This window comes from Nicotiana tabacum, chromosome 3, assembly GCF_000715075.1.
Source record: "Nicotiana tabacum cultivar K326 chromosome 3, ASM71507v2, whole genome shotgun sequence".
In the NCBI taxonomy this organism is placed as follows: Eukaryota; Viridiplantae; Streptophyta; class Magnoliopsida; order Solanales; family Solanaceae; genus Nicotiana; species Nicotiana tabacum.
Window position 1 is genome coordinate 142,777,600 of NC_134082.1, and position 72,089 is coordinate 142,849,688.

The following is a 72,089-nucleotide window of genomic DNA, read 5'->3' on the forward strand; positions in this document are numbered from 1 at the left end:
TGTCAGTGGACCATCGGTGACAATATCTTATAGTTCATAGTCCACTCCTATAATGTGATCTCTCATCCTGTTTTCCCACCAAGAGTAGTACTGGCCATTAAAGAGTGGTGGCCTAGCAGTGGATTGCCCTTCCCAGTTTCCAAGTGGTGCACTCATGTTGATCATCTCCTAAGGTGTAAGCCTTTTCAAGGATAACCTGCTCTGATACCAATTGATATTTTTATACTTCAATATCGCACAAGAGGAGGGTGATTTGTGTGTTGTCCAATGTTTTGCATGCATAGATTATAGAATGATTTAGTTCTTCTATGTGTTCCTTATACTACTGTTGCGGAAAAATAAATGCAAAAATTAAAGAACACAAGTATTTTTTACGTGGAAAACACCTAGCTCAAAAGGTGAAAAAAATGACCTACTACTCAGTAGGATTTTTCCCAATACTTCACTAAATCACTAAGCCAAAACAACATTTACAAAACTCTTTGTAAACCTAAGGATTACCTCTAATCCCTTTGTGGCAATCAGCCTCTAGTTGTTACGACAACTTCATGTTAACTCTAACTTGAATACAACACTCAAAGAACCTAATACAATTGCTTCTAGATAAAGCTGAAATGTACAATTTGAAACACCTACTACAATGAAATTAGAATAAAAGACAGACACTCGGAACTGGTTCTTCTATCTGGTTCATGTAGCTTCAGGTTCGCACACTTGAATCACACAAGAATTGTGTCTTGCTATTTTTCTCAACTCACATTTAACTTCAGTGTTTGTGCGTACCTGTAAAATGAGATCATCCTCAAATATATAGAGTTAGTAGAATAAGAAATTACTAAATGCTATACTCTTCCTTGGTGGAAGCGTTCTAGTTATCTTCAACTTCTAACTCCTCCCTTATCTAGAATAGAGTTCTCTCGAGTAAGGAGTCTTTCTCCTTATCAATTATGCAATCTTTTCGTTCAGAAGGTATCAGATATAATCACTTAAGCTTATCTCCTTCACGTGCATATCTTGTGCCCGAATTCTGCCTTTGTCTTTGTATACTGTGTATGAACCTGGTTCATGCTTGAGTTCCTTTATCAATCATCAAAACAAACTTCACTTGGAACAACAATATTTTTTGACAACAAAAAAAGAATATTTAAAGTCTCTGTCGGAGATAAACTCCACCTAAACAAAAGATTATAGTCTCTGTGGACTGCAGCGAGTAACAAATGCATGTCTAAATCATAAATTAAAGATCAAGAGTTTAGTGTTATATGATTTTGCTATTCGTTACCTTCTTTCTCCACAGGTATTAGCACCACTGCCAATTGGTTTCGCGGTGTTTATGGTTCATTTGGCCACCATTCCCATCACTGGAACTGGGATCAATCCTGCTAGGAGTTTTGGAGCTGCTGTCATTTACAACGATACCACAGCTTGGAATGACCATGTAAGTGTTTATACTATACTTACGATAGTTCTAATTTAAAAGGTCTTTTAAAGTTCAATAGAGCTAATTAGGCATCATTTGTTTGCATTTAATGGAGGTCTGAATCTTAATTATTCAGATCTCAGATATTAAGCGCGTTTATTTTAAAGTCTGAATCTTAATTATTCAGATCTTAATCATTAAGTGTGTTTGTTTTTTTACTTCACAACTACTTAATGGGTCTGAATAGGTCTGTATGATTAAGATCTATAACAGAAACTTAATTTCATTAAGATGTTATCATTCATATTCATTATTAACTACTGACACCGCCTACCATTATCAACTATCACAATGCCACCACCACCACCATCATCCTCAATCATAGCCGTCACCATTATCGACTATTACTACCCACCACTCCCACCACCGACATTCTCAACCACAATCAATACTCATCCACCTCAACTACCATAATTAACTACCTCATCACCATCAACAACCATAACCGGCAATATCCATTATTATAACCTACTACCACCCACCACCATCTTCCTCAATTACAACTATCACGATCACCCGTCATTATTATCTATCATCACTCACCACCACCATCCTCAATCATAATTGCCACCACTATCAATCACCACTAGTTACTATCCTGAACCACCACCATCAACCAAAACTACCACTGCCTCTAATCGGCATTCACCCGTTAGCCATCACCACCAACAGTAATATTAGATTAATTAGTATTTCATTTAAATTTTATGTTTTTATATTTTCAAATAAAGATAAATTTTTTATATTTAGATGTTAAAAATCAAACAGCCTTAATCATTCAGTGTTCAGATTTTAATACACAATTTAATATTCAGATGTGTATTCAAATTTAGATGGTTTTATCTTTATACACATCTTAATATTCAGATGTGTATTCAGATTCAGACGTCTTAATCTTAAAAAAAAAAAAAAAAAAAAACAAATGAGGCATCTTATAATATTTTCCTTATCTGTTTTCATAGTGGATCTTCTGGGTTGGACCCTCTCTGGGAGCATTGGCTGCTGCTCTCTATTACCAGCAAGTTCTGCGAGCTCAAGCTGCCAAAACTTTGAGCTCCTTTCACAGCAACCCCAGCATTTGAACAGCTAGTCTCTCATCATTAATAATATAATGTTGTATCTACCCATCATTAGGGTAGCACTTAATTCACAAGTGTTAATCATCTTAATTAAGAAGTAATAATCATCTTTGTTGGGCCTCGATTTACTTCTGCTTTCTGATCTCAATTTCTGTGGCTTATAAAAGTTCAAGCATTATTTGGTTGTATTAGTGCTAAAGAGCGAAGTTCTTGTTGTGATCAGCAATCAAGCACCAACATTAGAAATCCAATTTTATCTGTTTAGACAGCAAATAATAAAAATTCAGAAACAACAGAGCTTAGTAATTTATAATTTAAAGGTACAGCTCTTTTCGATTAATTGACGGTAGACAAGATAATAATGTTGTCAATACATAAACGAATTATAGGGTTACTGATTATTGAACTTCCAGTGGGCAGTACCTTGATTTGAACTAGCAAAAGATGGTCCAATTTGTTCGGGTGGACTCACTGAGATGGTCCAACATTGAGTTGGCCTTTTTTGTAAGATTTATTGTTTCATTGAAAAGGCTTGTTTTTACTCACAACGTAACGTACACATTTAAGAATATTCCTCTCCGCTAACAGCCGTCCAATGTGCTGGAAAAAAGATCTAACAAATTTATTGTCATGATTTATGAACAATTTATATTAAGTTATGATACAATTTGTATTACAGTTTCGTGACTCGTGACAAGACAAATTTTATTTCGTAATATTTGAGTTATTTTAAAGAATAATTTTCAGGTACCATAACATATTATTTCACTCGATCTTTTTCTCAAGAGGTACCATGAATGAAATGACACACTAACTTCTGATGGTCCATTGCCAGGATGTATAAACAAATTGTACAAAAGTCTTAGCATAATTTGTATAGAATTTCTAATGATTCACTAGGACTCGTGACAAGGTCCATTCATTAGAACTTCTAGTGATTAGTCCGGATTCAGGACAAATTTGTTCCCAAATTATGATATTTTTATACCAAACTCATGAAGATCCATTGTGACTCGTGCATACAAGACAAACTTTCTCATCCATCAGAACTTCAATAATTTTTATACCAAATTATTTAAATTAATTTGGGTTATGGGTCAAATCACATTTAAGGGAGAAATGGATCTAAAGTGGGTATGGTTCATTTAAGTTGACGTGGCATTTATTTTTGGATTTTTCTCATAAATTTTATTACATCTTATATTTATGGTAAATGTTTGAGTCAAAATAACTTTTAAGTGACAATGACAAAGTTTAGTTACTTTTAAGTGATAAAAAATAGTTGACTGACTTTAGTAAAATTGTAAGGTAGTTGAAGACCTTCCGTGAAATTAACCCGCAAATTATTAGAAGTTCTGATGAATGAGAAGTTTGTCTTGCATGCACGACTCGCGATGGATCTTCATGACTTTAGTATAAAAATGTAATAATCCTGTGACCATGTTTTAATGCGCAACCTTTTTTTTTTTTTTTTTTGCTAACTTATGTAAACGGAATCAAAAAATTAAATAATGATAGGAAAATATCCTATATGAGGATATCACTCCCTTTCAACATACAATGCTTTGGGGCCACGGTACAATAATTTCCTTTGTCAAGCTGGCTGAAAGAGGTCTTGTCTTCAAGCCTATTTTTTGCTATAGTAAGCCATCTTTTTATAGTAAAACTTTTGGTGTCTACAAGATTTGTAAGTTGGAGTTCATTCGAAGTAAAATTCGAACAATGAATCAGCCTTTGTTTTTGTTTTTTGAAAAAAAAGAAAAACTGATACAGGAAAAAAATAATATTGGACTTTGCAAAGAATTAAAGTATAACAACTTTCTCAATTGTGTGTGTATATATATATACATACACACACAATTTTCTCAATTGCTGCAAACTTGCAGACCCAAAGTCTATATTTTTCCCAAAAAAATTATAGTAATAATACACACTATCTTGAAGATTTTATGTCTTCTGAAATATTGCTTCTTCTTTTTTGTAACAAATAAGTAACTGTTATAAGATTGAACAATATGTGTTTTACTTTTAGGTGAAGAGTATGTTGGAAGTGCGCAACTTACGTTATTATAACCTTCTCCTGTAAATCAAAATCTTGTTTGAATATTGAATATATACAAGCTCTTGTATTAAAAGTGTACTCAACCAACATAAGACATTCTTCATGATTGAGGTGATAGCAATTTTACTTTTATTTTACTTTTTGCAAGTATGCAAAAACAAGCATGATAAAGACATTTTAATAAAGTTACGCTCAGGATAACACCTCAAATTTTACAAAGCTAGTTATCGGTATTAGTTTTAGGGGGTGAAACTTTTAAATGAGTCTTATGAAAAGAACCAGATAACTATTATTTGGAGTAGAAGGAGATCAGTACATATTCTATCAGACACATCCTATGCAAAGTAATTCAAATAGTTGTGCACCCTTACGTGTTCTTCTGAGAAATTAATTAAAAATTAACCGAACGATCGATAGAGAAATCGAGATAATTATAAGAACGATTTAAAAATTTTGATTTTAATTATACACAATAAAGTAACAATAGATAAAATACGAATTTCTTAAAATAGTCAGTTGTACCGAATTATTGACACCCCTAACAATCGCTAATGAATATATGAGGGATGCCAACTGAAAAGTCTTTATCGCAGCGACAGATAAATTTTGGAGAAAAGAATCGGACTGGTTCGCGGAGGGGGGGGGGAGGGGCGGTTGTGGAGTTGGTCCACAAAAGTCTTTTTCAATGGGGTGTACAACTATATATTATATTTTCCAAATGAAAATAATTTGGGAGGGGGAGCTGGAGTACTCATATTTTTTATAACTCTTCTAGAAATTTCACAGACACTTCTTGATTTTCAGATTTAGTAGTCATATGTACATTGTATATTGTACAATTACACCTGTAACGGCCTTGTGTACTTTTGTAGCTTTAAATTCTATTCTGTGTGCATGACTTTTTTTTGTTAGAAAGATAATTGCATTAAACATAAATAAAGTTGCTATAGAGAGGGTAATGATGTTGAGACTAGGTTATAGTTTATGTTTGTTTGATCAATACAGGAACTACAGCTATTAAAACTAGCACTGTTATCCAGTGTGTTATCACTAGAGGAAGCAGCCAATTGTTGTCGTTTGTCCCATTGTAGTTGATGCGTTCATGTTGTCTTCCTTAGGCGAGTGTCCCCTGCTCGATCCCTTTGCAAAAAGATATTGACAAAATCCGATGGGTGATCAAAAATGGTTGCAGTTGTAGTAGAGTCCATGCTGCACTCCGCTTTTGCTAAGCCATCAGCCACCTCGCTCCTCTCTCTGTAGGTGTGTATAATAGTAGGACTATGCAGCTTGTTCAGGAGGTGCCTGCAGTCATGAATTAAGTTAGTATAAAGGGGTTGTCTTGTTTTAATATCGTGATTACCTCTGTTGCATCAATATTAATTTCCAGTCGAACTAAATGATATGCGTTTGTCAGTTCTAGTCCGTAGAATAGAGCATGTAGTTCTGTTTGAACAATGTTGGCACTGCCCAAATTCCCTGCAAAACCTACGATCCAATTGCCATTGGAGTCACGTATTACTCCGCCTATTCCTGCTTTCTGAGTTAATGGTACTACCGCCTCATCCGTGTTTAATTTATAGTAGTTTTGTTTCGGAGGTATCCATTTAATGGGTTGCATTAAAATTTGTTTTTTATAGTGACCCTTGCAGCGAGATAGGTGAATTTGAGAGCATGATTAGTAATCTGTGTAAGAGTTAAGTGTTGTCGTGTATTATTGAATTTGTTATGGTTACGATTCAGCCAAATGTCTCATAAAGTGTATGAGAAGAATGTTTTCCTATTTATGAGGTGAGGCATATTGCTATAATTAGTGTTCATTATTTTAATTAGCCATTCTGAGGGTTGTGGGGATTGATTCAAGGGATTGATAATGTTAGTTAATCCTAATGTGAAGTAGAAGGGGACACAACTGGAACCTGAGGGGTCACAGGAGTCTGGGAGTCTGAAGGCTCTACATCAACTGGACCCTGAGTCTGAACCTCTGGGGGAGCAACAACATCACTAATGCGCGTGATATCAATGTCCTTCAGCTTCTCCCATGTCCTGTCAGTGTGTGGCATGGTAAGGACATTCACAGCTTTACAGAGGGTTGTGATCAAACAGGGAAATGGAAGCGAAGTGGCGTGCTGCTTTCATTCCAAATATGAGATACATGTTGACAATGGAGAAAGATATGGTTGATTGTCTCTGGTGCTGTATGGCAAAGTTGGCAGTGGTCGTCGATTGTGATGCCTATATGATGTAGATAAGATTTTGTTGGTAATTTATTGTGCATGATAAGCCATATGAAGGTTTTTATCTTAGGAGGTATTTGTATTTTTCATATCCAATTATAAGTAATTTGTGATTCCTGCATTTGTAATTCTTTTTGTAGCAAATGGGAGTACATCGACTGAACAGTAAATGCGTCATTATTCGTAATTCCCCAGGAGAGGGTATCCATTTTGCTTGTGTATATAGGTACATTAACCCTATTTAATTTTGTTTTAAAATCGTTTGTCACATTAAAAGGAATTTTTGCCCAATTCCAAGCATTATGTTGCCTGTAATTATTAATATTCATGTTATATGTTCGAAAGATATAGGCCCAGGGAGTAGTGATCTTATAGTGGTATTGGGAGCAATCCATGGTTCTGTCCAGAAGTTTATGTTGGAATGTTGCCCTATTTGCCATTTAATGCCAACTTGACATTTTTGCCATCCTAACATAATGTTCTTCCAAATGTGTGATGAGTTTTTGGTTGCGCATCTATCATTGTATTTATGAATAAGAGTGGAAGCCCATAAAGAATTTGGATAGTGAAAAAGGCGTCCTGCCAAGCTGGCCAATAGTGCCTCATTTTTTAATTGAAGTCTTTGTATAGCTAAACCTCCTATGTTCTTGGGCATTGTAATTGTTTTCCAATTAACTAAATTAATTTTTTTTTGTTGTTGTGTACTTCCCCAAAGGAAATTACCCATGTATTGTTCCATTTTTTTAAGAATTGATTGAGGAATTTCAATGTATTGCATTATATGGGTCGATAAGCTTGATAGGGTTGCTTGATTAGAGTTATTCTCCCCGGGAGAGAAAGAAAATTTGTTTTCCATCCTGCCAATCGAGCCTTGAAGTTATCTAAGAGATATTGGAAGTCTGATTGTTGAGGACATTTTTGGGACATTGGAATTCCTAAATATTTCCCAAAATGTTGCCCTTCACGCATGTTAAAGCTGGCAAGTATGTTGGATTTGGCTTGAGGGTCACAATTATTGGAGAAGAAAATTCTTGATTTATTGAAGTTCAGTGTTTGTCCAGAAATCTTATTAAAGCTGTTGATTGTATCAATGATGGTGTTGAAACTCATATCTTGTACTGTAGAGAGTAATATAATTTCATCTGCGAAGAAGAGATGTAATAGTTGTGGTCCATTTTTAGAGAGTTGAATAGGTTTCCATCGTAGGTAATCTACTGATTGGAATATATTCCTAGATAGGCGTTCTAAGCACATGATAAATATATAGGGTGATAAGGGGTTTCCTTGACGTATTCCCCTATTGGGGTGAAAGAAGTGAGTAGGTGATCCGTTTATCAGGATAGATATGGACGATGTTGTCACACGGGACATGATAAGACATATTAGATTTTTTAGCAAATTGAAATAGTGGAGTGTACTATGGATGAAAGATCATTCGAGCTTATCAAAAGCTTTTTCCAAATCTAATTTTAGCAACATGTGACCTATTCGTCCTTTTTTCTTCTTTTTTAAGTGTTGAAGTATTTCTTGTACAATATAGCGTTATCTGAGGCCCTTTTTCCCTGTTGAAAATTGGATTGTGTGGGTCCAATTAATTTTGGTAATAGAGGTTTGAGTCTGTTAACAATAATTTTTGTAATAATTTTGTAAGTTGTGTTACATAAACTTATGGGTCGATATTGAGTGATTGCTATAGCGTTTTTTACTTTTGGAATTAAGCACGGATAAGTTTTGTTAATTTTTTCTGGTATCTTGCTTTCCTTGAAAGCATTATGGCAATATTGAATAAGTGATTGACTCACGTGTTGCCAATATGTTTGAAAAAAATATGGATGAAGGTCATCCGGCCCAGGTGCTTTAAAAGGTTGAAAAGAGAAGATTGTTGTTTGATTTCATGTAGGTGCACTGGTTTAGCCAGATATTGTTGATCAGCGCAGTTTAATGAATTGATTATTGGGTAATTTTTCGTGATATGCTTAGTAAAGCAGTGTTGTGTTGTGAAAAGGTCAGTGTAGTAGTGGATTATGAATTTTTGTATTTCCGTTTGATCAAAAGTTCAAATTTCCTACACTATCTTGTAAAGTATTTAGGGTTTAGGGTTTTGGTATTTGCGTCACCGTCATTTAGCCAATGAATTCTAGATTTCAATTTCCAAAATCTTCTTCTTGCCTAAGCAAATTACTAAATTCTTGAGTTAGTTGTATTTCTAGGTTCTGGGGGAAATGGCTAGTAGGATAGTGAATTGAGTTTTATATGCCATTAATTCTATTTAATAGATTTCTTATTTTGGTGAAAATGTTCCCAAAAGTATGCTTGATCCAATAAGTAACATTCTCCCTAAAAACTGTCATGGCTTCTTCTAAAGATGAACTATGTTGACATGATTGTTGAATTATATTAATAATGGAAGGGTTTGTAGTCCAAATTTTTTCAAAATGGAATACTTTATTCTAGGGACCCTATTTTGTTGAAGTGTGACCAAAATAGGACAATGGTCAGAATATGTGCGTGGTAGGTGTTTGTAACGACCCGAACCGTCGTTTTCTGTATTTTTGTCCCATATTCCCCGTTAAATACTTATTCATATTTCAATATGTGTACTTGGTGAATTTGAGTCAATTCGGATCGAGTTTGGTATGAAATGGGACAATTAGTCTCTTTAAGGAAGAATTAGTTTGGAATAGTCAACCGGACGTTGACTTGTGAGTTAGAGGGCTCGTAATTAAATTCCGATGATTCGGTTAGTTTCGGGGGATGATTTAAGGCCTAGGAGCGCAATTGGAATTAATTTTGGAGGTCCAGTCAAGAAATTAGCTCATTTTGGTGAAGTTAGTATTTTGGCGATTTCCGGTTGATAGGTGAAATTTTGATCCGACAGTCGGAATGGAATTCTGAGAATTTATATAGCTTCGTTATGTCATTTTGGACTTGTGTGCAAAATTTGAAGTCAATCGGACGTGATTTGATAGGTTTCGGCATCGGAAATAGAAGTTGGAAATTCTAAAGTTCATAAAACTTGGATTGGAGGTTGATTCATGATTTTAGCATTGTTTGATGTAATTTGAGGCCTCGAGCAAGTCCGTAATGTATTTTGGGACTGGTTGGTATTGTTGGTCGGGGTCCCGGGGGCCTCGGGTGTGTTTCGGACGCCCAACGGGTCATTTTTGGAAGATTTTTGCCGTTTTGAGCATAAATGTAATGATCTAAAGGTTCATTTTTAGTTCTAGAGATCCAAATTTGATTTCGAGACTTCCATAATTTAAATCATGAATTATAGGACTGATCTGAAAATTTTGGTTTAATTTCATTAAGTCGCGATTGGGTTTTTGACGTGAAATGTGAGTTAATTGTTTAACGAGCGAAATGGGTATTGAACTGAGCAAACGAGCTCTGAATTGAGTTTTGATTGAAGGGTTGCGTTCGTATTATTATTTTTGACTCATAGGAATAAGAATCGTCTAATTCCGAGTTCGTATAATAGAGTTAGAGTCATTTTAGTGAAAAATGGCTGTGATGCAAATTTCTTAAAAGCTACTGTATTTTCTGCAGCAGTGAACAGTACCCGCGCGTGAACAGTAACCGCGCGGGTGAACAGTGAACAGTGACCTCACGCGCATGAACAATGCCCCTGCGTGAACAGCACCGAAAATTTCTGGACAGATTTAATGTCTAGCAGTCCGAGTTTGGTCATTTTTTTGACTTTCAAGCTCGGATTTTGGGCGATTTTTAGCAAGAAATCTTGGAAAATCTTGAGGTAAGTCACTTGTGATTATTTCTACTCCATAATATTAAATTATCATCGAATAATCCAACTAGATTACATATTTTTGAGGAGTAAATTGAAGATTTAGGCCTAAGGATTTGAAAATAAGATTTGAACATTCTAGGGGTCATTTGAACTCCGATTTTGGTAAATTTTATATGTACGGACTCGTGGCGAGATGAGCAATCCGGTGATGTGAATTTTGTTATTTTTCGAGAAGTGGGCCCGGGGCTCGGGTTTTGCAAATTTCGTGATTTTCGATATTTTTCGAGTCTTTTCGATTGGGTTATATTCCCTTAGCCTATTGTAATGTATTCGTTGTGGTTTTGACCAGATTCGACGCGCGAAGAGGTAAATTCGAGAGGCAAGGGCATAGAGGAGTAGACGTTGGACCGTCTTGAGGTGAGTAATGATTTTAAATGATGCACTGAGGGTTTGAAACCCCGGATTGCACAACATACTGCTATGTCGAGATGATATGAGACACGCGTTGTATGACGAGCGCGGGGTCATTTACTATTGGGGATTGTGACTTGGTCCATCCCAGTTGATATTTTTACCGCGTAATTGATAAAAATGTATTGTTTTTCACTATGATTGGGCTTATTGCCATATTTGGGCTTCGTGCCAATTATCTGAAATCTTTTGTGAATTTACATCACTATTTTCCTCACGAATTAAAATATTATTTGAACTCAGTCCAATTGAATTATATTATTTTGTGAACTCAACTACATTTATACTCAACTTGAGATTTAATGATATTTATAATGTTGTTGAGCTGAGCACTATTGTTTTACTGATGCCCAAGAGGCTTATGATTATTTTCTGGACTGATTGAGGCCGAGGGCCATACGTGAGGATATGTTGAGTGATGTGAGGAGGCTTTCAGGCCTCGAGTGTTATATGAGGAGGCTTTCAGGCCTCGTGTGTGATGTGTGAAGGCTTTCAGGCCTATTGATATTGCGCTTGGGCTGTAGGAGCCCCTCCGGAGTCTGTACACACCCCTAGTGAGCGCAGGGTACCCAGGTGAGTTGGGAGTGGGCCTGAGAGGCCGTTGCTTGTGTGTGGTGAGTTGGGAGTGAGCCCGAGGGGCTGATGTTGAGTGCTGGTGAGTTGGGAGTGAGCCCAAGGGGCTGATACTATACTGAGATTTACATATTGAGCCCGAGGGGCAAGCTTTTTATTTATCCTTACTGTGGAAATTATTTGTCTTTACTGTTTTAAAAGAAGAATTATCTGATACTCACTATTTTACTGTATAACTGATTTTACTGCTTGGGATAGCGCTATATTATGCCGTTATGAGATTTCATATTTTCGGTCGTTATTTATTTTTATTAGTCACTGGGTCAGAGTACTCACATTACTCCCTGCACCATGTGTGCAGATACAGGCAGAGCTGAGTTCGCTCCTGAGCGCTGATTCTTTCCAGACCAGGCGGTGACTAGGAGTAACGAGGTAGCTGTTGACGTCCGCAGCCCCGTTTTCTCCCTTATCTTTGTTATTTATGATAATTCCAAACTTTGTAAAATATTAGTAAACTCTGTAGTAGCTCATGACTTGTGACACCCCGATTTCGGGCTGTGTTGGGAGGGTTTTCCTTGTTCTATCACGTTTATTTCGCATTTAAGATTATATTGCCCATGATTTAGACTTATTCCTCCTAAGTAATTATAAAGAGATGTACTGTTTTGTTGATTGGCTGGCCTTGTCCTCACGAGAGGCGCCATCACGACCGGGTTGGGATTTTGGGTCGTGACAAGTTGGTATCAGAGCTTAGGTTACTAGGTCTCGCGAGTCATGAGCAGGTTTAGTAGAGTCTCGCGGATCGGTACAGAGACGTCTGTATTTATCCTCGAGAGGCTGCAGAACCTTTAGAAAAACTTCATATTCTTGAATTCTTATCGTGCGTCCTTGATTCAGCTGGAAAAAAAATAACTCTTACAATTCCATCCACGTGTTCGTATGCGCGAACGAGCGCTCAGTATTAGATGTGCCTTGATGGCTTGTAATTCCCCGGACGAAGGGCGAGACGTAATCGCTATGAGTTTGATGTTAGGCCAGTCTGGAGGACTTGAGGCTGGATCCTTGCCTATGGCTTGAGCACCGAAGTGCTGATTGTGCGAGCAAGAGTTTTGAAATTATATGTCCGGTATTGTCCCTATTAGTGGGAATGATGGTTGGATAGCCACGTGAGGAGTATGTTAGTACTGCGAGATATATCTATATGACTTGGAGGTGACGAGGAAGGGCGTCAGGATAATAGATGAACTATTAAGTGTTTGATTTTCATTGTGATCTGATGTGTAGCCCCGAGTTATGGGCACGTGAAGAATCTTTTCATGTCTCCTGTTTGGAGTGAAGTAATTTCATGTTACGGTGTGAGTTTAGACTCAGGAAGACTAAGTGATTGTGTAATGTGAATGACGGTGGAAGGTATACAAAAATATTAATTAGAAGTGAAACATGTGGTTATCTCCTGCGGAGTGTTCTAAGGTGGTGCGATTCTTATACTCTCTATTAGAAGATCTCATTTACAAGTAAATAATATGCGTTGAAATCTAAATTTGGTCGCCAAGAGAGTAGGCTTAACTGTTATGTGAGTGAATGCAAGAATTGCAGAAGAGTTAAAATTCTAGATGATTTGTGTTTCCACAAGCTTATGAAGGAGTGAGTTCAATCTCACTATGGTATTACGGCAATAATAGAGTATGTGCGTTATGATTTATTGAGTGCGTTTTGATCTATGTCTTTGAGCCAAGTTGGGGAGTTTGCTATTAAATAAGTTGATTGCACGATTTTGTGCTATATTGGTTCCAGTTTGAGGCGTGTTGGTGAGTCGGTTATTGCTTACGGGGATTAAGGTCGATCAGGCGGTGGACGGGCCTGTTTTTTTTTATGTTATTGTTTCAAATGATGTCATTACAGGAATTGTCCAGTCTGCCATAGATATGCCTCCGTATTATTCGATCCCGGTTCCACATATTCTTATGTGTCCTTATATTTTGCTCATTATTTGGGTATGCCCCGAGAGTTTCCTTCTTTATCTGTTCATGTATCTACCCCGGTGGGCGATACTGTTGTTGTGGACCGTGTGTACCGGTCATGTGTTGTGATTATTGAGGGTCTGGAGACCCGAGTTGATCTATTGCTGTTGAGCATGATAGATTTTGATATTATTCTGGGCATGGATTGGTTATCTCCATATCATGTTATTCTAGATTGTCATGCTAAGACAGTTACTTTGGCTATTCCGGGTGTTCCGAGGATCGAGTGGCATGGCATGACTGATTATGTCTCTAGCAGAGTAATTTCTTTCTTGAAAGCCCAGCGTATGGTTGGGAAGGGTTATCTATCATATCTGGATTTTGTGCGGGATGTTGGAGCTGAGACTCCTAGTATTGATTATATCCCAGTTGTGAGGGATTTTCCTGATGTATTTCCTGCAGACCTGTCGGGCATGCGCCGGACAGGGATATTGATTTTGGCATTGACTTAGTGCCGGGCACTCAGCCCATTTATATTCCGCCATATCGTATGGCACCAGCAGAGCTGAAAGAATTGAAGGAGCAACTTCAGGAACTCCTAGATAAGGGGTTCATTCGGCCTAGCGTGTCCCCGTGGGGTGCACCTGTTTTATTTGTGAAGAAGAAAGATGGCACAATGAGAATGTGCATTGATTATAGGCAGTTGAATAAGGTAACAGTGAAGAACAAGTATCCTTTGCCTCGCATTGATGACTTATTTGATCAACTTCAGGGAGCGAGGGTATTTTCTAAGATTGATCTCCGTTCGGGCTATCACCAGTTGAAAATCAGGGAGTCGGATATTCCCAAGACTGCCTTCAGGACTAGATATGGTCACTATGAATTTTTGGTTATGTCTTTCGGGCTGACCAATGCCCCAGCAGCGTTCATGCATTTGATGAACAGTGTATTTCAGCCTTATTTGGATGCATTTGTTATTGTATTCATTGATGATATCCTGGTGTACTCGCGTAGCCAAGAGGAGCATGCCCAGCATTTGCGTGTAGTGTTGCAGAGATTGAGAGAGGAGAAGCTTTATGCAAAATTCTCCAAATGTGAATTTTGGCTAAGTTCTGTGGCATTTTTGGGACACATAGTGTCCAGCGAGGGTATACAGGTTGATCCAAGGAAGATAGAAGCAGTGCAGAGTTGGTCTAGACCGTCCTCAGTCACAGAGATTCGGAGTTTTCTTGGGCTAGCAGGCTATTATCGCTGATTTGTTCAGGGGTTTTCTTCTATTGCATCGCCTTTGACCAAGTTGACTCAGAAAGGTGCCCCATTTGTATTGTCCGGCGAGTGTGAGGAGAGCTTTCAGAAGCTCAAGGCACTTTTGACCACAGCTCCAGTGTTGGTGTTACCGTCAGCTATAGGTTCATACACGGTATATTGTGATGCTTCCAGAGTTGGGATTGGTTGTGTGCTAATGCAGGAGGGTAGAGTTATTGCTTATGCTTCTCGTCAGTTGAAGCCCCATGAGAAGAACTACCATGTTCATGATTTGGAGTTGGCTGCTATAGTTCATGCCTTAAAAATTTGGAGGCACTATTTATATGGCGTATCTTGTGAGGTATTCACTGATCATCGCAGTCTTCAGCATTTATTTAAACAAAAAGATCTTAATTTTAGGCAGCGAAGATGGCTTGAGTTACTTAAAGACTATGATATTACCATTCTATATCATTGGGGAAAGGCCAATGTAGTGGCCGACGCGTTGAGCCAAAAGGCAGTCAGTATGGGGAGTTTGGCTTACATCCCAGTTGGGGAGAGGCCTCTTGCAGTTGATGTTCAGACCTTGGCCAATCAGTTGGTGCGGTTAGATATTTCTGAGCCTAGCCGGGTATTGGCTAGTGTGGTTTCTCGATCTTCCTTATATGATCGCATCAGAGAGCACCAGTATGATGATCCGCATTTGCTTGTCCTTAAGGACAGAGTTCAGCATGATAATGCCAAAGATGTGACTATAGGTGATGATGGCGTATTGAGGATGCAGGGCCGTATTTGTGTGCCCGATGTTGATGGGCTTAGAGATTTGATTCTTGAGGAGGCCCACAGTTCGCGGTATTCCATCCATCCGGGTGCTGCGAAGATGTATCAGGACTTGAGACAGCATTACTAGTGGAGGAGAATGAGGAAAGACATTGTGGGATATGTGGCTCGGTGTCTCAACTATCAGCAGGTGAAATATGAGCATCAGAGACCAGGCGGTTTGCTTCAGCAGATGATTATTCCTGAGTGGAAATGGGAGAGAGTTACTATGGATTTCGTGAGTGGCCTTCCTCAGACTTTGAAGAATTTTGATTCGATTTGGGTCGTTGTGGATAGGCTGACCAAGTCAGCGCATTTCATTCTGGTGTGTACCACATATTCTGCGGAGCGGCTGGCTAGGATCTTTATTCAGGAGATTGTGCGGTTGCATGGTGTTCCAGTTACTATTATTTCGGATAGAGGTACTCAGTTCTCTTCTCAGTTTTGGAGGACTTTTCAGCACGAGTTGGGCACTCAGGTGGAGTTGAGTTCAGCATTTCATCCTCAGACGGACGGACAGTCCGAGTGTACTATTCAGATATTGGAGGATATGTTATGTGCCTGCGTGATTGATTTTGGAGGTTCTTGGGTTGAATTTTTACCACTTGCAGAGTTTGCCTACAACAACAGCTATCAGTCCAGTATTCAGATGGCACCGTATGAGGCCTTATATGGGAGGCGGTGTAGAACTCCAGTGGGTTGGTTTGAGCCCGGTGAGGCTAGGTTGTTGGGGACAGATTTGGTCCAGGATGCCTTAGAAAAGGTGAAGGTGATTCAGGAAAGACTTCGCACAGCTCAGTCGCATCAAAAGAGTTATGCGGACCGGAAGGTCCGAGATGTGTCATTTATGGAGGGCGAGAAGGTTTTGCTGAAGGTTTCGCCGATGAAGGGTGTTACGAGGTTCGGAAAGAAAAGGAAGTTGAGTCCGCGGTTTATTGGACCATTTGAGGTACTTAAGAGGATTGGAGAGGTGGCTTACGAACTTGCTTTGCCGCCTAGATTGTCGGGTGTTCATCCGATATTCGATGTGTCCATGCTCCGGAAGTACATTGGGGACCCGTCTCATATTTTAGATTTCAGTACAGTACAGTTAGATGAAAATTTGACTTATAATGTGGAGCCAGTGGCTATTTTGAGTCGACAGGTTCAAAAATTGAGATAAAAAGAAATAGCATCAGTGAAAGTACAGTGGAGAGGTCGGCCCATGGAGGAGGCTACTTGGGAGACCGAGCAGGAGATGCGGAGCAGGTACCCGCACCTATTTGAAACTCCAGGTATGTTTCTTAACTCGCTCGAGGACAAGCGTTTGTTTTAGTTGGGGAGAATGTAACGACCCGAACTGTCGTTTCCTGTATTTTTGTCTTGTATTCCCCGTTAAATGCTTATTCATGTTTCAATATGTGTACTTGGTGAATTTGAGTCAATTCGGATTGAGTTTGGTATGAAATGGGACAATTAGTCTCTTTAAGGAAGAATTAGTTTGGAAAAGTCAACTAGACGTTGACTTGTTAGTTAGAGGGCTCGGAATTGAATTCCGATGATTCGGTTAGTTTTGGGGGATGATTTAAGTCCTAGGAGCGCAATCGGAATTAATTTTGGAGGTCCGGTGAAGAAATTTGCTCATTTTGGCGAAGTTAGTATTTTGGCGATTTCCGATTGATAGGTGAAATTTTGATCCGACGGTCGGAATGGAATTCCGAGAATTTTTGTAGCTTCGTTATGTCATTTTGGACTTGTGTGCAAAATTTGAAATCAATCGGACGTGATTTGATAGGTTTCGGCATCGGAAATAGAAGTTGGAAATTCTAAAGTTCATAAAACTTGGATTGGAGGTTGATTCATGATTTTAGCGTTGTTTGATGTGATTTGAGGCCTCGAGCAAGTCCGTAATGTATTTTGGGACTGGTTGGTATTATTGGTCGGGGTCCCGAGGGCCTCGGGTGTGTTTCGGATGCCCAACGGGTCATTTTTGGAAGATTTTTGCCGTTTTGAGCATAAATGTAATGATCTAAAGGTTCATTTTTAGTTCTAGAGATCCAAATTTGATTTCGAGACTTCCAGAATTTAAATCATGAATTATAGGACTGATCTGGAAATTTTGGTTTAATTTCATTAAGTCGCGATTGGGTTTTTGACGTGAAATGTGAGTTAATTGTTTAACGAGCGAAATGGGTATTGAACTGGGCAAACGAGCTCTGAATTGAGTTTCGATTGAAGGGTTGCGTTCGTATTATTATTTGTGACTCAGAGGAACAAGAATCGTCTAATTCTAAGTTCGTATAATGGAGTTAGATCCATTTTAGTGAAACATGGTTGTGCTGCAAATTTCTTAAAAGCTACAGTATTTTCTGCAGCAATGAACAGTACCCGCGCGTGAGAAGTAACCGCGCGGGTGAACAGTGCCCGAAAATTTCTGGACAGATTTAATGTCCAGCAGTCCGAGTTTGGTCATTTTTTTTTACTTCCAAGCTCGGATTTTGGGCGATTTTTAGCAAGAAATCTTGGGAAATCTTGAGGTAAGTCACTTGTGATTATTTCTACTCCATATTATTAAATTATCATCGAATAATCCGACTAGATTACATGTTTTTGAGGAGTAAATTGAAGATTTAGGCCTAGGGATTTGAAAATAAGATTTGAAGATTTGAGGGGTCATTTGAACTCCGATTTTGGTAAATTTTATATGTACGGACTCGTGGCGAGACGAAAAATCCGGTGATGTGACTTTCATAATTTTTCGAGAAGTGGGCCCGGGGCTCGGGTTTTGCGAATTTCGTGAATTTCGATATTTTTTGAGTCTTTTCGATTGGGTTATATTCCCTTAGCCTATTGTAATGTACTTGTTGTGGTTTTGACCAGATACGACGCACGAAGAGGTAAATTCGAGAGGCAAGGGCATAGCAAAGTAGACGTTGGACCGTCTTGAGGTGAGTAATGATTTTAAATGATGCACTGAGGGTTTGAAACCCCGGATTGCACAACATACTGCTATGTCGAGATGATATGAGACACGCGTTGTATGACGAGCGCGGGGTCATTTACTATTGGGGATTGTGACTTGGTCCATCCCAGTTGATATTTTTACCGCGTAATTGATAAAGATTTATTGTTTTTCACTATGATTGGGCTTATTGCCATATTTGGGCTTCGTGCCAATTATCTGAAATCTTTTGTGAATTTGCATCACTATTTTCCTCACGAATTGAAATATTATTTGAACTCAGTCCAATTGAATTATATTATTTTGTGAACTCAGCTACATTTATACTTAACTCGAGATTTAATGATATTTATAATGTTGTTGAGCTGAGCACTATTGTTTTACTGATGCCCAAGAGGCTTATGATTATTTTCTGGATTGATTGAGGCCGAGGGCCATACGTGAGGATATGTTGAGTGATGTGAGGAGGCTTTCAGGCCTCGAGTGTTATATGAGGAGGCTTTCAGGCCTCGTGTGTGATGTGTGAAGGCTTTCAGGCCTATTGATATTGCGCTTGGGCTGTAGGATCCCCTCCGAAGTCTGTACACACCCCCAGTGAGCGCAGGGTACCCAGGTGAGTTGGGAGTGGGCCCGAGAGGCCGTTGCTTGTGTGTGGTGAGTTGGGAGTGAGCCCGAGGGGCTGATATTGTGTGCTGGTGAGTTGGGAGTGAGTCCGAGGGGCTGATACTATACTGAGATTTACATATTGAGCCCGAGGGGCAAGCTTTTGATTTATCCTTACTGTGGAAATTATTTGTCTTTACTGTTTTAAAAGAAGAATTATCTGATACTCACTATTTTACTGTATAACTGATTTTACTGCTTGGGATAGCGTTATATTGTGCCGTTATGAGATTTCATGTTTTCAGTCGTTATTTATTTTTATTACTCACTGGGTCGGAGTACTCACATTACTCCCTGCACCATGTGTGCAGATACAGGCAGAGCTGAGTTCGCTCTTGAGCACTGATTCTTTCCAGGCCAGGCGGTGACTAGGAGTAACGAGGTAGCTGTTGACGTCCGCAGCCCCGTTTTCTCCCTTATCTTTGTTATTTATGATAATTCCAGACTTCGTAAAATATTAGTAAACTTTGTAGTAGCTCATGACTTGTGACACCCCGATTTCGGGCTGAGTTGGGAGGGTTTTCCTTGTTCTATCACGTTTATTTCGCATTTAAAATTATATTTCCCATGATTTAGACTTATTCATGCTAAGTAATTATAAAGAGATGTACTGTTTTGTTGATTGGTTGGCCTTGTCCTCACGAGAGGCGCCATCACGACCGGGTTGGGATTTTGGGTCATGACAGTGTTGTACCACTGTTTCAGGGTAAATTTGGAGCCAATCAGAATTAGCTAGTATCTATCCAATCTCTCTAGAATAGTATTACCATTCCTACGTTTGTTTGTCCATGTATACATACTACCCTTAAACCCTAGGTCAAGTAAGTTACAATAATTTAGATATTTAGCAAAAGCATCCACCGTTGTGTTGTTAATAGGAGTACCTCCAAATTTTTTATTTTGTCTAATGACCTCATTAAAATCTCATCCAACTAGCCAAGGACCCTTATAAGAATCATATAGACATTTTAAATTATGCCATAGTAAGCTACGTGATTGAATAGTATTATTTGCATAAATGGAGGAAAGCAACCATTTTGTAGGGTTAGGCAATACCTGGACCATGCAGTACACTTCCTGTGTAGTCATGGTTAGTTCATCCACAAGTACCAAATCTGCATTCCATAGTAAAGTTATGCCACCTGACATTCCTTGTGCCTTAACTTGTGCCATGTGTGAGAAGTTAAAATCATTTTTTAAAAGTGTGTGATCATGCATGCGTGTCTCTAGTAGTGCAACTAAGACAGGTTTAATTTGTAGTTGTCCAACAGTGATCTAAACTGTCGTTTAAATTCTGCATTATTTGAGCTCTTACAATTCCAATTAAATTATTAAATTCATAATAGCTTGGGGGTTGTGTGGTTCATCTAGGTCAGCTACTTCAGTTGTCCCTCCCAGTGGTGCCTAAGAGTTCTGCTATATAGTAGGAGTCATTCTCAGAGATGGTATTATCACCATCGAGTATTTTCCTTCCTGTTGGTTTTGATTTACCTTGACGTTTACACTGCATGTTGTTATTTCTGGCGGGCATTTCAGTATGAACTTTTTTGCGTACTATTCTTTGAGGCTGTAGAGGTAGAAGCCCTTTATCCATATGAACTTTGTACGTGTTTCTCTCATTTCCTCCATTATTTCTGCTAATTCCAACCTTGTTTGCTCTCCTGATTTGTTGGGCGATTTAGGTCGAGTTATTGGAGGACTGAAGAGAGGTGACAGTGGTTCCTGAATGTTGGTTGGTGACAAAATCACTTCTGGTGGGGAGAAGGTGTTCATGTGTTGAAACCAAGGTGCATATATCATCCTCGTGTGATGTTAGTGGTAGAAAGGGAGAGCTCCCAAAACTTGTTGGAAGCTATGTAGTGGTGGAGTTATAGGGTGTGCCCATGGGGACGGGGTTGATGGTGAGGCCCTCGTTTGATCCAACAGTAGTGGTGTATGGATATTGGTCCATTGTGTTTGAGCTACTGCCTCCATCCTTAGCCTCATTCCCTCTGTAACAATCTCCGCTAAATGGGTAGGGTTTTGAAATAGTAGAATGATCTTTTGGTTGTTGAGTTCCATCGTGAAGATTAGGGAGTAACCCTGAAGTCCCATCTCGAGCCATGACTGTAGAGGGTACTCCAAGGGTGGTGTTTGGGAGGTGTATATCAGTGGGGTGGTGGGATTGGGATGAGGTGGACCGCTCATGATCAAACGTGGGAAGTGGAAGTGTTGGTGGTCGAGTTAGTGGTTTTCTCTGAAAGTTGTGTACCAAGGTCTTTGCATGGTGTTCAGAGATGATAGTGTTGTTTATATTGTGTTCTGGCAGTGGGTGTTGTAATGTGTTAAAGTTGTGTGTTGGTTTGGTTTCAATAGTGGTGGTGACTGAGTCAATGAATGTATTAGGCGTAGGGTTTAGGGTAGATAATTTCGTATCACATTAAGGGTTATGATTATTTAGAAGTGGGGGTAGAGAAGAGTGTATTTTAGGAGAGGAAGGTAACGTGGGGATTGGCCGGTTGGGGGTGGCATGCAGAGAGACAGATTGTAAGTGGTCGGATATAGATTTGGTGGATTTTGTGTATATATTGTCAGTGTTTGTGGCTGAGGTGTCGTGTGTAGGAGTAGAAATGGAGTTCGGCAGTCCAGCTGTATTAGCTAACGTGGTGTAGGGGGTGGAGATATGAGTATCCATTCGGTCTTCTATAGGTTGATCCTTACCCATAATATTATTAGCATTGTAATTGTTATTACTTCTCGGTGCAGGATTTGTTTTACTTAATTCTTTAATTGTGTTTTTAGTTATTACGGAGTGATTAGGGGTAACATAATCCTTAATTGGTGCTAGTTGGTCTGGGTCCATTAGGTCAGCTTCTACTGTATTTGGGCTCGTTGGGTTAGTGCATGGTTTTGGTATGGGCCCAGGCCCTTGATGTCCATTGTCCTCTATAGAGTCCAAATTTGTTAGTTTAGCAAAAATATTAGCAGTCACTACTAGATTAGGGTTTGTAGGAATACCTGAGTGTACCTAGGCGAGTTGCGTAGCCACTGCCTTACCTTTGCTCGTATGGTTAGCCTGTTGTTGATTTGGGCGTCCATCTGTGTGGCTATGTTGGTGGGGTTTGCTGTGTCTGGCGTTGGTTCGTTTTGGAAAACTAACAGTTTTCCACTCTGATTCCTTTGTCGAAGGAATGGGTGATGGAGGGTGCATATGGGAGGTATTGAGAGGTGTATGTGGTATCGAGTTTAGGGGTAGTGTTTAGGAAAATTGACAACTCCAACTTGCATGGCCAAATCTGTCACACCTAGTACAGAGGAGGTTGAGTCCTTCATACAGTAAAACTTGTTTGTGGGTGCCCAGATGAACATGTGTTTTAAGAGGTTTTTCCAATGGCACCTCAATACATATTCGTGCATACCTGCCTCGTGTAATAGAAGTGGTGCAAGTATCAACTTTTAATAGCTTTCCTATCTTGTTCCCAACTTTTTGTAGAATTTGAAAATCATAAAACTCAGTGGGCAGTTCTGGTAAACGTACCCATAGAACAGCATATGTTAGTTGGGCACCTGAAGCAATCAACTTGGGTTCCCAACGACGAACAGATAGAAAATGGTTTAATATGAACCAAGGTCCCTCGTGCAGAGCCTTATACATATTTTCCTCATAACGAAATTTGATAAGGAAAAAATTACATCCCAAATCAATGAGATGAATTTCCTCTGTGGGTTGCCAACTATTCATTAGTTTTGCCTTGAGCAGATGGTGTCCAACTGTTCTACCAAAGACCTTGACAATAATGGAATTTTGCCAAGGAGTGTATAGGTGAGCTTTGTCTTCAGCTGTTAAAGGTATAAAATCGTCGGAGTCATTTTCATTGGAAGTTTCATAAGTTAAGTCAACTATATTGTTGACAGATTGTGTGTTGGAAATGTAAGTCGGTAGGTTTGAGTTTGATGTTAGTGTTTGTAAAAAAGATTTGATTTGTGGGTGAGTTCCTGTTGTGTCAATTTGCATTTGGTTTGTAATTGGTGGATCCGTTGCTGTGGCTTGGTTGTGAAACATTGTAGACGGAGAAGAGGAGAGAACATGTTGGTTTTTTTTAATTGGGGTGCATGACTTTAATTTATAGTAGTAATTAATTTCTGTTTTCACAAATCTGCCCGTTATGATTAAATCATTTATCGCTTGTACTTTAGAGTTGTAAAAACAAAAATTAGATATTACTACAAAGGCATGCACATCAAATAGAATTTGAGCTATAAAAATACGTAAGGCCGTTAAAGGTGTAATTTACATGTGAGTACAAAATCTCAAAATCAAGAAGTGACTACTAAAATTTTAAAATCAAGAAAGTATAAAGTGTCAATCATTCAAATCAAGAAGGTATAAAGTTTCTATCGACGTTGGTCCACACTTCGAGTTGATCGGTCGACCAATTTATTACCGTTTTACCCTCAAATTGATTTCCTAAAACTGAACTTTTATAAGAGGCTTTAAATATTTTAAATAAATTTTCGTATGTATTTTAATTTTTAATTTAGTCTATTTTCGTAAAATTTAGTACTCATATGTGAAACTGCACCTCCTATTCCTAATTTTTTTGTTACGTTTTTACAATTTGCTTATATCCTATAGTCCATCTGATCAATTTTCAGAGGTAAATTGGCCATTAAAGAGAACTTAAGATAAAGGAACTGCATGGGTAGTTGTTTTGTGAGTAAATTTTTAGAACTTTTACTGCCTAAAGCCAATGCTTTATTAATTGGGATTGAGTCACATCGTCGGCCCCTTCTGCTTTCCTTCCGACATAGGAATTCGAGACGTAAATGCAATGTTATTCTGTTACAAATTAACGTACCAGTGAAAAGTTTGGAGCTTACGTAAATGGTCAGGTTGCCATAGTGTCGATGCATGTGTTGTTGCCTTTTTGCTACATCAATCTATTCACACCTTTAACTTGTAACCACACAGCGTAATCTCCCTTGTAGATATCGTTTTCCCTGCTAGGCTGCTATTTAATTATTAATACCCAGGCCACCATCACTCTAAAGCGGATCGGGATAACTAGCTAGCTAGCAAGATATGGTGAAAGACTACGTAGATAAGCCAGCAGCACCGCTGTTTGATACGGTGGAGGTGAAGAAATGGTCTTTCTACAGAGCCCTCATTGCTGAATTTGTTGCCACACTTCTTTTTCTTTACGTTAGTGTTGCTACTGTTATTGGCCACAAGAAGCAAGTTGGTCCCTGCGACGGCGTTGGACTTCTTGGTATTGCATGGGCTTTTGGCGGCATGATTTTCGTTCTTGTCTATTGCACTGCTGGGATTTCTGGTACTCATTTTCATCTCCTCCTCTTCTTTTGCTCTATACATGTGAGTTTATTAGAACTTCTGGAGTTATAGGGGTTAGGGCTCTAACATTTTGTCCGAAAGCTAAGTGATGCTTACTTTATATTATCTCAGATTCTCAGTCTATTATAGGAATGTATAATGTAGTAGGAGTACTCTTACTATATATATACTCCATATATATATACACATATAAAATTGTGAATATTTTTTTAAGAAATGGTGTTGAATGCACCTCTTGTAGAAGAGTACTGTTTCTGCCACTGCATGGAACAACATGGTATTTCAAATTTTAACCAGGGAATTATAAGTTTAGAGGTTTAAAGTTCAAAGAAGGTGTCTTGTGTGGTAAGTTCAGGTTCAACATTTGCATACCTTTTGTCAAAATCTCCATTGCCTTGCATGTTGTTAGATACATAGAGATAAGAAGTAGAAGCTTCTTTTGGTTTTCCGGCATAGTTAGCAAGTCACAGATTGAAAAATAACCTTCCTATTTAATTTGTCTTCCCCCCACCATCCACGTCCGTCCTCCCGTCTCTCTCAGTCCATTTATTTTTACTTGGAATTTAATATGAGACACCTACTAAAGTAACCAATCACATAATTTCAGAAGAGTTTAAGTTATATAAACCATTAATATAAAGAATTTTACACTATCGAGTGATTTTTACCTATTATAGCACATTAATTACAATAGTATAAAAATGTTTACCTGTTATGGTGATGATGTATATGACTTAAAACTCATTTTGAGTTCAAAATACTCATGTTTTGTTGATTAGCTGAATCAGATTGTCATGTCAATTTTTAGTGGTTCACTTTCTTCCAGCAAGTTAGCCCAAGGGTGGAATATAATTAAATGTGTCTCCCCTCCCCCCCCCCCCCAAAATACCCTGTAGCGGTAAAGACAAATGTAACACAAATTTATGGATGGTCTGAAATACCTAATCCTCATAAGAAGCAGTTTACTTTCACATTCGTAGAGGTGAAAACTGTAAGGTTTCCTGCGACTCCAACTTCAAGCGGACAAATATTGATCAGTTCAGACTCTATCTACCACCACAAAACCAATTCAGATTTTGTCCAAAACTTATTTTACTAACAAAGAATTTTTTGACACAAAACCTTACATTACCCGCTTCAGCACAGTGGCGAATCCAAGATTTATAGATTGTGGATATTTCACTGATTTTGGTGTAAATTTACAGTAGTCAAACATGATTATCGTGGGTGCTCATGGTCAATTATTTGAATTTTTAAGTATTATCTATGAATACATAATACAATTTGGCTTTATGGGCTCAAAATCCGCTACTGAGAGTAACCATGATAAACACCAACATTGACAGCATTATAATCTTCTAATTTCTTTTTTTTGGGGTTAATGAATGTGTATAGGTGGGCATATAAACCCAGCAGTAACATTTGGGCTATTACTGGCAAGGAAGGTTTCATTACTGAGAGCGGTGGGGTATATGGTGGCGCAGTGCTTAGGAGCCATTTGCGGCGTTGGCTTAGTGAAAGGGTTCATGAAGCATGACTATAACACGTATGGCGGCGGTGCTAATACCGTTGCAGTTGGCTACTCAACCGGCACAGCCTTGGGTGCTGAGATCATTGGCACTTTCGTCCTTGTCTATACCGTCTTCTCCGCCACTGACGCCAAAAGCAAAGCGCGTGATTCTCACGTCCCCGTAAGTGTCAACCCTAATTTAGAAAAAATTTAAATTTTGTGCACTGATAACGTATAAAATTAAAATACAAGGTTAAGAGATGCATAAGGATCGGGGATTGGATCTGAAAACTTATGAAGTTCCAGTCAAAAACAAAATTTATCTCCCTCTGTTGTATTTTTTGGACTGCAGGAGCACTAAAGATGAAGATTTTAGTGTTATACTATGATTTTGCTATTCGTTACCTTCTTTCTCCACAGGTATTAGCACCATTGCCAATTGGATTCGCGGTGTTTATGGTTCATTTGGCCACTATTCCCATCACAGGAACTGGGATCAATCCTGCTAGGAGTTTTGGAGCTGCTGTCATTTACAACGATACCACAGCTTGGAATGACCATGTAAGTGTTTATAAGTACTACTTATGACAGTTCTAATTCAAAGTGTCTTTTAAAGTTCAATAGATCTAATTAGTCTCATAATATTTCCCTTTATCTGTTTTCATAGTGGATCTTTTGGGTTGGACCCTTTGTCGGAGCGTTGGTTGCTTCTCTCTATCACCAGCAAGTTCTGCGAGCTCATGTTCTCGATACTTGGAACTCCTATTACAACAACCCCAGCACTTGAACTAGTCTCTCCTCATTAATAATGCTGTATCTACCCAGCATTATGGTAGCACTTAAGTAGTGATTATCATTTGTTGGCCTTGAATTTCTTTTGTATTTTACGCACTTTTTGTGGCTTGTAAAATGTCGACCACGGTTGTTTGGTTCTATCAATGCTATTTTGATTATTCTTCAGTTTTAACTTCTGCCTAGTTTCTCTTTAAGATATTTCACTAGTTCCGCAGTCTTTAGTAAAATTACTTAGAGGACTTTCTCTTAAGATATTTTACTAGTTCCACTGTCCTCAGAAATGATAAGAATCCAAATCACTTGGGACGGCAGAGCACGCCATTACTAAACAAGCTAGCGAACTCCTTGTGGTGATTAGCCTTATTGCCCAATGACAAATAGATCAGCATCAAGAAATAAGTCAAGATATAAATTCAGACGTTATACATGTGCAATCCAGCACCAATATTAGAAATCCAATTATATCAATTTAGACAGCAACTACTAAAATTCACCAGTAGGAAAGCATGATAATTCACTATTTAGTGTTACAGTTGATCAATTGATTAACAATAGAGCAGGATAATCACACCAGTAATCTAGATACCAGTTTTTCATTGTGCTTAGCTAATTGTTCATCAGTATTTTATGGGTCAAAATTAGATCAGAGAAATTCGGCACGCAGAGATATAAGGTCGAGGTCGGATAGGCCGAGGTCGGACAGTCACCAATAGCCGAGGTCGGACAGTCATCAATAAGGCCGAGGTAGGACAGTGATGAAATAGCTAGTTTGCTTTGGAATCCTCAAAGGGAATATTCTACTGAATATTCCCTCTAATTGTACTTTTTTAGGATTTTCTATAGATGCCCCTTATAAATAGGAAGAGAGGACTTCCAGAAAAAGGGACCGGATCGCTCTCCCTCTCTCTCTCTAGAAAATATGTAAACATACTTCTTTAAAGAAATTAGAGGATCTGTGATCCCAGACCTTCATCAGATCTAAAAAGGGTATTAAGGTTCTTGTATCTATTATCATTCGTCTTTATCAAACGAAAGAGAATCCGCTCCACTCAAGATTTGGTGAATCTTTTCCTTTATTTACATTTTATTGCCATTTAATGTTACTTAATGCACCTTTCTTTATGCTATTAAATCTGGCCATAATCACGACCAATATTTATACTCGGCTATGTTTTTCTATTCATATTATTCATCTCGGATCTAGAGTTAATTATCTTTAACTAGGATTTACCCCTTCATCTTTGATTGATTTGTTCAAAAAAGTTTTAATATCTTTTGAGTCGAACAATTTGGCGCCGTCTGTGGGGATTTTCTAGTTATAATTTTAGTTTTCTCTAGATCTAGAATTCAATTCCAGTTCCACGTTCTGTTCATGGTAGATATTTCCTAGTACGGTTGTCTACCATAACATGGAAAGACGAAATAACTTTCGTAAACTCTCTTTCGCTTTTGTAGCTTCAAATTTTTAATATACTATCCGTATAAGATGGTCATAATAATTGGGTTTTGATTATCATTTGATATAAGGAATAATCTGTGGATTGAGTTTGATACCTCTGACAAGTGTTTGGGGGCTGTTTTAGCATATACTCCACTTACGTTGGATATTCTACTATTTATTCTCTTATGGGACATACAAGTTTTAAGGAGAAGCTTCAAATTTTTAATATACTATTCGTATAAGAGAATATTCGTACAACTTCTGTGTTCTTTAAATGCCAAAGGAGTTTCTTATGATTGGATAATCTGAAATTAACTCAAGATTTGTAGCAACGTCGACGGAGAAACTGATAGAGAACGTGTCGGCATCAGCAATGTCATCGATGCATTCGCTTCGTCACTACGTCGATTCGGCGACGACTTTTGAGGAATTGCCCAAAGCGACTATCATTGCGGTTTCAAGAGCATATGCTAGTGATATAAGCCCTTTGCTTTTGTCATACACAATTGAAGTCCAGTACAAGCAGCCACCATATGAGGAAAGGTAAATAGAAGCTGAATAGGGACATAGTACCACAATAGCGTGGATCTACAAGAAGGCGCACAAGTGAGATATGGTCAACTGGTGCCCTCTTCTTCCCCAACTGTTCCTCTATCAGGTAATATGCTATTTGTACAACAAAAAACTTTACTAAAGCGGACAGCCACGCCAAAATTGGTAGCTGCCACTGAAAGCATAACCAGAGAAGGGAATATGGTCACTCCTTTCCACTCGTCGACCCGATCAAATCGAGGTAACGAACGCTTTTATTTTGTTTTAACTGACTATTTCTCTAAGTGGAATAGAAGCAGGAGCAATCCCCTAGGAAACACATCATATTCTCCAATGCAAGCAAAATTAAACAAATTGGGACTCCCCCAGGAAATGCATCATATTCTCCAATGCAAGCAAAATTAAGCAAATTGGGACTCCCCCAGGAAACACCCTTTAAGGCCAAGAGCATTCTCCAAAGAAGAAGAGTTCAACCTTGATCGAACGACGATGGGTTAACATTTCGATAAGTTCGAAATAACACCCTTTAAGGCCAAGGGCCTTCGCCAAAGAAGAAGAGTTCGACCTTGATCGAACGACGACGGGTTAACATTTCGATAAGTTCGAAATAACACTCTTTAAGGCCAAGGGCCTTCCCCAAAGAAGAAGAGTTCGACCTCGCTCGAACGATGATGGGTTAACATTTAATAAGTTCGAAATAACACCCTTTAAGGCCAAGAGCTTTCGCCAAAGAAGAAGAGTTCGACATTGATCGAACGACGACGGGTTAACATTTCGAAAGTTCGAAATAACATCCTTTAAGGCCAATGGCCTTCGCCAAAGAAGAAGAGTTTGACCTCGATCAAATGACAACGGATTAACATTTCGATAAGCTCGAAATAACACCATTTAAGGCCAAGAGTCATCGCCAAAAAGAGGAGGTCGACCCTTACGGCCAAAAGTCATCGCCAAAAAGAAGAGGTCGACCCCGTACGGCCAAAGGCCATCGCCAAAAAAGAAGAGGTCGACCCCTACGACCAAGGGCCATCGCCAAAAAATAAGAGCTCGACCCCTACGGCCAAGAGCCATCACCAGAAAGAGGAGGTCGACCCCGTACGGCCAAGAGCCATCGCCAAAAAGAGGAGGTCGACCCCTACAACCAAGAGTCATCGCCAAAAAGAGGAGGTCGACCCCCTACGTCCAAGGGCCATCGCCAAACAAGAAGAGGTCAACCCCTACGGCCAAGGGCCATCGCCAAAAAAGAAGAGGTCGACCCCTACGGCCAAGAGCCATCGCCAAAAATAGGAGGTCGACCCCGTACGACCTAGAGTCATCGCCAAAAAAGAAGAGGTCGACCCCCTACGGCTAAGAGTCATCGCCAAAAAAGAAGAGGTCGACCCCTACGGCCAAGAGCCATCGCCAAAAAGAGGAGGTCGACCCCGTATGGCCAAGGGCCATCGCCAAAAAAGAAGAGGTCGACCCCTACGGCCAAGGGCCATCGCCAAAAAAGAAGAGGTCGACCCCTACGGCCAAGAGCCATCGCCAAAAAGAGGAGGTCAACCCCGTACGGCCAAGGGCCATCGCCAAAAAAGAAGAGGTCGACCCCTACGGCCAAGAGCCATTGTCAAAAAGAGGAGGTCGACCCCGTACGGCCAAGAGCCATCGCCAAAAAGAGGAGGTTGACCCCTACGGCCAAGAGCAATCACCAAAAAAGAGGTGGTCGACCCCGTACGGCCAAGAGCCATCGCCAAAAAGAGGAGGTCGACCCCGTACGGCCAAGGGCCATCGCCAAAAAAGAAGAGGTCGGCCCCTACGGCCAAGGGCCATCACCAGAAAAGAAGAGGTCGACCCCTACGACCAAGAGCCATCGCCAAAAAGAGGAGGTCGACCCCGTACGGCCAAGAGCCATCGCCAAAAAAGAAGAGGTCGACCCCTACGGCCAAGGGCCATCGCCAAAAAAGAAGAGGTCGACCCCTACGGACAAGAACCATAGCCAAAAAGAGGAGGTCGACCCCGTATGGCCAAGAGCCATCGCCAAAAAAAGAAGGTCGACACCGTACGGCCAAGGGCCATCGCCAAAAAGAAGAATTCGGCCTCGTCCGAATCAAAATTCGGCCTCGTCCGAATCAAAATTCGGCCTCGTCCGAATCAACATTCGACCTCGTTCGAACCATGACGGGTTGACATTTCGACAAGCTTGAAAGAACACCCCTACGGCCAAGGGCCATCGCCAAAAAGAAGAATTCGGCCTCGTCCTAATCAACATTCGACCTCGTTCGAACCACGATAGGTTAACATTTCGACAAGCTCGAAATAACACCCCTACGGCCTAGGGCCATCGCCAAAAAAAAGAATTCGGCCTCGCCCGAATCAACATTCGTCCTCGTCCGAATCAAAATTCTGCCTTGTCCGAATCAACACGGCCTCGTCCGAATCAACTTTCGGCAACCTTCGACCTCGTCTGAATTCACATTCGGCGACCTTGCCTGAATTTTCATTTGGCCTACTCGTCCGTCCAGATCCGAGGACGCAAATGACCTCCTCCGATGCCGCCATCCCGGCCTCGACGGCCTTCCCCAACTCTATTGTCTTCTCGATCGACTCATCACTCGAGTTATTGTCCCTGATCGAACTCTGCTAAAGTTCTGCCCGCGGGGATACCATTTTGACCTAAAGATTGGCACCCTCAGCCGCGATCCACACTAGTCGACTTCCTCATCTGGATTTCTCGAACTACGATTAATGAAGTCCGCTCACCGAGCTCGACCACGAGACGACCTCAATAAGTGGAGGGACTAACTGTATGGGTCAAAATTAGATCAGAGAAATTCGGCACGCAGAGATATATGGTCGAGGTCGAACAGGCCGAGGTCGTACAGTCATCAATAAGGCCGAGGTCAGACAGTGATGAAATAGCTTGTTTGCTTTGGAATCCTCAAAGAGAATATTCTAGTGAATATTCCCTCTAATTGTACCTTTTTAGGATTTTCTACGGATACCCCTTATAAATAGGAAGAGAGTACTTCCAAAAAAAGGGGCTGGCTCTCTCTCTCTCTCCCTCTCTCTAGAAAATATGTAAACATACCTCTTTAAAGAAATTAGAAGATATGTGATCTCAGACCTTCATCAGATCTAAAAAGGGTTTTAAGGTTCTTGTATCTGTTATCATTCGTCTTTATCAAATGAAAGAAGATCCGCTCCACTCAAGATTTGGTGAATCTTTTCCTTTATTTACATTTTATTGCCATTTACTGTTACTTAATGTATCTTTCTTTATGCTATTAAATCTGGCCATAATCACAGCCAATATTTATACTCGGCTATGTTTTTCTATTCATATTATTCATCTCGAATCTAGAGTTAATTATCTTTAACTAGGATTTACCCCTTCATCTTTGATTGATTTGTTCAAAAAGTTTTTAATATCTTCTGAGCCAAACAAGTGTGATATCAGTATCAAGAAATAAGCCAAGATAAGATAGAGTTCAGATGTAATGCGTCAGTATAAACAGAAGAAATCCAATTCTATCAATTTAAACAGCGGATACACATAACTCAAGACAGCTATTAAGATGAGCAAGACTAACACTTAAAGTGGACGACATCCATGTCTTCTTATGATTGAGATACAATGAACCAGCTTCTCTTTTTGTTCTATTACCAGTCATTGCAAATCTAAAACTTGCATTTATGGTCAATGAAGCAGAAAACGTAAACAAACGGTCAAAAGGTAGGAGATCATATCGATCAAGATAACAATAAACTTCAAGTGAGGTAATGCTAATACCCTTGATCCTAAAATCAAACTCCACTGGCTTTTCAGATACATTTCTTCTTCATAGGGGCAAAAGCAATACAGGACAAGGGATGAACTCAGCGAGTAGGTTTGCATCAACATGCTTGGAATGGATAGCTTCCATACTCATAATTACCACATCCAAGTTCATCTCATCAGCAATTTCACCAATAATGGCTGTTGGCTTGCTTCCTTCACCTAGCCGTTCTAACAGCTTGAACTCCTGATATCCACCTGTGCAGATGTTTGTGTACACCAATCAGCAACTATACCAGACCACATGTAAAACTAAGGATGAGGAATGAGTTCACAGTCGTTAGTAGTATGAAAAGTGGACCATAACAGTTTTGCAGTATATACTACATATAAGCAACCAGAACATGTTTCAACTTTCCTACCCATCCGGATGATTGTGCTGCATGATCAAAATCAAGAGAAAAAAAAAATTGCAGACTCACATAAAAGGAGCTCCGCAGCAGAATAATGAGATAACCAACATTGGAAAATCCGTCCAATATAAAGCCAAATACTGAAGTTCCGCAAGATTAGTTTGTGCTAATCGCAATGCACAGGCTTGCGTGCAAAATGCCAGTTGCTGCTAATCACAGCAATGCAAGTCTAGTGCACCCGTCCAAGTTGCACTTTTTAATCACAAAACATCAACTGGTTCATGCTCTTTACATATAGGGCAACAACAGTAAATACACACCTTCAGATAAATGCCACCGGATGCTCGCCAGTTGGGTCTCATGCTCCGGGACTGCTTCTTTCTCCTTTTCATCAATAACTGCAAAGACCATAAAGACCTAGATTCCTTGAAATCTACCACTAAAAGTTTCTGTACCAAGAAAGTCATCTCTGTAGTTTAGCTTTTGAAAGAACCAATAGCACACAACATCTGGGACATCAAGAAACCTACCAACAACTGTTATGTCAGCTCCATACTTCTTCGCCAAAGCAGCGGCAGTTGCTGCAGCCTGATAAATTACCGAGAATAAGTAACTTCTATAACATTTTTTAAAAAGTATCCATGCCACTTACAAAATCGAATGAGCTAGGTGAACATGTTCAAACCAAGAAAAGGGAAGAAAAAGGCAAAAATGCAGTTTGACAAAAAGAAACTGCTGCAGTCTGCTTAATGTGCTCCAGGATTAGCCAATACGTATCTTTCCTCAGAACCACAGTGAAGAGGAACTAAAAGGCCCAGCATTTTATTGAAGCCCTTACAAATAGTTCAAACGGTGGTTGTACCATACAAATAGTTCAATCGGTTGAATTGGAGATTAACTCCATATAAAGATGGAAATGGAGGCAGTAGGTTTGCGGCAGGGAGCAATCTCCACCACAGTCTAGCCCCACCATCCCAACCCATTTAATTTTCTTCTGCACTTACAACCCACTATACCCTGCCCTTTCTACACCTTTCTTCCCCATTATGTTAAGTTGCCTTCTATTTTTCCAACATTAAATTTTTTCATTAACTTTTTCCTCGGTTCGCTTAACCCACCATGCCCACTATAAATTTCCAAAGGAGCTCTAGATCCCCCCACCCACCCACCCCACCCCACCCGATTGCTTTCTCTGCTAAGAGTCACTCCAACCCTCACATCTAAAGCTTCCCCCGTCCTATTGTCATCCAGAGGTGAAATGTAATTTTGACTTGAGGTACAGCGACTGCTAATAAGGAATCAAAATCTGTCACAAATGCTACGATGAAAGAATTACAGAGAACATTGCAATCTTTCCTCAAAAGTGCCATACTTCAAATATGACACTTGGAGAATGAAACTAATTCTTTAAAAAAAAAAATACACGACTAGAAAGGAAGCAACGGTTGGTTCGTTCGAGCGCCAATACTAAGAAGGAAAAATACAGAGAAGAGTGGACCTGTCTTGAACCCTCAGAGAGATAAGGATTCCGGTCTGTAATTGGTAGGAGTACATGCTTGAAGTTAGTGAAAGCATCTGCAGCTGAGCTGGCTTCAGATGCTTGGGCCTTAACAGATGCTGCAGAAATGAGCAACAATAAGTTTACCAAGTCAAAATTTTTGAATGGCAGAAAGAAAATACTTCCACAATGGTATGATTGGATCACTCATTCATAATCCTCAGAAAATGAGACATCAAATGACAAATGAAGATGCTGCTGTTCTCTATGTAGCTAATATGTTCGATCAAACACTTCTGATAGGACACATCCTCGCCGAAGAACTTGCATACAGTAAGAGAAAATCTTTAGGAAAATAAAAGTTCCATATAACTTTATAGCTTACACTTCTGTTAGCGGAAACGTAAAAGAAAGAACACAAGATTTAACGTGGTTCGGATCAAAATAATCCTACGTCCACCAGAGAACAATTGCCCTTTTAATATTAACAAAGGAAGGGGAGATTTCCCAATTACACTTAAGAGAATTTCTCTCTTAACTCTCTACTCACTACAATGTATTGTATTATTTTGGGATGGTTTCTACAAATGAAGGAGTACATCTATTTATAGAGGTAAAGACCTCCTCTTGATGTCATTGGTGACATCAAACTACCTCCTCTTGATGTCATGGGTGACATCAAAGGAGGAAGCTTCCTCCTAGCATCCACACCAACTCTTTCCACCAACTCTTCCAATTGGCATGCCATTGTTGACTAAACATAAACCAACATTTTCAGCATGCCATTGTTAACTAAACATAAACCAACATTTTCAATCTCCACCTTGGTTTGCGTTTCGAGCGTGTGAACAACTCTGGCCAAAACTTCTAAGCTTACTGGGCAACCCCGTTGTAAGAAACAAGAAGAATCAAACCATTGTTGAACATACCACCTCCACCTAGCAACTGTTCTCTTCGGAGTTGCATCAGTTGATGCACACCCCCGCCAAGTCCTTGCAGTGTGCAAACTTAGCGAGCGGGACTATCTTGGTCAACATGTCTGCAGCATTATCGTCTGTGATAACTTTCACGACCTTGATAGTTCCCTCATCAATAACATCTCGAATAAAATGAAATCTGACATCAATGTGTTTAGTGCGCTCATGAAATCTCTGATTTTTCATTAGATGAATAGCACTCTGACTATCACATCTAAGAGTTGATTCCAGCTGAACCAAACTCAATTCCGCTACTAAACTTTTCAACCAGATAGCTTCCTTTACCGCCTCCATTGCTGCCATGTATTCTGCTTCTGTCGTAGACAAAGCGACAATCGACTGCAAAGTCGACTTCCAACTGACGGCACTGCCAACGAGGGTAAAGATGTATCCAGTTGTGGACCTTCTTCTGTCAAGATCTCCTGCATAGTCAGAATCCACATAACCGAGAATTGAAATACCTGTACCACTTTTTCGAAAGGTAAGACCAACACCAGAAGCTCCTTTGAGATATCTCAATATCCACTTGACAGCTTCCCAATGCCTCTTTCCTGGGTTGGACATGTATCTACTTACCACACTTACAGATTGAGCAATATCTGGACGTGTGCATACCATAGCATACATAATACTACCAACTGCACTGGCATAAGGAATCTTTGACATATGCTCCACCTCATCCTCGGACTGAGGCATTTGTGACTCTGAAAGTTTAAAATGAGGAGCTAATGGTGTACTTACAGGCTTGCACGTTTGCATATTGAATCTCTCGAGAACCCTTTCAATATACCTCTTCTGAGAAAGATGTACAACATCGTCTTCTCTTGAAATCTCCATACCAAGGATTTTCTTTGCATCTCCTAAATCCTTCATGTCAAATTCCTTACTCAATAGTTTCTTCAAAGCATTTATCTCTGTAATGTTGTTAGCAGCAATAAGCATATCATCAACATACAACAGTAAATAAATCATTGAGTTACCAGACATCTTCTTGTGATACACACAACTATCAAATGCACTCCTTGAGAATTCATGTGTAGTCATGAATGCATCAAACCTCTTGTACCACTGTCTAGGGGATTGTTTCAAACCATACAAAGACTTCTTTAGTTGGCATACGTGATCTTCTTTTCCCTCAGCTAGGAAACCTTCAGGTTGATCCATATAGATTGTCTCTTCTAGATCACCGTGTAAGAAAGCAGTTTTGACATCAAGCTGTTGAAGCTCCAAGTCAAATTGTGCAACCAATGCTAGTAGCACGCGAATTGAGCTATGCTTCACGACCGGAGAGAAAATCTCATTGTAGTCAATTCCCTCCTTTTGGCTGAAACCTTTTGCAACCAATCTCGCCTTGAACCTAGCATCTTCCACTTCAGGAATTCCCTCTTTCTTTCGGTAGACCCACTTGCATCCAACTGTCCTCTTCCCCTTTTGTCTTTTCACTAAGACCCATGTCTGATTCTTGTGAAGAGACTCCATCTCTTCAGTCATGGCTAACCGCCATTGTGCGGCATCCTTGCAAGAAGTTGCTTCAATATACGAGGAGGGCTCCAGATCTTTAATCTCTTCTTGTGCAGCTACGAACGCATATGCAATCAAGTTTGCTTGATTTATAAGGCGTTTCGGTTCTCGTGTCTGCCTCTTCTCCCTCCCCTTCGCAATTGTGTATGGTTCATTGACAGCAAGTTCTTCAACGCCTACATCTTCTGACTCATCTTTAACCTGAGTCTCTTGATCCTTTTCCTTGGCAAGCTCCACCGGAAGCTCCACCTGCTCGTTGTTCTTGTTTCCTGAAAACTCCACGGAAACTTTACGGGGATCAAGTATAGAGGATTCATCGAAGGTGACATCTCTACTAACTATAAATTTGAGTAAAGACAAACACCAAAGTTTGTACCCTTTTACTCCATCCACATACCCTACGAATATGGCCTTCTTAGCCCTTGGTTCAAGCTTTCCTTCATTAACGTGATAATAAGCTGGAGTGCTGGACACCCAAATACTCGTAAGTATGAATAGTTAGAGGGTTCACCTGACCATACCTCATTCGGAGTCTTAAAGTCAATTGCCGATGCTGGAAATCGATTGACAATATGAGCAGCAGTGTGAACTGCTTCAGCCCAAAATACTTTGGACATTTTGGCTTGTAGGAGCATACAACGAGCCTTTTCAAGAAGAGTTCTGTTCATTCTCTCGGCAACTCCATTCTGCTGTGGGGTATGCCTGACAGTCCTATGTCTTGAGATCCCATGAACCTTGCAGAATTCATTAAACTCTTCATTGCAAAACTCCAAGCCATTGTCTGTGCGAAGATACTTGATTTTCCGCTCCATTTGATTTTCAACCAAAATCTTCCACTCTTTAAATGCTTCAAAAGCATCACTTTTTGCCTTCAAAAAATACACCCAAACCTTTCGTGAGAAATCATCAATAAAAATGAGAAGATACCTCTTTCCGCCCTTCGATGGAAGTTTAGAAGGACCCCATAAATCTGAATGGATGTAGTCTAGCACTCCTCTTGTCTTGTGTTTGCCAGTGCTGAAGCTGACCTTCTTCTGCTTCCCTAGAACGCAGTGCTCACAGAAGTCAAGCATGTTGATCTTCTCGCCTTCCAAAAGTTTACGATTGCTCAACATCTCCAGTCCACGTGTGCTCATATGACCCAGTCTCATGTGCCATAGTCTTGCCTTGTCATCATTAGATAACTGCACTGTAGATGCATTTGCAGAGCCAACAATGGTGCTTCCGGTCAATGTGTAAAGGCCGTTCTCCAGCTTGCCTTTCAGCATGACTAAAGAACCTTTAGTCACCTTCATAGTTCCTGCTTCGCTCATGTACCTGTAGCCTTGTTCATCCAGAGTACCCAAGGAGATCAAATTCTTCTTCAGATCAGGAACATGACGGACTTGTGTAATAGTCCTCACGATTCCATCATGGCAGCGAACCCGAACTGAGCCAATGCCAACTATTGCACAAGTTGCATTATTGCCCATTACTACGGTTCCTCCACTTTTCTCGTAGCTGCTAAACCAGTCTTTTCGGAACGTCATATGCAGAGTACAAGCAGAGTCTAACACCCATTTGTTTTCATAACTACTATTATTATTACACGATGTTGTTAGTACATAATCATTATCAAAATTATGTACCTGTTCAACTGTAGATGCACTCGCCTTTTCCTTGGACTTTGACATTGGGCAATCTCGTTCAAAGTGTCCCTTCTTGCCACAACCCCAACACTCTGTATTCTTCTTGTTCACACGAGACTTTGATCTGTGCTTTGATTTGGTCTTTCCCTGTTGGCTAGTCCGGCCTCTTACAAAGAGGCCACTTGCCTGGTCATCTCTATCTCCTTCAATGTGTCTCCGCACATCACTAGAGTTAAGTGCCTGCCGCACTTGCTCAAGCTTGATAGGCTCCTTGCTATACATCATTGAATTCTCAATATCACGATATCCTGAAGTCAATGAAAATAGCAAAGCACATGCAAGCGTCTCCTCCTCCCTTTTAATTCCTGCAATCTGTAAGTCCATGACAAGTTTATTAAACGCATCTAAATGATCTTGTAACGAAGTACCTGACCCCATCTTAAATGTGTGAAGACGCCGTTGTAACAACATTCTTGTTGTCACTGATCGGTCTTGGTATAGCCCTTCTAGCTTTTCCCACAACTGTTTGGCCGTCTCTTCGGTACCCGTACTCACTTCACAAAGCACGTTAGGTGCAAGGGATAGTTGGATTGCACTCAATGCATCCCCTTCAATCTTCTCCTTGTCGGGAGCTGATATATCCGTAGGATACTTTCCGTCAATAGCATGGATTGAACCTTCCCTCCGCAGTAACGCCATCATCTGGATCTTCCAGATATTGAAGTTGTTGCGTCCATTGAATCTATCAATTTCAAACTTCATGGAACTCATATTTGCTTTTTCTTTCTCCTTGGATCGTTAAAGAATCTTGTCGCTCTGATACCAATTGTTAGCGAAAACGTAAAAGAAAGAACACAAGATTTAACGTGGTTCGGATCAAAATAATCCTACGTCCACCAGAGAACAATTGCCCTTTTAATATTAACAAAGGAAGGGGAGATTTCCCAATTACACTTAAGAGAATTTCTCTCTTAACTCTCTACTCACTACAATGTATTGTATTATTTTGGGATGGTTTCTACAAATGAAGGAGTACATCTATTTATAGAGGTAAAGACCTCCTCTTGATGTCATTGGTGACATCAAACTACCTCCTCTTGATGTCATGGGTGACATCAAAGGAGGAAGCTTCCTCCTAGCATCCACACCAACTCTTTCTACCAACTCTTCCAATTGGCATGCCATTGTTGACTAAACATAAACCAACATTTTCAGCATGCCATTGTTAACTAAACATAAACCAACATTGATTGGATCACTCATTCATAATCCTCAGAAAATGAGACATCAAATGACAAATGAAGATGCTGCCGTTCTCTATGTAGCTAATATGTTCGATCAAACACTTCTGATAGGACACATCCTCGCCGAAGAACTTGCATACAGTAAGAGAAAATCTTTAGGAAAATAAAAGTTCCATATAACTTTATAGCTTACACTTCTTAAACAGAAGTCGCCTCAGGTCCCAAACAAGTTGGGGCCGGCAATATGAATCCTCAATGACCATATTACCCATTTAAATTCATCTTATGCCAACAATATACAAAATAAAAAACAAAAATTGGAAAGTACTAAAATTTGACTCTCCGTCCCCGTAAGGTAGAGGTAAGGTCTGCATATATATTACCCTCCTCAGGCCCCACTTGTGGAATTGCACTGGGTTTTTTGTTATTGTTGTTGTTGGAAAGTACTAAAATTTCCCCATGGGAAGGTGCATTGTTTAAAACAAGAAATGAAGAAAACTAATTAGGAAAAAGATAATGAATTGACTCATTCAACTATAATAGAGACCTTTTATACCAAAATTCCCAATAAAAGCCATAGTTGGATGGTTAATTTTGCACTGAGGTTAAGTTAACTGGCCATAGCATAATAAAATTCATCTTCAGTGGAAGCACGATGAAGTTGACTAAAGGAAAAACTTGCTCTTGAACAGTTAAAAAGTTTTCAAATTTACAACCACCAGAATTAAACACCATCAACAAATTGAACGCTTTCCACATTAGTAGACGCTATCCACAAAACGAATTTAGCAATATACTGAAATAACCAATTTTTCTGTAGTCTAAAGTGTATGGAAAAAAGAGTAAAGGATACTATTACCTTTGTGGCCGAATCTCAAATTCTTGGGGAAATTAGAGGCCCTGCAAGTGTTAAGTTTTGGCGAAGAAAAAGAAAAACTCAAAGAAGATAGAGAATTATAAGAAGATGAAAAGGGGCGAGTAATAATCGAAGTAGCGGAGTGGGGATTTGAAGTATCAGCTGGGACTGTAAGCAAGTAGTGAGCAAATGCCATGGATGAATGCTCTCTGTGTAAAGGTTTTTGGGATTGGACTCTGGAGTCTGGACTATGCAGATTTTTTGAAGGTGGGTTCCAGAATATACAGAATGGTGAAGGACTAAAAAATCTGCCCCTTTTCTTAAGTTTTTTGAAGAAAACAAGAAATCAGAAAAATAGTTTAAAAACAAAATTCTAGATAAGAAAAGTTTACAGGAACTGCCATTTTTAGGATTTTTGTTCTATTCTTAAAATTATTTTATCAAGGGAGTTTCTTCTTTGCGCTTATCGAAAAAGTTTCTTATTTTCGTTTTATCAAGTCTATTCCAACGATAATCATAATATGTGAAAGTGACATATATAGTTTTTTATCAAGTCTATTATAATGATAATCATAATATTTATATGTGAAAGCGACGATTAAATTTTATTGGATTTAAATTCATAAAATTTATTAGACTATATTTTAAATTAAATATATTTCGGTCCAAATAAATATATGGGATAATATAATTGAATTAATTATATAAGTCCAATGTATATGGATTAAATAAATAAGTCTTAATCCATTGAGCTAACACATTTAATTGGGCTAAAGTGATGAGTTCACTTCATTAAGCCCAAGATGTCGATCTTCCTAAAGGCTCAGTTTGGTGCCATGTGTCAAATGACGTGGCGCGTCAAGTCAAGCGCAAGAGCCAATAGGACCATGTCATGTGTCAAAATGACAAGGCACGCCCAGTCACACTGAAAGGGTAATGAAGTCGCGTCACGTGTGCAAGTGACATGTTCTGGCCAATCAAATGTGGTCATGTCACACTTCAATTTGATTGGTCGGAAAGAGTTTGCTCTTATCATGACTCCTCCCTTCCACAACTATAAATAGGGGTCTTCATAACTCAGAAAAGGCACCAGAAGTTATAACAAGAAGCAAGAGAGAGCTCCTGGATCAAAAGATGTAGATTTCTCTAAAAGCTACAAGCATTCAAGTGTTCTAAGGATTAAAAGATCAAGACGAAGATTCAAGAACAAGTTGCAAGCCCTTGGATTAAAAATACGTCAAGATCAAGATCAAGCCTCAAGCACTTGGATTAAAATAAAATAAAATTCAAGATCAAGCTCAAAAGCTCTTTTATTTACTGTGGAAAAGTAGAATCAGAGGATTCATAGAGATTGTACACTCAAATATTTGAAATAAAATACTGCGATTGTTGCGATATTTTTTTGGTCTTGATTTTATTTTCTCGACGCAATTTTATTGTCTACAAATTTTGGCACGCCTAGTGGGACAATATCTACCTCTCATCTCAACTTTTCGACCACTAAAGTTCAAGAACACCGAAATGGCTTCAAAGAAAATCAACTCCGGTTCAACTTCCACCAAGGCTGCTAACTCCAGGTTCTATGCTGATGTGGAAAGCATTATCGATGTTACCTTTGGAAGCTTCGGACTAGTTACGAGGAGCAAAGCAATCCCTTTAGGACAACAAACATCCCAAGTGTCATCCACGTCAACCCCTGTTTTCGGATCTTCATCCTCAAAAGGAGCAAGATCTTCCACAAACGCATCTAAAGGAGGAAGCGATGTTGCTGAAAAGATCAAGAAAACTCTTGCTCTACTTGACCTCTCCGGATCCAAGCACTCTGCTGTGAAGGAAGATGATGATGCTTCAAGTGATGGATCATCCCCACTTACACCACATAGCGTGAGCCAATCAAGGATCAATCTGTGTGAAAATCCATGCAACTCTCTGTCGTCCACGACAATCATGCAAGTCATGGTGACAAACACTTCATCTATGGAGGAGCAGTTGGCAAACTTGACGGAAGCAATCGCTGGCTTGACCAAATGCATACAAAATCAAGAGGTTGGAATTGACAAGCTAACAGACAGGGTGGGAATCTTGATGGAAGAAGAATCCACCCATGCACCTGGCAAGCTCCCAGAAGTTCTAGAGAGTGACTCCCCCCCAAGACAAGTAGCATCCACTAAGGCTATCCTTGTCTTATCTGAAGGGATGATTCCAGTTGATCAACTGAAGGAGTTCATTGAAGGAACCATTAAGAACAAATATGAAGTTGCTGCCAAATCCTCCCTTGCATATGCAAAGTCGTACACTGCAAGGGTTGATATGTTGAAGATGCTTGCTGGCTATCAACTTCCAAAGTTTCAAAAGTTAGATGGCAAAGGTAACCCAAAGCAACATGTGGCGCACTTCGTGGAGACGTACAACAATGCTGGGACTTATGGAGATTACCTCATCAAGCAGTTTGTCCGCTCGCTAAAAGGAAATGCTTTTTATTGGTACACAGACATAGAGGCTGGATCTATCGATAGCTAGGATCAACTAGAGCAAGAGTTCCTCAATCACTTTTATACTACGAGACGTACGTGAGTATGATAGAACTTACAAACACTCATCAACGAAAGGGGGAACTAGTTATCGACTTTATCAATCGTTGGAGGAACACAAGCCTTAACTGCAAAGACAGGCTTAGTGAAGCTTCAGGCATAGAGATGTGCATCCAAGGCATGCGTTGGGGATTGCGCTACACCTTGCTAGGTAACAAGCCTAGCACATTTGAAGAACTTGCGACTCGTGCCCATGATATGGAGTTGAGCATGGCCTCCGCTGGAAATGAAAGGCTGCCCATCTATGAACCTCGCAAAGGGAATGACAAGCAAGAAGTCAGGAAGTGGGGCAAGTTCGTACCCAAGTCTTAAAGCAAAGAAGCTATGAATGTCAACACGTCACCTATGAAGTTCACGATGAAGGTGAGGCAGAAGCAGAGTATGAAATCCACTTCTTTTCAAGATAAGCCAAGTGGAAAGTTGACTTTAAAAGAAATGCAAGAGAAAGAGTAGCCATTTCTGGATTCTGATGTGCCAGCTATTTTTGAAGAACTCCTCGAGTTAAATCTTATTGAGATTCCGAAGATGAAGCGACCAAATGAAGCTGGGAAAACAAATGACCCAAATTACTGCAAATATCATCGACTTGTAAGCCACCCTCTAGAGAAGTGTTTTGTCTTCAAGGACAAAGTCATGGACTTGGCTCGCGAAAAGAAGATCATGCTTGAAGATCAGAAAGCAAGCGCAAACCAAGTATCGATCACCTTTGGCTCATTTAGTCCGGATGAATTATGCGGTATTAAAGAAAAGTAAAGATGATGAATTACTGGAGAATGACAAAGTTGAAGTCAATCAACCTGAGGATGATGAAGGTTGGACATTGGTGACTCGTCGTAGGCACCACAAAAGGAGCCCACGAAAAGGATCAATGGAACAACTAACAAGGAAAATAATGGTGAAAAGACGGAGGAGATGGAATCCAGTTAAGCACGTAAAGAAAGCAAAAGTGGAGGTGCACCACCCTCAAAAGTCACGACATCCAGTGACCTTGGAGGATTTCTTACCATGTTGGTTCCGCATGAAGATTTCATGTGATAGTATTGAAGCCTCTTGTTGCAATGCTAATAAAGGGGAGGAAAAGAGTGATAACCTACCGTTAGAACCATCTCTGGAAAATCTTATCGAGTCCACTCCTCAAGAAGTTAATGCCTGTGAGGAAAAAGCCACGTTTACAAATGACGATTTTCTGCTAGGTGACACTCTTCATAACCGCCCATTGTACCTGGTTGGCTATATGCATGATGAAAGGGTAAATCGAATTTTGGTTGATGGAGGATCCTCAGTGAACATTTTGCCAATTCACACTGTAAAAGAACTTGGTATTCCTATGAACGAACTCTTAGTAAGTCGTGTGATGATCCAAAGATTCAACCAAGGGGGGAAAAGAGCCATAGGCGCGATCAGGCTGGAAATCACCATTGAAGATATGAAATCAAGTGCATGGCTACATGTGATCGATGCAAAGACTTCATACAACGTCTTGCTTGGAAGTCCTTGGATACATGAGAACAAAGTAGTCCCATCTACTTACCATCAATGTCTAAAATACTACAAGGGTGAAGTCGAGAAGAAGATAGTTGCTGATGATGAGCCATTCACCAAGGCTGAGTCACACTTCACCAATGCAAAGTTATACTTGAAGAACCGCATTGTGAAGTAGCTAAAAGCTGATGATGGCATCAAAAGCAAAAATGACGAGCCCACAACTAAAAGACCAGAGGTGACTACTGGTGAAGCCAAAGCTGTTACTAAGGAGGTACACACCAACGCGAATAAATCTCATAAAGGGGGTATTGCATCTTATGGCAAGAAAGTAAGCCATGTGCTCCAATATGTCCTTAAAGGGAAGAAAGATTAGTGCGAATCAGCTAATCTCCAAACCAAGACGCTAAGGGAGTTAACTCTTTCGGTAAAATGAATTGAGGCAGTAAAGTTGTCATCGAAGTCGCTTGCAGGGTTTGTAGCCCAAAATCGTTTATAGAATGGGGCACTCCCTACAAAGTGAATAGATGAAGGTTTTGACCCTAACGCTTACAAGCTATTTGAAAAAGCTGGATACAATCCCAATGAGCCATCCAAGTTAGGGAAGCTCCCATCAGAAGCTACAACGAGGCAACCACGTGAAGGTTTGGGATACAAGCAATCATCACCAGTGCGCATCTCTATAAAAAGGGCGAGCAGCAATTATATCACTGTAGAAGATGAATCGGCCGCTTCTAACAAACCTTTTGTCTTTGATCGACTTGGAAAATCACATGTGAGGACTTCCGTGTTTGAAAAATTGGGTCGAGAAAAGAAGGGGAACAAGTTCCAGAGAAATTTTCAAAGCATAAAAACACTCACTCCTCCCAAAATCCAGAAGATCTCTAAGGATTTCCAAAGTTTGGTTCCTTCTAGAATGAAGCGACAAACAAAACTTATAGTTTCGTGTAAAGAAGTACTGAAGGTAAAGCCATATATTGTGGTCTACACTAAGGAGCATGATGAAGATAAAGAAAGTGTGGGTTCTTCGTATCATGTTACTGTACAAGGCGAGAATGGTGTTCCATCTTCAATGGAGGATAATGCACAATTGGAAGATGTTTCACCATGTTATCACATATCCTTCAACGATTGGGGCCCTCAAAAAGATGAAGATGCGAAAGACGATCCACCCGAACTTGAAGAAGGAGTGAAGATGACAATTGATGCCTTAAAAGAAGTTTACCTTGGCACCAATGAGGAATCAAGACTCACCTACCTAAGTGCTTTACTAGAAGCTGATGAAGAGAGCATTTATATTGAGTTACTCGGGGAGTTCAGGGATGTCTTCGCTTGGAGTTACAAAGAGATGCCTGGCTTGGACCCGAAAGTAGTAGTCCATCACCTTGCAGTCAAAAATGGTGCTCGCCCTGTTAAACAAGCTCAAAGGCATTTTAGGTCGGATTTGGTTCCCTTGATTGAAACCGAAGTTAACAAACTCATCGAAGCTGGCTTTATTCGTGAAGTTAAATACCCAACATAGGTTTCAAGTATTGTCCTTGTAAGGAAGAAAAATGGTCAGATTCGAGTGTGCGTTGACTTTAGGGATCTTAACAATGCATGTTTGAAAGATGAGTTCCTGCTTCCCATTCTAGAACTGATGATAGATGCTACTACTGGGTACGAGGCAATGTCATTTATGGACGGTTCATCAAGCTATTACCAAATTCGCATGGCGCCAAAAGCTGAAGAGCTTACTGCATTCCGTACCCCCAAGGGTATTTATTGCTACAAGGTAATGCCTTTTGGCTTGAAAAATGCTGGTGCTACTTACCAAAGGAATATGCAGAATATTTTTGATGATCTTCTCCACAAGAATATCGAATGCTATGTTGATGACTTGGTAGTAAAATCAAGAGAGAAGGGCGACCACTTGAAAGACTTGAGAATGGTGTTTGAGTTGCTCCGAAGGTACCAACTTAGGATGAACCCATTGAAATGCGTCTTTGCAGTTACATCCGGAAAGTTTCTTGGTTTCATTGTTCGATATCGAGGGATCGAAATTGATCAAGCCAAAGTAGATGCAATCTTGAAAATGCCTGAGCCTCGGGACATTTACGAATTGAAAAGTCTACAGGGAAAGTTAGTGTACCTTAGGAGATTCATCTCAAACCTAGCTAGGAAGTGCCAACCATTCAGTCGCCTTATGAAGAAAGGTGTCCCTTTCAAATGGGACCAAGCATGTAGCAATGCCTTTGAGAGAATTAAATCCTACTTGATGAAGCCTCCAGTTTTGGCAGCCCCTATACATGGAAAGCCGCTAATACTATACATTTCAGCACAAGAAAGGTCTGTTGGAGCGCTATTAGCCTAAGAAAATAGTGAAGGGAAAGAAAACTCCCTTTACTACTTGAGCAAGATGATGACACCAAATGAGCTGAATTATTTGCCAATTGAAAAGTTATGTTTGTCGCTAGTCTTCTGAATCCAAAAGTTGAAGCATTACTTTCAAGCTCATGTCGTTCGTTTGGTTTCTAGAGCAAATTCCATCAAGTTCGTGATGTCAAAACTTCTCCTAGTGATCGACTAGCAAGGTGGTACCTCCAGTTTCAACAATTTGAAATCGTGTAAATCCCTCAAAAGGCTACAAAAGGACAAGCGTTAGCGGACTTCTTGGCAGATCACCCTATACTTGATGATTGGGAGCTAATTGACGAACTACCTGACGAGGACGCCATGGTCGTCATTGAAGTTCAGCCTCCATGGAAGATGTACTTTGATGGTGCTGCACATCGCGGGGGAGCTGGTGCTGGTGTAGTATTTGTCACTTCTCAAGGTGAAGTTCTGCCCTACTCTTTTACGTTGACACAACTCTGCTCTGACAATGTTGCTGAGTATCAAGTGCTAATACTTGGGCTCGAAATAGTTGTCGAAATGAAGAGATTGCAATTGCAAGTATTTGGTGACTCTTAGTTAGTGGTCAATCAGCTTTTAGGTAGTTATGAGGTCAAAAAGCCTGAACTACGCCCATATCATGATTACGTTAAAAAGTTAATGGGGTGACTCGGTGATGTGACTATTCAGCATGTGCCAAGGAAAGAAAATAAGAAGGCGGATGCTTTAGCTGCCCTAACTTTATCTTTAACCCTGCCTAATCAAGCGCAAGTTATTTTCTGCTAAAAATGGGTAGTACCGCTGTCAAATGAGGCTGAAGGTGAAGAAAATGAACTCAAATATCTTGTCGTTGTTTCTGAAGTCGAGAAAGAAGAATGGAGATAACCCATTATCGACTACTTGTGTTATGGGATACTTCCAGAAAATCCACGGAGAAGAACTGAAATCCGTCGTCGTGCGCCTCGCTTCCTTTACTACAAAGATACCCTATACAGAATATCATTCGAGGGAGTACTCTTGCGATGCTTAGGGGAAGATGAAGCACTCCAAGATTTGCAAGAACCGCATTCTGGGGTATGTGGGTCAACAACAGTCTGGACCAAAGCTCCACTTCCATATAAAAAGGATGGGATACTATTGGCCAATAATGGTAAAAGATTGCTTGGACTATGCTCGAAGATGCAAGGCTTGTCAATTCAATGCGAATTTTATTCATCAACCTCCTGAAGTGTTGCACCTGACTGTTGCATCCTGGTCGTTTGACGTTTAGGGATTGGATGTTGTTGGAATGCTACCAAAGTCCTTTGATGGGCACCTATACATCTCGGCCGCAACTGACTACTTCTCAAAATGGACCGAAGTTGTTGCTCTTAAGGAAGTAAAGAAGGAAAATATTGCAAGTTTCATCCGAGTAAACATTATCTATCGCTTTGTCACTCCTCGTTACATAATAACAGATAATGGAAAGCCATTCGATAATAGGTTGATGAACAAGATTTGTGATCTCTTTTGTTTCAAGCAACATAACTCTTCGATATACAATGCTGCTGCCAATGGTCTAGCTGAGGCATTCAACAAGACTCTATGGAACTTGTTAAAAAAAGTCGTCTCCATATCCAAACAAGATTGGAATGACTGTATGAAAAAAGATCTATGGGCATATAGGACGACTCACTGCACGCCAACACAGGCGACTCCTTACTCACTCATTTATGGAGTCGAAGTCGTCTTGCCATTTGAGCGTCAAATACCTTCGTTACGACTAGCTATTCAAGAAGGGATCACTGATGAAGAAAATGCTCGACTTCGATTAGCAGAGTTGGAGGCTCTTGATGAGAAGAGGTTGGAAGCTCAACAGAGTCTTGAATGTTATCAAGCCCGATTATCTCGCACCTTCAATAAAAGAGTTCGCCAGAGATCCTTTCAAGTACGAAGACCCATAATTACTTCCCATAAACCTGTAGGGAAGTTCACTTCAAAATGGGATGGGTCATATATCGTACAAGAAGCTTACTCAAGTGGGGCTGACAAGCTGGTTGATGCAGATGGCATGAGAATCGGCCCTATCAATGGCAAGTTTTTGAAGAAGTATTATCCTTGAAGTTGCAACGTTCCTTGACGCATGAGCCTAAACTACATGTTGCTACACTCCTGGCCCGCATGAGTCTAAACTGTGTACAACCCCTACAAAAAAAAGAGTCCGCTAGGTTGAAAACTTTGAAAGAGGCGGCCTAAGCAAAAGTTAGGACATACAAAAAAAATCACCCAGTCTGAACTACGATATGACTTGATCCTCTTTACCGAGGTACATAGGCAGCTTAGAGTTTCATTCTAAGTTCAGTCGCATAAGCTCAAAAGATACATATTGCCCCAATTGTTGTTCGAAGGAAGTACGAAGGAATGTAAGATCAAGCTGAAATGTCATCCTCCTGTTGAACTTTGATCTCATTTGATTTAAAGGGGTCAACCCTCCATGGGAAATTGATATCTTCAATGGGCCGATTTTAGGAGGATGTCTGTTGATACCCAATTTTTTCCTATGTATTTTTATATACAAAATACTTTTAAAATAACATATATATGCATATATAAGCATGTCCAAGTGTTTTGGTATTTTTTTCTAATTTTTTTTAAAAAAAGATTTTAAAATCAATTTATTGTCCATTTTTAGCAGTACAAAATCCAATAATTATTCCCAAGATTATCATTTTGGTGAATAACTTATTTTATTCTTATATTTACACCAAAATATAATTAAGGTGATTTTTGGATATTTTTTACAAATCTATTTGATATTTTTAAGCCAAATTGCATGTAATTGCAATTATAGCCTATCTCACGATTAGTAGCATTTTATAATTGTAAAATTATATTCAGTATTTTTAAATTAATATTTAAATATTATTAATTGGCTCAGTACTTTTAGTTTGCTTTTAAAATTAATTTTTACAATTTTATAAAATAAAAGGGAAAACTAGCTATTTAACATCTAGCCTCATTCCATTTCAAATACAGCCTTTTTACTTTTCAATTTTAACCATTATTTGACCCAATCTTAACCCATTTGGACTGGCCCAATTTTTAATTTGACCAAACTCACAACCCTATCCAAATGACCCTTACCCGGTTCCCACATACCCTCCTAAATCTGGGTCATTGATCACACAAGATCAACGACCATAACTCACCCTTCCATAATTAAACCAAATGACCTACCCTAATCTCCTTCATTCTCACCTGACTCGCCGCCTTTGAATCCTAAACGCTCTCAAATCCTCTCATTAGCTCTTCGAAACCCTAGCCTCCTCCTACCTTATTTCACCATGTTTTCACCGGAATCCATGGCTTCTCAGGCCATGAATGGTCTGTACTCACCCCTCTCCATAATTATACCTTGGGTGTTCGAAGTTTTGAGGCTGACTTCGATGGTTCTTCCACATCTTCTCAGATCTTCATTTCTATAGCTTCTCCGGCCATGCTCCGGCACATTCAGGACTCAAGAGCCTGATTCCTCACCTCTTCAACTTAGGATCTGATTTTTCTTCCAAGCCTTTCTCATTTCTAGGGTTTCTCCAAAACCCTAAGTTGTTCGAGGCTCTTCTCTGTTTATTTTCTTAGATCTATGGTATGTTCGTGTTCTACTAGGCTTCTAAAGTGTTTACCCCAAATTTTCTTTTAAAAAATCGTTTCTGAAAAAGTTTTCAAAAAGATCTTTCTGATTCTTTCTTTATGTGTGTTTGTTTGTGCTATGCTCGTATGACTTCTTTTACTATGTGTGTACTGTTCTCTTACTCTTCTTTTTCTACTATACCTGTTAATCCTTGTTATGTTTCCCTTAATCTTCTACTATATGTGCTTACTGTAGAGTTTTTTTTTTGTTTGCTCTATTAGACTCTGTTTGCGTTCTTGCTGAACATGTTTCCTCTATTTTAATTTAAGTTTGTATCACCTCTTCTTTTCTGAACTTCTTTCAGTTCTGAGTTTCTCAAATATGTTCTCTATGACCTCAAATTAGCTTTCTTTCATTGTATTATGTCTGTTTGTTTCTCATAAGTCTTTGAAAGAGGCTTCTGAGCCTGTTTCAATGATTTGCTTTCCCATCTCTATGAAACCCTAGGATTTGGGGGTTTCTTGGCAATTTTGAATTTGTGCGAGTTAGGGTTCCGCTTTGGGCCCCTGAACTCTCAAACTCATTGTGAGTCTGCAAACCGGATTTGTACCCTTTCTTGCTCATGATTTTGAACCTCTCTTTGAGTAAACTCTCTTCTATATAACTTCTTGATTCACATGTTTGTGTGCTTTATATATGGGAACTCTTCTTTCAAAAGGTCTTTACCGACTAATTGATTAATTTCAAATTTCTTTTAATGAGTCCTGACTGATTGTTACTGATTCTCTCTAATTAAACCTTCTTTACCTTTCCTGACTTGGTTCATTCGAGATTAAACGTGTAACTTTGATTTCCCTGGCTGTTTGATTGATTCACTTTCCTTATTTTTCCCAAGCCGTGTACCACTGAGCTTTTCCTTAAATAAACTTCTATGTATTTACCCTTTTTGTGATACTTTGAAAAGGTTTTAATCAAAACGTCTTTCCTTAAATGTCTTCTACCCGTTTGAAATCAAATTCCTTAACTGAAGGGAAATTCTATGTGATTGATTGCAAGTTATTTTCTTACCTTTCTTACTTGCTTCTCTACACTATAAAAGGGACTACCCTTCCGCACTTTTAACACACTTCCAATTCAATACTTTTACACCACTACTTCGAGTTCAATACCTCGAGCCTTTAGTTCAATACTTTCGACTTACTTACATACTTACAATACTGCTTTGAGTTCAATACTCTTACAACATTCTACTCTTTCTGAGATCTTTTGGAACTGTTTGCTTGCAACTTGGCTTTCTCAAGACTGCTTTTACTTGTATTGTTTTCCCTGAAACTGGTATGTTCTAATTTAACTTTTCTACCTCACTCCCCTATGTGTTTATTTACAGTTTCTGCAAGCTTGTTTACTTTGTTGTTCATGTTCAGTGATTAATGTTAACTATGTAAACTATTTTTTTTCTTTGCATCTATTGTTTGTTATGAATTCCCTATACCCCCACTCCCTTCTATGTGTTTGAGTTAAGGTTCATGGCCTGACAGCATCCAAGTTGTTGCTTAGGTCTGAACCTGATCCTCAATGGATCCTAACTCCCAACTTTGGCTAACAGGCTGGTCAGGGGTGTGCCAGCACTCCTAATTGTTGGGCATGACCACCAGCCTGTCATGGCCTTCCCCTAAATTCCCTCTATGCACTTGCACTCTCTCTTAGATTCTAAGTTCTGCCCCGCTCCTATGAGCCTTGCTTTGGGACCTTGAGTTCCCTCTGAACTTGGACATTTGAGGGCTGGCTCTTCCACACTGCACTTGCTTAAGTCTGCAATATATTTGGGGTGTAAGCACTGCCCGGAGTCCACTTGAGGTTCTTAGGGAACTTTGACACATCCCAAATAAGAGAAAGGCTTTTTGGAAATCTGATCTTGGAAGTTGGTTCATCTCATATTGTTAGACCTTGAGTCTGAATTAGGCTCCTTGGTTGTAGCTTAAATCTCTGATGTAATTTTACTTTCCTTGATTCATTCTGGTCTGTAATATTTTATAATAACTTATGGGGTTCTAAGTAAGAAGGGAAGGGTCATTTATGTATGCAAAGGGTAGACAGCATGCTCATAGGTGTTACTATTTACAAGTTCTGCACTTATGCATTTCATATAGAAATCCTGCCTATAGTTTCCGCACTTTTGCATTAGAAATCCTGCCTATAAGTTTCTACACTTTTGCATATCATATAGAAATCCCGCCTATAAGTTTCTGCACTTCTGCATATCATATAGAAATCCTACCTATAAGTTCTGCACTTCTGCATATCATATAGAAATCCTGTCTGTAGGTTTTTTCTGCACTTCTGCATATAGAAATCATGATTATAAGTTTTTTGCACTTCCGCATATACCTCCATCATTAGGCAAACAGTTATAGGTTAAAAAATAACAAAATGCATCGTAGATACCATGTCTATAGGACTCCTGCACTTTCATAATTGTTTTAAACCAACGATGCTTAGAAAGCATGCCTATAGGAGTAATTAACCGAATCTGAATCGTTTGCAAGTCTAAAATCAGTAGTAATGTCGTTTAATATCTGCACATCTTATTTTTTATATATATAATCAATAAGCCTTCTTTAAAATCAGAGTAAGTATCGTTAGATATCATGCCTATAGGTTTTACTTAGGCAAGCCATTAGGGAATTAATTAACTACATCAGTCTTTGATAATTACAACCAGTAGAGGCCTAATTCGAACTCTCATCTAAGAAATATGGGATAAATCAGCCTTCCTTGACGCTTTAAATTTAATTCAGACCATAACCAGTATTTATAAGTCATGCTAAACAATTTATTTCTGTAAATGAGGAGGCCCGTTTGAGCCCTTTAAACTGTTATGTGTTCTCCCATACCTGCCTTATATGTTTTGATTGTCGTCCTAGAATTTTATCCTTTTAAAACTCTGAAAAGCCAAATCTCCCTTCGCTTTAGGACTAGTAGTCCCAAATGCCTCCGGGACTGATAGGATTGGGGCGGGTACTAGCATGCAATAAGTAACGATACTACTCCGCGCTTAATACCTTCACGGGGTGGGAAAGGGTAGATATGGATATGATGACTGGTGCGCTAATACCACGTGTAACCTCTCTTCTGAGGAGTGATTACCGGGTATTGCATTGATGTGATCCATATTATTTGTAAACCTAGGACCCCCTTTTCCTTTATTTGTTTATTTTATTCTCAAACTATTTCTTTAAAATTTCTGCTTTCTTTACTTACGTCAAACTCTCAACTTGCTTGCAATATTATGTGAAAACCCCCTTCTACTTGAGACTTCTATTTGCTTACTTGTTATTCAAAGTCACAATTGTAGCATGGTCGGGAACCACACTAGTGGATCTTGGGGGGTGTCTAACACCTTCCCCTCGAGATAATTTCTAGCCCTTACCCGAACTCTGGTTTTCCAACTCGAACTCTTCTTTAGTGTCCTAATGCACTTTAATCATTAGGTGGCAACTCTTCAACCCAAAAAACCCAATTCCCAAGAGGAAACGAGTTGTCCTCCCAAATGTTATGAACCCGATTTCGCTTTTAGAAAAAGGGGGCGCGACAATGTCAAGTATTTGCATTGAAGTTCAGAGACTCTTTGTGTCTTCGGGTTCGTATAACCTTCAAGTTTGTTGGTATTCATATACGCTCACTGCCTTAAAAATGGGGAAGAGTAACAATCGTAATCTTGAAATAGAGCATGGATAAGTAAGAAAAAAATTCGCCTCAGACGTAAAAGAAAAAGGGGGGATGTCCGTGTCGGACTTTTCTAAAGGTTTTCTTTGCGAACTTTTAAAGGTGTTCATCTCGAACCTTTAAAGGCATTTGAAGTTTTAAAGGTTTCCGTTGCGAACTTTTAAAGGTGTTTGTCTCAAACTTTTAAAAGCATTCAAATTTTTAAAGGTTTTCGTTGCGAACTTTTAAAGGTGTTTGTCTCGAACTTTTTAAAGGCATTCGGATTTTTAAAGGTTTTCGTTGCGAACTTTTAAAGGTGTTCGTCTCGAACTTTTAAAGGCATAAGGTTTCTGTTCCGAACTTTTTAAAAGGCGTATGTTTCGAACTTTTGAAGGTTCTCATCTTGAACTTTTAAAGGTGCTCGTGGCAAACTTTAAATGGTCTCCACTGCCGACTTTTAAGGATTTCTACCATGAGCTTTTAAGGGTCTTTTCCACGAATCTTTAAATGTCTTCGTCGCGAGCTTTTAAAAGTCTTCGCCACGAACTTTTAAAGGTATTCATCGCTTGCTTTTAAGGATATTCGCGCGAACTTTTATGGGTCTTCCCCACAAATTTTAAAGGTATTCATCGCGAACTTTTACAGGTCTTCATTGCGAGCTTTTAAAGGTCTTCAATGTGAACTTTTAAAGATCTTAACCACGGGCTTTTAAGGATCTTTGCACGAACTTTTATGGGTCTTTGCAGTAAATTTTAAAGGTATCCACCGCGAACTTTTAAATGTCTTAACCACGAGCTTTTAAGGATCTTCGCACGAACTTTTATGGGTCTTCTCCGTAAATTTTAAAGGTATTCGTCGCAAACTTTTAAAGATCTTTACTACAAACTTTTAAAGGTCATCACCGCGAACTTTTAAAGGTCTTCACTGTGAACTTTTAAAGATCTTGACCACAAGCTTTTAAGGATCTTCGCACGAACTTTTATGGCTTCCCGTAAATTTTAAAGGTCTTCATCGCGAACTTTTATAATTTGCCACCGCAAATTTTAAAGATCTTCATCACAAATTTTTAAAGGCCTTCGTATCGAACTTTTAAAGTACTTCATAATTGGACGAAGTTACTCCTACAAAAAAAAAAGACAACAAAAGAAGAAAAGCACAAGAAAAAAAAATTATCTTCGCGTTAATGCTTCCGGATCCACAAAAATAGGCTCTAATGGCTTGCAAGAACCAAAGATTAATGCTCAAACGAAATGAGAATAAGGGGTTTATATAGATTCAGTGGTACGGCTATTTGAAGATGAATGGCGATGTGGGACTAGTAAGAGTTTGATAGAATCCAACAAGAATTTGGCATTCTAATTCAACTAGGAGGACAAGCTATGGCGGCTGGAAAATATGTTTCCAACTTGGACTCTGTGTCATTGTCTCCTAAAAATAATAACAACAATAATAATTTATTGTTACGTTTTTAGGCATAACTTTTTTAAGATTATCGCTTAATCATTTATTATTCATTATTTATGTTTTCTGATCATATCATTAGATAATTTATTAAAAAATATTTATAAGAAAGCAAATGTGCTAAGGAATAAGCAGATATAAAAGGGAAAAATGTAACTTGATATTTAATAATATAATTTAAAGTATGCAAAATGATTCCAAATGGACTATAATCATAAATTAAAGAAGATATTTTGATATTTGATGAATTTGTGGGCATATAATTTCTAATTAGAGGTAGAAATAAAGAAGATATTTTAATAGATTATTTTGGTATTTATTGATTAACTACTCATAATTTCATATGACCATAATTTATGCTAGAAAAAATATGGTGATTAAAGTCTAGGTTTAGATGAAATTCAGAAAGACCCAAATTCATTAAAACAAAGTCCAAGAATTAACTTAGTTTGTCATTAACTCATTAATGCTTTATTTTTAAAAGAAAATTTCGCTACCCAACCAGTTAAAGATTATATAATTTTTGACAAATTAAATTGTTTTAAGAAACAAAAATATCTTTGTTTCATGTGACCATCAGCCATATTTAATAAATATGAGATTACAAGTTGATCACTTGCTAAGCATCTCTCCCTTTTCCTCTGTTCTATCCCCACTTAATTAAGTAAATTGAATAAAATTTAAATATTTTTTATTTTATTTTCAAGATTCTAATCTATTAATTTTTAAAAAGTTTTGAAATTTATTTTCTATTGTACTAAATTTATATTTTCAAAATAATTTTTCTATTAAAAATAAGATCAAAGAGATATTTAATTATAATTTTAGAATTAATAAGAAAATTTGATCGACAAAGTACTCTCCCAATATCACATGAGTTCTTCAAGGTTATTGTTACCAGCATTTTAAATTTATCTTTGTGCATAATTATTCATCATCGTTCACATCTTTTCAAGCATTTTGAAGGGCTCAAAGTTTAATATATTTACCAAATTAAATATAGGAACCTAAGCAAAAAAGAAATAAAGTAGGGGCAAAAAACTTATGGTACATACTTTACCCGCAAAAAGTTAGGTTAAGGAGCTATGTATTACTAAAAAGGATTTGAAAGTATCTTGATTTATTGAAAATATATTTTAGTATATGAAGTAATAAATAACAAATATAAGGTCATATTTAAAATGTAAACCTTTTTGGTTGGAAAGCTAACAAAATAATTACAATATAACTAAGGACTACAAAACTTTTTACATTGTTCCTTATATATATAGTAGTAACTAGAAGGACAAGCAACTGGCAGTGGAAAATATGTTTCCAACTTGGACGACATTGTCTCCTAGAAAGCTTAGACTTGTAAATGCATCGTCCAATTCGGATTATCAGAGAAAGCTGATTTGAGTAGATCTTAGTTGCTCACGTGAATTTTCATGGAGATTCTCAACTTTTTATACTTTGATTCTTATCAATTTGAACATTTTTATGTGAAGATCAATTAGATATTTGCATGAAAAATGTAAAGCAAAATAAAAACCTTTATTACATGAATACTTCAAGCCTAGTCATCAAAAGTTAAAAAATATTGACAAGGCTTGAAGCAGAGGCATTTGTAGACGATTAAATTTTATTGGACTATATTTTAAATTAAATATATTTTGGTCCAAATAAATATATGGGATAATATAATTGAATTAATTATATAAGTCAAATATATATATAGATTAAATAAATATGTCTTAATCCATTGGGCTAGCCCATTAGAGAAAATCTCACTTTATACCCATTAATTCCAAACTATTTATCCTTTAATGCCCAGGCCCAAACTATTTACTACTCCTACTCATGCTGCCCAAACTATTTACCCGGTTATTTTCCAATAATATGAGGGAGTAATAATTGGAATCATGTGCAGCTTGTCCCCCCAGCTCAACTGCTTCTCCAACTCTTACTTCACTCTGCTCTTTTTTTTATTTGAAGCAAAACGACAATCCCAATTTCAGCAATCAAAATTCTAATCCAAATCTCGTATCATCTCTGTGAAAAGCACACATATGTGACCAAAAACTACTAATCTTCTCTTATTGTAGTATTCTGGAGTTCATCATCAATGGCAATTCACACTTGTTTCTCACTAATACCTTCTTCTTTCTCTTCACCCAAACTATTTTTTGGAGAATTATTGTACAAAAATTCAAATCCACCATTGAAGGACCTTGAAGCTTGAAACTCATAATTTGGTTTGTTTGAGTTTTTAATTATTTTGATCTGATCCTATATGGGTTTGTTTGGAAAGTTGATTGGAGGTTGTAGCTAAAGTTTTAGTCAATTTGGTGGAGATTTTGTAATAGACTTTAGAAGTTTGGGTTGAAATATAGTTGAACAAGAGAAGAAGACGAATTTGTATTGTATACTCAAATAGTATACAAATATACTAGTTTGGTATATAATTCATTCCAACTATATACCCTATTAGTATAACTATATACTACATTGGTATCATATGCTAGTTGAATTATTTTTTGGTTGTATTAGCTGCATTTATTAGTACAATATTTGATTTTCTTTTAATAATAGTAATATAAAATAATATCTTGAAATACTTTATATATATTAATATGTGATACACTATTTTTTAATTTTTCTCTTTATGCATGTGTGTTATGTAATAGTAGTATAGTCATATAGTTGACGGGAATTAACTAGTAAATATACCATGTTGGTATAGTTATATGCCATATTAGTATCATATGGTAGTTTAAACTTTTTTTAGTTGTTTTGGTTGCATTTTTAAGTAAATTCAATTCTGAAATTATTTATATGAACGTGATTTGCAGTGCTGGAATTTCTTTGTGCTGATGGATATAGATTATGTGTATTATGTAATAGTTTTTATAATTATAAGCAATTGTTGGAACGACTCATACAACTATATACCCTGTTAGTATATGGAATGAGCAAGTTGCTTTGCGAATATTTAGCTTGCAATGCGAGCATGTAATTTTCTCATACTTTTATTGTATCCTTTAATGTTTTGGTATAGTAGTATAGCCACAGATAGTTGTAGTAATATTCTAGAGCAATCATATACTCTGTTGGTATACATGTATACCATATTGGTATCATATGGTACTAGAAGTCTTTTTTGCTACTTATCTTTTTATTGCATTTTCCTATATTTTATTATCATTTCTATTCTAACTAGTATATATGGAGATTTAGTGGTCCTAGATTATGTTTTCTTGCTCCATCACTGGTTGGTGTTACTGCTAATTGATATTAGGCTATATAAACGATATTTACATCCTAAATTTACCATGCTTTATTGTTGTTTTGAATGCTAAATGATAACAAAATGCTATAATTGATGTTCTTTTGCTTCGCAAGGACTAATCCAAGTTAGGAAGAACTATGGAGTGTTTTGGAGTCAATAATGTGAAGAAAACGTCCAATCAAGAAGCACTCGAGCGGAACGAAGCAAAAAGTGGACAGGGTTGGAATCCACCGCGAATGCGGTGGACCATGGCAGGCCAAAGACGCGAGGCAGAATGTTTGTCTCTCACCGCGGTCGCGCCGCATTCTGCCGCGGCCGCGGTGAACTGTGCAGTTGCCCAGAACTTTTGGGACCAAAGTGTAACTCGGGAAAAACTTATTCCAAACCCTTATAAACTCAAGAAGCTCGCCCAAGAAAGGAGGAAGCTTGTTTTTAGATTACTTTGGAGTCAAGAACAAGTGTGAGAAGAGCAACCAAACATTAGAGTTTTTCTATCTTCTCATTATTATTGCAATTACACATTATGAACAATTTAGTAGTTTTATCTTGTTTTGTTATGAGTAGCTAATTCCTTAGTCTAGGTATTTGATGGAACCTATTGAAGGATGAACTTCTTGTTATGTTAATATAGTTTGCCAGCTTAATCTCTATTTGTTCAACTACGTTCTTTTTGTAGTTAATTGATAGGATCCTCAATTAGTTGTGCCTATTTAGTGTGCATAACTCGGGAGAGAGTGCATATTTAGGTAATTGTTAAACAACACCACTCCCAAAGTATATGAGGGATCAATAACCGAGGGTTTAAAGGCGGGATTAGGGATAACGAAGCCTTGGGTGCAATCTAAAGTGAGCAGTAATAAACAAAGCCAGCTAGCATAACTCGGGAGAGTGCGTATAGCAAAGTGTCATGATTACTCGGGAGAGATTTACGGTAATAAGAGTGCGCATGATTGATAGAGACGATTAGGTGAATATATGTGAAACATAACCGGAAGGGATTCCGTCAATAGGGGAAATCATAACCTTAGATCCTTCTCTTAATTGTTTACAACTTAATCATAGTTAGTCTTTATTTGCTTATTTACAGTCAGTCTTAGTTAGTAGAAATATCCTCAATTGTTATTCAAAACATTTGGGAAGTTGATTACGTAGAATTGCGTAAGTCTAACAGGAGTAATTGATAGGTTAATTTGTTGTGGGTTCGACTCTGGCGAAATACTCAGATTATATTTGCAATGTTCGTGTGTACTTTTTATAAGGCATAGTTGGGCGTGTTCAAATTTTGGCATCGTTGCCGGAGAATTAACGGTGTTATCAATTACAATTGAAATAAATACAAAAGTGTAGTCAGTTTTCTCTATACCCAGTTTATACATTGAAATTTTAACTTTTGTTAACTTGGTTGTACAGATGCATGCCTAGAAACTCATCGAGAACTGGTGAAATATTTGAAGCATTATCAGATCCCCAGAAAGTTTTTAAGGCTTTGAATCGGGCCAACCGAAAAAACAAACAACAACAAACAACTAAACAATTCGAACGAGACATGGGGGATCACATAGTAGACCCAGCTGCGCCGGTAGCGCCAGTAGTGCCAGTGGTACCTCTTGTGCCAGAGGTTGTGCTATATGACTAGGCACAACCCACAGCGGAGAACGTGGCCACAACGATTTTAGTCTCGCAAATACAGGCTGAATCATTTCAAATAACGAACAACATACTGCACTTGTTGCAAAACAAGGGACTATTTTTGGGGTCACAAGTCGAAGATCCTCAACAGCACTTGAAGAATTTCCTGTCAATCTGCAAAACTTAAAGGCAGCCCAACATAACTCAGGAAGCAATCAAGCTGTTATTGTTTCCATTCTCAGTGATAGGAGCTGCCCAGACTTGGCTAAACTTACTCCCCATTAATTCCATAACAACTTGGGAGGAGTTAGTCAAGTAATTCGTGAACAAGTTCCACCCACCCAACAAGACTACTCAACAAATTGACGAAATTTTGAGCTTCAAATAGAGACCAATGGAGACACTGCATGAATTAGGAACGATTCAAAGGGATGCTGGTTATATGTCCGCACCATAGTATTCCAGATCTAATATTGGGGCAGTGGTTTTACATGGGATTGTCAGATAGCGTGAAGGGTAATGTTGATGCTTCAGCTGGTGGAGCATTCTTGAGCAATACATGGAGAAAATGCCAGAGTCTGCTAGACAAGATGGCATAGAATTCGGGGTGGACGATTAGGAATGCACCTATCACTCCAGTAGTTCACTCAGTACCCTTGGATCCATCCAACACTCTTGTTGAAAACATGGCCACGTTAATGACACAAATGAGTATACTCACTAAAAAGGTGGAAGAGTCTGGGCAGAAGCAGCAGATACACATTGTAGATACCATTAATGGGGGCTTATGCACATCTTGCATTAGTCAGCCAATTGGTAACCAGTGGAATGCAAAAAGTGATCATCATCACTACCTTGAGGATATGAATTATGTGTCTAATTATGGAGGCCAGAGACAGGGTGGTCAAAATTAGGGCCAACAAAATCAGCCATATAGGCCGGTCCAGCCACAATTCAACAATGGAAACATGTGAGGTATGAGACCTCTCAATAATATGACACCTTATCAAAGTCCACAGGGATACAATAATCAAAATCAGCAGCAGGGGTATCATCCTCCTCAGCAGCAACATGGTGGACGACAGGAAGATGGGTTTACTACACTCGAGGCAATGATACAACAGGTTATTGGGTCAAATGCAAAAATCAGTGAAAGAGTAGATGCACATGATTCAGCTATCAAGAATATTGAAGTGCAGATGGGTCAGATTTCGATGTCTTTAAATAATCATCCTCATGGGACATTACCTGCAGACACTCAAATAAATCCAAAAGATCAAGACCCGAAGCAGCTGATGGCAGTAAGTCTATGTAATGGTAGAGACTTAGACTTTAAGCAAGAGAGGGCTCGAGAAAGCAGACAGGCCGCAACAATTGTACCAGTGCCCATAGAACTGGATGAGTCAATGAAACTGACTGAGGTGACAGTACAGCCTGCCCAGGAAGAACATAACACATAGATTGAGGTTGAGAAAGAAACTGAGACAACCCAAGAATCAGTAGTTGAGGTGGCAGCTGACAAAGAAAATACCCAAATCATTGGAAAGAAGAGAACCCCCGCACCATTTCCACAGAGGCTGGCCAAGTACCAAAGAGGAACAATACAAGAAATTCTTAGAGATGCTGAAACAAATCCATGTAAATATTCCATTGATAGATGCTTTGAAGGAGATGTCTGGTTATGCAAAAATGGTGAAGGACTTGATGTCCCGAAAGTTTAATTTTCAAGACTTTGCCATAGTGACTCTCACTCAGACTTACAGTGCGGTGGTAACTAGACTGATTGCTGAGAAGCTGTCTGACCAAGGGAGTTTCATAGTTCCCTGCACTATTGGTAACTTTTCTTTCACCAAAGCACTTTGTGATTTGGGGGCTAGCATAAATCTTATGCCCCTGGCGATCTACAAGAGGTTGGGGATTGGAAGAGCTAGACCCACTTCGATGTTGTTGCAGCTGGCTGACAGGAACGTGAAAAGACCCTCTGGTATTCTGGATGATGTGCTGATTCAGGTAGGGAAATTTGTGTTCCCTATAGATTTTGTGATTCTAGACTACAAAGTGGATAAAGAGATTCCCATAATTTTTGGAAGACCGTTCTTTGCCACTAGGAGAGCTCTCATTGACTGTGAGACTGGGGAGCTCAAGATGATGTTGAATGATCAAGAAATAACATTCAATGTGCAGAAATCTATGAGACGACCAAGTGAATTCGCTAACTGTTCTCTTATTGATGTCGTGGATATAATCGTAGAAGCTGATGATGAGATGCTGACTATTGAGAACCCTCTTGCTGCATGTCTCATAAATTTAGATGAGGTGAATGGGGAAGAACTGCTAGAATGGGTGTTGGCTTTAGAGGGCAGAGGGTTCTGGGATAGAACTTTTGAATTTGAGCCCCAGCACTTAGAGAACAGAGAAACTCCTCCAGCCAAGCCTTTCATAGAAGAACTACCAAAGCATTGAAGCCACTGCCCGCCCATCTCATATATGAGTTCCTCGAACCTAACTCCACATTACCTGTTATTATCTCATCTAGTTTGTTAGATGTGCAGACACAACAACTTTTGCAGGTACTCAAGGAGTATAAGACTGCCATTAGGTGGACCATGGCAGACATTAAGGGGATCAGCCCAGCCTATTGTATGCATAAAATTCTGCTGGAATAGGGACACAAACCTTCCAAGGAACACCAAAGAAGGTTGAACCCCAACATGAAGGAAGTGGTAAAGAAAGAAGTGATAAAGTGGTTGGATGCGAGAATTATTTTCCCAATCTCTGACAGCAGTTGGGTTAGCCCGGTGCAACGTGTTCCTAAGAAAGGTGGCATGACGGTGGTAAAAAATGATGGCAATGAGCTGATCTCTACAAGAATCGTCACGGGCTGGAGAATTCGTATGGACTACAGAAAGTTAAATCTGGCCACCCGAAAAGACCACTTCCCACTTCCCTTCAATGATCAGATGCTAGACAGATTGGCAGGGAGGTCTCACTTCTGTTTCCTGGATGGGTACTCAGGGTACAATCGAATCTTCATTGCACAGGACAGAGAGAAGACCTCCTTCACCTGCCCATATTGCATTTATGCTTTTCGGAGGATGCCCTTTGGCCTATGCAATGCACCCGCCACATTCAAAAGGTGCATGATGGCCATATTCACTAACATGGTAGAAGACATAATGGAGGTATTCATAGATGATTTCTCAGTGGTGGGAAACTCATTCGATGAGAGCCTTATAAACCTGACTCATGTGCTGAAATGGTATATTGAGACTAACCTGGTTCTTAATTGGGAGAAGTGTCATTTCATGGTACAAGAGGGCATAGTGTTGGGACACCGGGTGTCAAGTAAAGGAATTGAGGTGGACCGTGCTAAAGTGGATGTGATAGCAAAGCTGCCACCTCCAACTTCGGTCAAGGCAATCAGGAGCAACCTCGGGCATGCCGGTTTCTACCAGAGATTCATAAGAGACTTCTCAAAAATTGCCAACCCTCTCTGTAAGTTGTTATAAAAAGATCACCCTTTATTATTTTCTAATGATTGTAGGGTAGCATTCAAGGAGTTGAAAAAGAGGCTAGTCACAGCACTCATCATTGTTGCCCCCGACTGGGAGCAGCCATTCGAACTCATGTGTGACGCCAGTGACTATATAGTGGGGGCACTGCTGGGACAGAGGAAAGACAAGCTAATGCATCCAATCTACTATGCCAGTAGAATACTGAGTAGAGCCCAGCTGAACTACACTATGACTGAAAAGGAGATGTTGGCTGTGGTATTTGCTTTCGACAAATTCAGATCATACCTGATTGGCTCTAAGGTAATTGTATACACTGATCATGTAACTCTCAGGTACTTGATTGAGAAGAAGGAGTCTAAACCGCGCCTGATTCGTTGGGTGATGTTACTACAAGAGTTCGACCTTAGAAATTCGTGATCGTAAGGGCACAGAAAACCAAGTCGTTGACCATCTATCACGACTTGAGGGAGCTGAAAACTCAGTTGAGGTTGAGGATATTCTGGAAACCTTTCCAGATGAGCAACTGCTCACTACAAGTCTTGAGGAAGTGCCATGGTATGCAGACTTTGTAAATTACCTGGCCAGCGGTATAGTTCCCTATGACCTTTCCTCTGTACAAAAGAAGAAGTTTTATCGTGACTGCCGCATGTATTATTGGGATGACCCTTACCTATTTCGAATATGTGTTGACAATATGATCCGGAGGTGCGTCCCCGAGATAGAACAATCTTCTGTTTTGTAGGCATGTCACGCATCAGTGTATGGAGGGCATTTTGGAAGAGTCAGGACAGCCGCGAAAGTGCTAAAGGTCGGTTTCTTTTGGCCAACAGTGTTTAAAGATGCACATCAATGGGTGAAGGGCTGCAATGAATGTCAGCGAACCGGGAACATTTGTCGTCGCCATGAGATGCCCATGAACCCGATTCAAGAGGTGGAAGTGTTTGATGTCTGGGGGATTGACTTCATGGGACCCTTAATCAACTCTTTTGGCAATAAGTACATACTTGTTGTTGTAGATTACGTGTCCAAATGGGTAGAAGCTGCAGCATTGCCCACTAATGATGCAAGAGTGGTGGTGGTATTTTTGAAGAAGAACATATTCACCCGTTTTGGGACCCCGAGAGCTATTATCAGTGACAGAGGCACCTAATTCTGTAATCGAGCCTTCGAGAAGTTGCTAGCGAAGTATGATGTGCGCCATAAGGTGGCAACACCTTATCACCCTCAGACTAGTGGATAGGTGGAAGTGTCTAATAGAGACATAAAAAGTGTATTGACCAAGACTGTAAATGCCACAAGAACTAATTGGGCGAAAAAGCTAGATGATGCACTCTGGGCTTGTAGAACTGCGTTTAAAAAACCAATTGGTATGTCACCATACAAGTTGGTGTTTGGTAAAGTCTGCCACTTACCAGAGGAACTTGAACATAAAGCTTGGTGGGTACTGAAATAGCTGAACCTGGACATTGAGGCTGCGGGCACAACGAGAATCACTGAATTGCATGAGCTTGACGAGTTCCAATATCTGGCTTTTGAGAGCACAAGGTTGTACAAGGAAAGAATGAAGAGGTTGCACGAATAAAACATTGTTGAGCGACATTTCAACCTCGAGGACAAGGTATTGCTCTATAACTCAAGACTAAGGCTATTCCCGGGTAAGCTCAAGTCACGATGGTCTGGTCCATTTTGAGTGGTCGAAGTATTCCCTTCAGGGGATGCAGAGATTGCCTCAGAGAAAGACTCTCACACATTTAGAGTCAATGGGCAGAGATTGAAGCTATATGTAGGCATGAATAAACCAAAAGAAGTGACAGAGATCCACCTGACGGAACCTCAGAGGTCGAGCGAAGCGTAAATGCGCTTAAATCAGGCGCTGCGTGGGAGGCAACCCATGAATGTTGTTGTTTTTGTTTTCTTCTATAAATTCCTATGTAAAATTAAAAAAAATATCCTCGCACCGCGACCGCAGCGCAAACGCGTCTCAACAGTAGTCAATGACGAGTAGTCTGCCTCGAATTTGCTCGACCCACCGCGACCGCGGTGGGATCGCAGTCAAACGAAAACATTCTGCCTCAGGTATTTCTTTCACCGCGGCCGTGCTGGGACCGCGGCGGTTCGCTAAAAGGCGTCGCCCAAGTAAGTTAATTTCAGTTTTTTTTATTTTCTATTTTATTTTATTTTCAAAATAAAACCCCCTTCATTAAAACACCCCCCCCCCCACACACACTTCCCCATCTCCTCTCTCTCTCTAAACCCTAATCTCTCATCTTCCTCCTCTCTTCTTCTTCTTCTTCTTCTTCACTTCTCTCACCTCCTCCATCTCCATTCATCTTACTCTCTCTTCCATCAAGGTATGACACTCCCCCTACCTCTTCTTTTGTATTTTTGTTTAGTTTTTATGTTAGCTCCATGTTTTAATTTTGTAGTATTTCTAGTAGATTTTTGTTACTTTTTCTTTTGATTTTCGTTTTTGTTCGTGCTTGTTCATGGGTGATGTGCACAATGTTGTAGATTAGTATGTGCACAATGTTGTATAGAAGTGTATGTTTGTGGGTGTTAGACTAATTATTGTGGGGTGAAATGGTGTAGTCCAAATTGTTGATCTGGGGGATGTATTGATGTATCCATGAGGGCTAAATGTGTTAGGATAGTGCCTTGCTCACAAGGTATTTGTGGAAATGCCCCAATGGAGTTTTAAGGGCTAATGTGACCACGGTAGTGGTGAAGTCTGAGTAACCACCCATGGTTCACACAACTTACACCCTCACTGATAGGAGATTCTGTGTTTGACAGGTACAATACAACCATCTAGGAAGAGACGCACAACAAGGTCATCCGCTAGTAGTCCCGACAGTTTTTCGCGAGCTCGGGGTCAACCTAGTGCGGAACAGTTTAACCGTACTAGGTTTGTCTCCAAACCGGCTGAGGATAGGTATAATGCCAAGGCGTCAAAGAAGTTGTTACTTGAGGTGCATATTGACTGGGCAACTTTGCAAGTGGAATGCCCGAATATCTTTGCTGAGTTAAGGAGGTGTCAGCTGGACATCTTCTTTGAGGAACCGGAGGAAGCAAATGTACAGATGGTAAAGGAATTTTATGCTAACTGCCCAGAACATGAGAATGGGGTTGTCATAGTATGCAATACCTGGGTAAATGCATCCCTTGAGACCATCAGCTAGGTGTACCGGCTACCAGTATTTATGGGGGAGATGGATGCTTATATTGCTTATCATCGCGTGAGGGTCAATTGGACACCAATTCTTGATGTCATATGTGTGCCTGACAGGGAGTTTATATGGATAAAGCGTCTGATAACATTGAACTCATTGTCTCTTAATTGGGAGGCAAAGTGTTGGGTCACAATTATCAACAACCGCTTGCTACCCTCCAGCCACACAACTGATGTCAATGGGCTACGAGCAGCGGCTATCTATAGTCTTATAACCCACCAGGATTTTGATGTCGCCCGTCTCCTTCATGATGAGATGTTCATTCACTCACCTGAGATACTCAAAGGTTTTTACTTCTCTTCTCTGGTCACCAAGTTGTGTCATGTTTCTAGAGTCCCTAAAAACATTAGAGTTGATGGGAAATTGCCATTGAAAGCCCCGTTCCGAGCGAGCAAGATCAGAATTGGGAGAGAGCCGGTGGTAATAGTTGAGGATAATGATGAAGTTGATGAGGATGTTGAGGATGATGTTGTACCACATTCAAGAGCTGATGAGGCGGGCCCATCACATGCCCGCCAAATTACCCGCATGACAGCCCTGGAACAAGAAATGGCTGGTCTACGCACTTCGGTCACTGACATGGGCACCAGAGTTGACACTCTGACCACTCAACATGCAAAGTTAGAGAAAAAATTATGGGATGGCTTTGAGCGTTAGGACGAGCATGTCACCTTGATCTTGGCACTGTCTCTAATCAGGATTGAGCTTCAGGTAAGTCCTCTTACCTTACTATGCTTTATATTTGTTGACATGGGTACATGCCAAAATTTTAAGTGTGGGTGGGGGATGGCTGTTGTTGTAAAAAGATTGTATAACTTTGTATGGTGTTGCTTTCTTTTTGATTGGTTAGTATTGTAGGGTCATGTTAGTTAACTTCGACTTAGCCCGAAGACGGACACCTTGCAACAGGTTTCTTGAGGGACATTAGTCAAACAAAAATATTAAAAAAAAAAGGAATATAAGGACTCTTCCTGATGACAAATCCTTTAGACAATTTCCTGAGGGAAGTAAGTCTAGAGAAAAGACCAAAAAGATTTTTTTATTATTTTAGGTGGTGTAGTAACCCCCCCCCCCTTGGTTTTTCTTTGGGGCACAGTTCTTTTTCAAGGGTTTAGCTTGAACCGGGTGTATGTAGTTTTTGTTTATTTTGTTTTTAGTTTTTAGTTAGTATTGATGGGCTACGAGCTGAAATAGAAAGAGAAACCTTTGGCATTAAGACACCTGAACACAGTCGACACTAGAGTGTAACGCTTAGTCTTAGGGGTTGACTCTTGCTAAAGTGCCTTAAATTTCTATGTTTGTCACTGACTTGAACACTCAAAAGAGAGTGTCTTGATGAACCAATCTGGAGTGAGTCATGTGTCATGTGTGTGTGAGTTGTACTATATTCTATGCTTTGTATTTGATGCCTAGAACTTGCCCCGTGTGTTTGCAAAGTTAAATAGTAGCTTCATTCAGTCTTAGAAGTGATATAGGCATTTCTTTGTTAAGCCAGATATATAAAATAAACCCACCAAAATGTAATACATTGTAGTTAACCCCGTTGAGCATATAAGCATATTTCTTTGGCAGCCACATTGCGAACCTTACCCAATTATATGAATAGCCTATCTGTTTAAACCCATGTAGCTCCCATGAGCACGTGAATGGTATTGAATTACGCAAAAGTTAAAGTGTGGGGTGGTGGTTTAGTTTTTGAGTGGAACCAATGAAATAGAAGAAAGGTGCATTTTTTTTTTTGGAAAAGTAAAAGAAGAAGCACCACTTAAAAGAAAAGAAAAAGAGAATGAATAAATGTAGTAGTTGATAAAGTAGTGGCTTGATGCAAATGCACCTAAAGGAATGGGATGTTATAAATAAAAATATGGTGGAACATCTGGTTGACATAAATGTGATCTTGAAAGTTAATGTGATTGTATCAAAAGTGCTTAGGGAGGTTAGTCGCTATACCCAAACATATCATACCCGTCCCTTAGCGTACATTACAACCAAGTGAAGGCCTAATTGATCTTAGACTGAATAGGCTCGATTAGTAGAGTAGTACACTACGGGCAAGCCTATGGTGCATCTCTGTGGCATGTGAATGTTCTTTTTGAGAGTGAGAGAATTTTGTCTATCTGAGTTCCTAAATGTTCTTAATATTACTATTTGTGGAACTACTCTCTTGTGTGATGTGAGGGCATGTGATTCACGAAAGAAAGGTAAGTCTTGACCTCTGTATAGAGTAGTTTGAGTAAGTACAAATAGTGCACGACACGTGAGATTCGACTTTTGAGGCAAAGGTTGTTCATTACTAGGTGCAACTTTGGTGAATTGTTCTTGGTGTGATTCGTTAAGGGAAAATCTTAGGGAAGGAACTTGATAGAGTGTGATGGATTGCTCGAGGACTATCAATGAGTTAAGTGTGGGGTGTTGATATTAGGCTATATAGACGATATTTACATCCTAAATGTACCATGCTTTATTGTTGTTTTGAATGCTAAATGATAACAAAATGCTCTAATTGGTGTTCTTTTACTTTGCAGGGACTAATCCAAGTTAGGAATAACTATGGAGTGTTTTAGAGTAAATAATGTGAAGAAAATATCCAATCAAGAAGCACCCGAGCGGAACGAAGAAAAAAGTGGACTGGGCTGGAATCCACTGCGAACGCGCTGGACCGCGGTTGGATCACGGCAGGCCAAAGACGCGAGGTAGAATGTTTGTCTCTCACCGCGGTCGTGCCGTGTTCTGTCGCGGTCGTGGTGAACTGTGCAGTTGCCCAGAACTTTTGGGACCAAAGTGTAACTCGGGGAAAATATATTCCAAACCCTTATAAACTCAAGAAGCTCGCCCAAGAAAGGAGAAAGCTTATTTTTAGACTACTTTGGAGGCAAGAACAAGTGTGAGAAGAGCAACCAAACATTAGAGTTTTTCTATCTTCTCTTTATTATTGCAATTACATATTATGAATAATTTAGTAGTTTTATCTTGTTTTGTTATGAGTAGCTAGTTCCTTAGTCTAGGGTTTTGATGGAACCCATTGAAGGATAAACTTCTTGTTATGTTAATATTGTTTGCCAGCTTAATATCTATTTGTTCAACTACGTTCTTGTTGTAGTTAATTGATAGGATCCTCAATTAGTTGTGCCTATTTAGTGTGCATAACTCGGGAGAGAGTGCATATTTAGGTAATTATTGAACACCACCACTCCCAAAGTATATGAGGGATCAATAACCGAAGGTTTAAAGGCGGGATTAGGGATAACGAAGCCTTGGGTGCAATCTAAAGTGAGCTGAAATAAACAAAGCCAGCTAGCGTAACTCGGGAGAGTGCGTTTAGCAAAGTGTCGTGATTACTCGGGAGAGATTTACGGTAATAAGAGTGCTCATGATAGATAGAGACGATTAGGTGAATATATGTGAAACATAACCGGAAGAGATTCCATCAATAGGGGAAATCATAACTTTAGATCTTTCTCTTAATTGTTTACAACTTAATCATAGTTAGTCTTTATTTGCTTATTTACAGTCAGTCTTAGTTAGTAGAAACATCCTCAATTGTTATTCACAATGTTTGGGAAGTTGATTACGTAGAATTGCGTAAGTCTAACGAGAGTAATTGATAGGTTAATTCCTTGTGGGTTCGACTCTGGGCGAAATACTCAGATTATATTTGCAACGTCCGCGTGTCCTTTTTATAAGGCATAGTTGGGCGTGATCACTAATGGTAGAGTATGTACTGATATTTTTAGGAAAGGAGATCAAGATTTGCATGACAATCACGTGGAATTAGAAAAGGAACAAGAATAAAATAAAAATAAAAAAATAAAGAAGGATTCAAATTTGAGTATGAAATAAGTTATGGTAAAAATAACAATAATACGATTTGGGCGAAAATAAATGAATAAAAGAGAAAAAATAAAAAATAGGAAGAAAATGAGAAAAAAGAAAAGGAGAAAAGAAAGAAAAAAAGGAAAAAAGAAAAGAAGCATATAAATAAAAAAGAATTGGAGAATAAAGAAAAAATTTCCTACAAAAACTACTATGGGTAGGAAATATAATTAGTTTATGGGTAGAAAAATAAATGGGTAGACAAGGGTAAATAGTTTTGTTTTTGTGGGTAACTGTGTCAAAACCCATTTAATTGGGCTAAAGTGATGAGCCCACTTCATTAAGCCCAAGATGTCATCTTCCTAGAGGCCCAGTTTGGTGCCACGTGTCAAATGACGTGACGCGCCAAGTCAAGCGAAAGAGCCACTAGGACCATGCCACGTGTCAAAATGACAAGGCATGCCCAGTCACACTGAAAGGCCAATGAAATCGCGCCACGTGTGCAAGTGACATGTTCTAGTCAATCAAATGCGGCCATGTCACACTTCAGTTTGATTGGTCGGAAAGAGTTTGTTCTTATCATGACTCCTCTCTTCCACAACTATAAATAAGGGTCTT

General features: G+C 39.3%; 3 protein-coding genes across 3 annotated transcripts in view; 2 read left to right on the top strand and 1 right to left on the bottom strand.

The window, feature by feature from the left end:
* LOC107799083 (aquaporin PIP2-7-like) overlaps positions 1-2,687 on the top strand; it is a 17,282-nt gene extending 14,595 nt beyond the window's left edge. Inside the window, exons 3-4 of the mRNA XM_016622155.2 lie at positions 1,298-1,438; positions 2,443-2,687. Coding sequence (XP_016477641.1) covers positions 1,298-1,438; positions 2,443-2,562 — 261 coding nt within the window. The 3' untranslated portion in view covers positions 2,563-2,687. The remainder of the gene's footprint in view (positions 1-1,297; positions 1,439-2,442) is intronic.
* A 21,626-nt stretch (positions 2,688-24,313) lies between these two features.
* On the top strand, positions 24,314-27,067 carry LOC107824457 (aquaporin PIP2-7-like). The gene is given in 4 exon segments (NM_001326132.1): positions 24,314-24,588; positions 26,004-26,299; positions 26,539-26,679; positions 26,786-27,067. Coding segments are annotated over 4 exon segments (807 nt in total). The 5' UTR covers positions 24,314-24,338; the 3' UTR covers positions 26,906-27,067.
* Positions 27,068-32,390: 5,323 nt separating this feature from the next.
* LOC107764953 (uncharacterized) lies at positions 32,391-41,259 on the bottom strand. Its single transcript, XM_075249995.1, has 5 exons — positions 40,798-41,259; positions 34,569-34,687; positions 33,601-33,658; positions 33,391-33,468; positions 32,391-32,915 (listed from the first exon to the last, which is right to left on the bottom strand). The coding sequence occupies exons 1-5, from the start codon at positions 40,988-40,990 to the stop codon at positions 32,722-32,724; spliced, it is 642 nt and encodes a 213-aa protein (XP_075106096.1). The 5' UTR covers positions 40,991-41,259; the 3' UTR covers positions 32,391-32,721.
* Positions 41,260-72,089: the final 30,830 nt, after the last annotated feature.

Bases quoted from the DNA above. Each gene is read 5' to 3' on its own strand.
- LOC107764953 (XM_075249995.1), bottom strand. From the start codon at position 40,990: ATGGCATTTGCTCACTACTTGCTTACAGTCCCAGCTGATACTTCAAAT. The intron at 34,688-40,797 runs GTAATAGTATCC...TCATTTCTGCAG, and splicing joins TTTGAGATTCGGCCACAAAG to CATCTGTTAAGGCCCAAGCA. The intron at 32,916-33,390 runs GTGTGTATTTAC...ACATCTGCACAG, and splicing joins CCGGTGGCATTTATCTGAAG to GTGGATATCAGGAGTTCAAG.